The 69,822-nt window shown below is 54.8% G+C and overlaps 3 protein-coding genes across 7 annotated transcripts in view; 1 reads left to right on the top strand and 2 right to left on the bottom strand.

Moving 5' to 3' along the window:
* LOC127585937 (helicase SKI2W-like) overlaps positions 1-6,246 on the bottom strand; it is a 45,454-nt gene extending 39,208 nt beyond the window's left edge. Inside the window, 3 exon segments of the mRNA XM_052043691.1 lie at positions 1,808-1,917; positions 3,822-3,940; positions 6,052-6,246. Of these exon segments, the coding sequence (XP_051899651.1) occupies positions 1,808-1,917; positions 3,822-3,940; positions 6,052-6,070 (248 nt within the window). The 5' untranslated portion in view covers positions 6,071-6,246.
* Positions 6,247-6,558: 312 nt separating this feature from the next.
* Positions 6,559-20,922, top strand: nelfe (negative elongation factor complex member E). The gene is made up of 10 exons (XM_052043684.1): positions 6,559-6,873; positions 8,313-8,382; positions 8,836-8,981; positions 9,743-9,817; positions 10,433-10,470; positions 13,348-13,649; positions 15,243-15,378; positions 17,214-17,268; positions 18,007-18,109; positions 19,181-20,922. The coding sequence occupies exons 1-10, from the start codon at positions 6,799-6,801 to the stop codon at positions 19,255-19,257; spliced, it is 1,077 nt and encodes a 358-aa protein (XP_051899644.1). The 5' UTR covers positions 6,559-6,798; the 3' UTR covers positions 19,258-20,922.
* An 18,689-nt stretch (positions 20,923-39,611) lies between these two features.
* On the bottom strand, positions 39,612-66,434 carry si:ch73-95l15.5 (uncharacterized). 5 transcript variants are annotated; one of them, XM_052043661.1, is made up of 12 exons: positions 66,217-66,308; positions 64,471-64,602; positions 56,036-57,050; positions 55,400-55,498; positions 51,897-52,004; positions 50,998-51,114; positions 49,288-49,422; positions 46,949-47,119; positions 45,970-46,164; positions 43,046-43,237; positions 41,614-41,726; positions 39,612-40,695 (listed from the first exon to the last, which is right to left on the bottom strand). In XM_052043661.1, exons 2-11 carry the CDS (start codon positions 64,518-64,520, stop codon positions 41,622-41,624), a joined length of 2,187 nt encoding a protein of 728 aa, XP_051899621.1. In that variant the 5' UTR covers positions 64,521-64,602; positions 66,217-66,308; the 3' UTR covers positions 39,612-40,695; positions 41,614-41,621. The 5 variants fall into 5 exon arrangements, with proteins under 5 accessions (XP_051899621.1, XP_051899620.1, XP_051899622.1 ...); XM_052043660.1 differs by having other exon boundaries at positions 39,614-40,695; positions 49,288-49,425; XM_052043662.1 differs by lacking the exon at positions 64,471-64,602 and adding an exon at positions 61,043-61,119 and having other exon boundaries at positions 39,614-40,695; positions 49,288-49,425; positions 66,217-66,246.
* Between the last annotated feature and the right edge of the window lie 3,388 nt (positions 66,435-69,822).

Here is a 69,822-nt window from a genome sequence, read left to right as displayed (position 1 = left end):
ACTGATCAGCAGGCAAATGGGGCAGAGCAGTGGCAGATGGAACTTAATCCTGTTAAGTGGGAGGTGCTAAATTTTGGGATCAAAGGAGGATGGGACATGCAGCATGAACGCCCTCGGGAGCACTGAGGGACAGAGCGTACAAATCAAAGGATTCCCAAAGGTGGCAGCACAATAGATGGGGTGGTGAAGGTGCTTTCATGAGTCAGGACAAAGAATACAAAAGTACAATGAGGTCTCGGTACAAGTTTCTAAAACATTTAGAGTAAAGGTGACCCCCCCCCCCCCCCCACCCCACCACGTTACGGCCGTTCGGTTACGAAGATTCACCCTGACAGAGTTCACAAATTACTCCCACAACATTGAGATGTGGAATAAAATTCGCTCTCACAGAATCTGTGTCACAAAAAGGTAAATAAATAGCACAGATTTTATTTTCAGCTCGCACTTCTTGACACACACGACACAGCTTCATGTTGTGTAAGTGGTGGCAGTTTTCTCGGAACGCAACATCCCACCTTAACACGGGGTCACCCATACTGCGTGCAGTTCCAGCCGCCACGTGGGAAGGGTGTGATTGCACTGGAGAGGGTGCGGAGGAGGCTTCCCAGGATGGTGCACTACAGTTCCAAGGAGAGGTTGGACAGGCTGGGTTTGTTCTCCTTGGGACAGAGGGGACTGAGGAAGAACCTGACAGAGCTTTACAGAATTCTGAGGGGCAGAGAGTGTGGATGGTAGGAAACCTCTCCCCAGGGCAGAGCGCAGAAGTTTAGAGGGGACCAGAAGAAGCATATTTTTTTCCCGCCTGGAGGGTGGTTGCAACCTGGAACACAGCTCCTGAGGAGGTAGTGGAGGCAGAGACTCTCATAATCTTTAAAGTGCATCTGGACAAGCACTTGAATCTCCAAGGCACAGTAGGCGACAGACCAAGTACTGGTAGCTAATGGCTGGCATAGACATGATGGGCTGAAGGGCCTGTTTCTGTGCTGTACACAATGACTACATTACTCTACAACTTCCAGACTCAGAGAGACGCGAGTACTTGGGATTCCCTCCACTGAAGGACTGTGGGTGCTCGGTCACCACTGGTTTGGGGACATGCAGGAAGGTGGACAAAGGGGCACAGGGTGGATCGACACCTCACCACGTGGCAGAGCAGTGCCACCTGGGCCCCAGCCACTTCTGCCAGCGCACTGCCTATTGACTGAGCTCCATATCCCTTGTCTGGACAATCCAGGGAGCTCCATGCATGATTTTGGTTCCAATATCTCATGGGTGGCCCATGAAGAGATGGGTTGAAGGCTATAAACCACAGGGAGGAGCCTGGAGGAGGGGTGGGGAGTGCAGAGAGAGGACAGCCGGGCGAGGGCAGGTGGTGAGCAATACCTTGATATATCCCACTCACGAAAATCATGGCTGGTCTTCTACCTAGTGCCACTTCCCCACAGAGACCCTGAATTCACCCGGCATCCCCACAGTTATTGGCCTTTGCCTTGATACTCAGCAACTGAGCCTGCTCTGCCGTCTGGGGCAGAGAATTCCAAAGACTCGCCACTCCCAGGTGAAGAAATTTCTCCTCATCTCAGATCCGAACGGCCAACCGGATATCCCGAGATGGTCTGCCTGACTCTCGATGCCCCAGAACGTCCAGCCAAAGCACATGGCAGCTTTCGATGAGATCACCTCTCCGTCCAAGCCACAGAGGGTACTGGCCCAGTCTGCAATGGCACCTTTCTGCAACCGAGATCCTCACCGCTGTCCTGCCAAACTGCCAACACCCTGCCGCCTCCACCCCCACACACAGACTTACTTCTGGGAGTTTTCAAAGTGATGGAGGAGAAGCTTCTCAGGGTCGGACAGGAAGTGCATCTCTGCCTCAGTGACGAGGTCCACGGCAAACGGCGGCAGCCCACGAGGAAGCTGTTGGGAGGGGAGAGCGGAGAGTGGGATCAGTAACAGGAACGGCAGGCCCTGCAGCAGTGGGGCAGTGCTGAGGGAGGAGCCCTTAACCGGTCCCTGCATCCAAGTTTAAGGCTATTGTCACACCCACATACACAGGGTATAAATGCCACAATAATGAGCTTTTGGGAGCACAGCACATTAGACACATAAGTTAACATAACCTTAATTTAACGAAAATTATACATAACTTAGACATGCGCAAAAATGAACAACAAATAACCATTACCACACGAGTGCAAGCTCAGAGAGGAAGGTAGTGTTAGGGCTTGTCAGGTCAGTAGTGGTGGTCAATCGAACTGTGTGGGAAAGTACTGGTGTTCTAACCAACTGCAACGACATCTGCCCCAGTCCACGACTAGGAACAGGCCCCTGTCAATTCATCTTCAAGGTGGGGTGGGGTGGGCTGCCTGGTCAAGGAAGGGATGGATAGCCTCGAACATGGTCCCCCTAATCCACACGAGAAGAGCCCTGGGGTACCCATGGATGACTCTGTTACCTTCCTCTCAGACAAGCCCTCGAGGGTGACTCGCATCCACTCAGTTCCTGTGGGTTCTGAGGTGGCTGATGAGACCGATGTGGCAACTGCAGACTCTTCCACAAGTGGGCAGGAGGTGGCTGATGGGCTGGGTGGTTAAGGTGGCCCACCCCCAACGCCGAGTATTCCCGACACATGGACTTGGGTTCTCGATACCATCCCAAATGCTCCTTCTCCACTTGAGCGGTTGTTGGGCCAGAGGTCCCCAGGACCCAGTGGGGATGTTGCATTTCTTCAAGGAGGTACTGAACACATCCTTGGATCTGTTCCTCTGTCTGCCTCATAATCTCTTGCCAAGACAGAGACGGGAATAGTGTCAGTTTTCGGAGTCTGGTGTTGGGCATGCAGATGAAGTGACTGCCCAAAGTAGCTGACTGAGAGTCCTCAGTGGTGGGGAACACACTGACATCGGTCGCTTATCCTTCCGATGGATTTGAGGATTTCATGGAGACAGTGCCAGTGGTAACTCCCACTGCCAGCACTATAAATAATCAAACAGCACACTGATTTTCTATTACATGTCATTATACGGTGCTAAGGTCAAGAGGGTTGAGAGCTTCAAGTTCCTAGGAATGAACATCACCAATAGCCTGTCCTGGTCCAACCAAGTAGATGTCACAGCTAAGAAAGCCCACCACTGCCTCTACTTCCTCAGGAGGATACAGAAATCTGGCATGTCCACGTCGACCCTCACCAACTTTTATCCATGCACCGTAGAAAGCATCATAACCGGGTGCATCACGGGTTGGTATGGCAACTGCTCTGCCCAGGACCACAAGAAACTGCAAAGAGTTGTGGACACAGTTCGGCACATCACGGACCCAGCCTCCCCTCCATGGAGTCTGTCTACACTTCTTGCAGCCAGCATATTCAAAGATCCCACCCACCCTGGACATACTCTCTCCTCCCCCCTCCCATCAGGCAGAAGATACAAAAGCCTGAACGCACATACCACCAGGCTCAAGGACAGCTTCTATCCCAGTTATAAGACTATTGAACAGGTCCCTAGTACGATAAGATAGACTCTCGACCTCACAATCTACCTCATTATGACCTTGCGCCTTATTGTCTGTCTGCACTGCACTTTCTCTGTAACCATAACACTTTATTCTGCATTCTATTATTGTTTTTACCCTGTACCACCTCTATACGCTGTGTAATGAATTGACCTGTACGATCAGTACGCAAGACAAGTTTTTCACTGTACCTCGGTACAAGTGGCAATAATAAACCAATTCCAATTATACAAGACATGAAGCCGCAGAGGTCAGAGCAAGCGGTTCAGCACCAGGTCGCGTAAGCAAGCAAGCATTAGGTGCGCACTCACCGTGGCCAGTGGGAGAATGACACCCTTCTTCACCGGCTGTGTGATCAGTTCAAACTTCCCTGAGCAGCCCACCTCCAGGATGGACAAGGGCAGGTCATGGGCATCTGGCGGAGGGACTTCTTTAAAGCAAGCGAGGGAGATGAGAGGTTAGCCAAGGCAGGCGGAACAAATACAGAGGAAGGCTGCCCACTGACAGGGGGCTTGGTGCCCACACCCACAAGTGGGAGGTCTTTCCTTATGGAGTCAGTGGAAGCCCATTAGACCCAACCAGTCCTTGCTGGACTTGTGCTCCACTCCAGGCTCCTCCTGTCTTTCCCTATATGCACCTACCCTCTGCTCCTCTCCATACTTGTCCAGCCTCCCTGTTAAATCTATCGGGACTGTTCCCCTCGATCCCTCCCCAAGGGACTGAGATTCACATTTTTGCCCCTCTTTGGAGAGGGAGGGTTCTCCTGAATTTCTTGTCTGTTCCTGGGTCGCTCTCTTATATCGACAGCCTGGTTCTGCCCTTCCCCACAAGTGGAAGTCTTCTCTCGGCATCCACTCAGCATTTCAACACCCTCTGTTAGGTCCCCCTGCAACCTCATTCTCAAGAGAAAAGGGACACAGTCTGTTCTTCTTTTTCTGATATGTACTACTGGACATTGTTGGTAGCCTCCTTGTAAACCTCCTCAGCACCCTCTCCATTTCCCTGCTCTTTCTTGGTGGTGCAGCAGTGCCAGGTGACTTTGTCAGAGCAACGACCACACCAAAGCAACTAGATGAGGAGTCCTGTATCCAAAGAGCCAGTTATTTTGGCAGAAAGGATAGAGAGGCAACATGGACTGGAACAGCATTGTAACGAGAATGTGGGTAATGGGAGCAGAGATCATTTCAAAACAAAATTACTCTACAGGGGAGAGAATGGGGAATGAGAACAATGGGACAACACACAATCTGCTGGAGGAACTCAGCAGGTCAAACATGTGTGGGGGGGGGGGGGGGGATGTTGCAGGTCGAGACCCTGTGTCAGTCCTGACAGGCTCTGGTTCTGCTCTTCCCCACAAGTGGGGACATTCCCTCTGCATCAACTCATCAAAACCCTTTAGCAATTCCATCAACAATTCCTTTCCCTCCATAGGTGCTGCCTGACCCGCTGAGTTCCTCCAGCAGATTGTTCATTGCCCAGCATCTGCGGTCGCTTATGATGGGATTGCTCTAGGTGGGTTCGATGGTCCAAATGGCCTCCTTCTCTATGTAATGACTCTTCAGAAGTTGGCTGCACCATCAAAGCCTCAGTCTGCGCCGTCCTGTTTCACACAACTCCAAGACACACATCACCCCACCCACCAACATCCCATCCACCTCAAGCCCACCAGTCACCCACAGTGCCACCAACTACTCCTTAACCCACTGCCAGTGGCAATGTCCCCTCTAGCCTATTACCAATGCCTCAAGCTCTCCCCAGCCCCAAAGCCCACAGCCAGTAACCCCACTCTCCCCTCAAACAAACACACTGCTAGGGGCCCCAGTCCCTTCCACCTCCCCCCCCTCCACCCCACCAGCCCACTGCCAGGTCCTCACCGCGCACCCCCCCCCACCCCACCAGCCCACTGCCAGGTCCTCACCCCCCACCCCCCCAGCTCACTGCCAGGTCCTCACAGCGCACCCCCCACCCCCCCAGCTCACTGCCAGGTCCTCACCCCCCACCCCCCCAGCTCACTGCCAGGTCCTCGCCGCACACCCCCCCCTCCACCCCACCAGCTCACTGCCAGGTCCTCACCCCCCACCCCCCAGCTCACTGCCAGGTCCTCACCCCCCACCCCCCCAGCTCACTGCCAGGTCCTCACCCCCCACCCCCCCAGCTCACTGCCAGGTCCTCACCCCCCACCCCCCCAGCTCACTGCCAGGTCCTCACCCCCCACCCCCCCAGCTCACTGCCAGGTCCTCACCCCCCACCCCCCCAGCTCACTGCCAGGTCCTCACCCCCCACCAACCCACAGCCAGTCACCCCCCGACTCACTTCCCCCCCCCAACCACCCTCCCCTCCCCTCCCCCCAGCCCAACCCCCCTCCCCTCCCCCCCCAGCCCACCGCCCCCCCCCACCACCCGCCCCTCCCCTCCCCTCCCCCCCCAGCCCAACCCCCCCCACCACCCGCCCCTCCCCTCCCCCCCCAGCCCAACCCCCCCCACCACCCGCCCCTCCCCTCCCCCCCCAGCCCAACCCCTCCCCCCCCCCCCCCGCTCTCACCGAGTCTCTCGCGCTCCATCTCTGCCGGCAAATGGCTGACCTCTCACCCGGAAGATCAAGGATCCCTCGGCCTTTCCTCCCGGCGGCCACAATGTTCCGGCAGGACAATGACTGCGGCCGCCCCTCGGGCCGCAGGGCCGCCGCCGCGCTGGATCACACACCGGCTCCGGAGCATTTACTCCGCTTTATCTCCCCTGGCTGATCGCGCCCTCAACAAAGATGGCGCAGAGGTGGACAACCGGGGGAAAGAGGCGCCAGGCTGTGCCCTTAACAAAGATGGCCGCCACAGGTTCCCTGACGTCATACCATTAACAAAGAAGGCAGCCGCAGATTCAGTGACGTCATGCCCATTAGAAATATGGCCGGCGGAGGGGGGGGTTGAATGACGTGTTCTGCCTTTAACAAACATGGCCGGCGCCACCATGCTTCTTTATGATTGGTCTTTGCTGTGGATGACGTCTGCCAGTAACAAAGATGGCCGTCACAACTGCGGCCTTATTGATTGGCCGTCGTTGCGCCTGACGTAACGCACACAGCAGAGGCGTCGGAGCTCGGCCGCCGTCAGCAGCAGCTCCGGGCTCCCGGGAGAAGAACCATGGCTCAGCGGAGGCCGTTCACCGTGGGTGGGTCCCGGTCCAGCCACCGGCTGACTGACAGAGGTGCCGCCCAATCAAAGGTGAAAGCTTCCCTGACGTCACGAACGCGTCTGACGTCAGTGTTGTGCGCAGGCGGGGTCCGGGTGGCCCGATGGCGCTTTTCCCCGCGGCTCTGAGCGAGGAGGAGGAGGCGCTGCAGAGAAAGTACAGCAAGCTGAAGAAAAAGGTGCTGGGGGGGGAGGGGGTGCTGGGGGGGGAGGGGGTGCTGGGGGCGGGGGGGGAGAGGGGGTGCTGGGGGCGGGGGGGGAGAGGGTGCTGGGGGCGGGGGGAGAGGGTGCTGGGGGTGGGGGTGGAGGGTGGGGGGGGGAGGGTGCGGGGGGAAGGGTGCTGGGGGCGGGGGGGAGGGTGCGGGGGGTGGGGGGGGAGAGGGTGCTGGGGGCGGGGGGGGAGAGGGTGCTGGGGGCGGGGGGAGAGGGTGCTGGGGGTGGGGGTGGGGGTGGAGGGTGGGGGGGGGAGGGTGCGGGGGGAGGGTGGGGGGGAGAGGGTGCTGGGGGCGGGGGGGAGGGTGCGGGGGGTGGGGGGGGAGAGGGTGCTGGGGGCGGGGGGGGAGGGTGCGGGGGGTGGGGGGGGAGAGGGTGCTGGGGGTGGGAGGAGGAGGCGCTGCAGAGAAAGTACAGCAAGCTGAAGAAAAAGGTGCTGGGGGGGAGGGGGTGCTGGGGGCGGGGGGGAGAGGGTGCTGGGGGCGGGGGGAGAGGGTGCTGGGGGTGGGGGTGGAGGGTGGGGGGGGAGGGTGCGGGGGGAGGGTGGGGGGGGGAAGGGTGCTGGGGGCGGGGGGGGAGGGTGCGGGGGGTGGGGGGGGAGAGGGTGCGGGGGGTGGGGGGGAGAGGGTGCGGGGGGTGGGGGGGAGAGGGTGCTGGGGGTGGGGGGAGGAGGCGCTGCAGAGAAAGTACAGCAAGCTGAAGAAGAAGGTGCTGGGGGGGGAGAGGGTGCTGGGGGTGGGGGGGGGAGAGGGTGCTGGGGGCGGGGGGGGGGAGAGGGTGCTGGGGGCGGGGGGGGAGAGGGTGCTGGGGGCGGGGGTGGAGGGTGCTGGGGGTGGGGAGGAGGAGGGTGCTGGGGGCGGGGGGGAGAGGGTGCTGGGGGTGGGAGGAGGAGGGTGCTGGGGGCGGGGGGGGAGAGGGTGCTGGGGGCGGGGGGGGGAGAGGGTGCTGGGGGCGGGGGGGGGAGAGGGTGCTGGGGGCGGGGGGGGGAGAGGGTGCTGGGGGCGGGGGGTGGAGGGTGCTGGGGGCGGGGGGGGAGAGGGGGTGCTGGGGGCGGGGGGGGAGAGGGGGTGCTGGGGGCGGGGGGGGAGAGGGGGTGCTGGGGGCTGGGGGGGAGAGGGTGCTGGGGGTTGGGGGGGAGAGGGTGCTGGGGGTGGGGGGGAAGGTGGGTGCAGAGGAAACCAGCAAGCTGAAGAACAAGGTGCTGCGGGAGGGGGAGAAGGAGCGGAGGGTGCTAAAGCAGCAGGTTCTGGGGGGTGCTAAAGGATATTGGAGGGGAGGATGCTGGACAAGGGGAGGTGTGTGTTCTGTGGTGTGTGGGCAGATGGGAGAGGTGTGGTGGGGATGGGAAGGCTGTTGCTTAGTCAGTGGGGCTCTCTGGCCTTAACCTCGAGTGTTCTGTGTGCAGAAGAAGGCTCTGCTGGCCTTGAAGAAGCAGAGTTCAGGTGCCCAGACCAGCCAGGGTGGCATCAAGCGATGTGAGTGCTCCTTTATTCGCTAGATGTTTAAAACAGCTGTGTGATCGAGGACTGAGTGTTCTCTGGAGTGAAAACTTGTTTGAAATAACTTTACTACATGCAGAATCTGCAGGCAAACTCCTCCCCACACTGCCCTGTCCCTGTGCCAGTGCCATTCCCCCAGCCCAGAGGGCCCAGACCCTCCACCTCACACTCCCAGTGCCCACCCTCCTGCCTGTGTTTGTTTGCTCCCTGTGACTCTCTCTGGGACACTTCCTTTTCCAATGACATTGGGCCCACCTTGCTGCTTGTCGTATTGAGACACATCTCATCTGTAAATTCTCAAACACCAACGTGATGAGATCCTTGCCTTCTGCAGTCGCATCTCTCGGCGCTCTGGGGGTTTGTTGGTGGGAGCTGGCCGGTTGCTGTCTTGATAAATAAGCCAGTGAGTGTCTCCTCTCCCTCGCACAGCGCTGTCGGATCAGCCCCTGATTGACACGGCCACGGCCACCGAGCAGGCAAAGATGCTGGTGAAGTCGGGAGCAATCAGTGCCATCAAAGCGGAGAACAAGAACTCGGGCTTCAAGCGCTCGCGAACTTTGGAAGGAAAGCTGAAGGTGAGAGGGGCTCACGTTTCAGCACTGCCTTCCCGTCACCCTCCCCGGCCTGACCTGTGAACCATGACCGAGTGGCAGTCAGTGTCCTTCTGGCAGGACTGTCAACATCACACACACGTGCCTCTTATATGTGGTTTCTCCATCTGCTGACTTTGTCCCATCGGTGAGGCACAGCTCAGCTCTGCCCTGCTTTCCCCCACATCCTCCCCACCCTGCCGTGGTTCAGTCCTGTCCTCAGCTCCAGTCTCCCACCTGCTGCCCACAACCCTCGACTCCCCCACAGACCAGAAGTCTGTCAGTGTCGAAGATGATCAGTGATTCTGCTTCTGGAGCTCCCAGCTCCAAAGTTTCACAAGAAATTATCTTAACAATGCAGTCCCTTATTCTGAAACTCCAGCCTGGTTCCAGATACCCCCACCAGGAGATACATCCTGTGTCCACCTTGTCATTCCCCCTCAGAATCCTGTGCATGTTCCAATAGGATCACCTCTCGTGCTTCTGAACTATAAACCCAGTGTGCTCAACCTTTCCTTGTTGGACACCCCCTTCACCCAGGAATGAACTCGGTGATGTGTCTGCACTGTCTATGATTCAACTGTCTCCCTCCTGCAGTGAGGAGACCCAGACTGTACACAGTGGTCCAGTTGTACCGACACTGCCCAACTTTTCGTACGCTGTCTCCCTCGCAAGCCGGAGGGTTTGATGCTGTAGGTTCCAACACTATGTTGCCTTTGTGACATTCTCTCTGCTTCTCCCTGCAGGATCCGGAGAAGGGGCCGACCCCATCCTTCCAGCCCTTCCAGCGCAGCGTTTCCGCTGATGATGACAACCTGGAGGTCAGTCCGCGGGCTGGCCCATTCTGTGGGGGAGGCGGGCCAGAGAGAGTGTTGCTGTTTAAAATCGTTCTGCCCCTGTGGTGTTGGATACTAAACCTTCCCGCTCCCCCCGTCACTGGAACCAGATCCTGTAGATGCCGGGAATCCGATGGGGAAAGGCAGGAGCTGCTCAGCCTGACGGGAAAGAGACCGAGTAACGTCTTGGCTCTGGTCACCTTCACCGGCCCAGCACTGAGCTGCGTGCCAGTAGCCCTGGCTGGATCTCAGCGATTGAATGTGTGCTGGGCCAAGTTATTTGCCTTGGTCAGTCTGTACAGGGGGAGTCTGGGTGAACTGTACACCCAGGAGGTACAGCAATGCAAGGAGCGTCAGCCATGGGGGCTGGAAGTCCTGCTGATATTGCAGGGGCTTTGGGGAGACCTCCCCAAAGGATAATACACTCAGTTCGTTCCAGGATGAGGGATTTCTCCTGTGAGGCGCTCTCACTGCTGGGCAGCGTCTGTTCCGAAGCTCGTCAGTCCCATCCTTAGGTCACGTTGCGGCTCGCTCCTGTCTCAGCCGCGCTAATGTCCTGACTCCTGCCCTGCCGCTGATCAGTGTGTCTTGGTTTCTCAGGTCTCCAAGCGGCCACAGCGCAAGCCTCTCTACGAAAGGTACAGAACTCATTTCCTTGTCCAAAGTCTGACGGTTTGTGTTTTCTCCCTTAAAGGATGGGGGTCAGGTGTGCTCACACGCAGGCGGGTGAGCTGACGCGGGGGGTAAACGGTGTGGGGATGCCCAGTGAACGGTGGGACACGAGGATGGAGGGACGGGGAGCAGAATCAGGTTTATTATCACTGACATGTTATGAAATTTGTTGTTTTGCCACAGCAGTGCAGTGCAAGACATAAAAATTACCAAAAAACAACATAGGGCAAAAGAGGAATAACAAGGTAGTGTTCAGAAATCTGATGGCGGAGGGGAAGAAGCTGTTCCTGAATCGTTGAGTGTGGGTCTTCAGGCTCCTGTACCTCCTCCCCAATGGTAGTAATGTGAAGAGGGCGTGTCCCGGGTGGTGAGGGTCCTTAATGATGGATGCTGCCTTCTTGAGGCACCGCCTCTTGAAGATATCCTCGATGGTGGGGAGGGTTGTGCCCGTGATGGAGCTGGCTGAGTCTACAACCCTCTGCAGCAGCTTGTGATCCTGCACATTGGAGTCTCCATACCAGGCAGTGATGCAACCAGTCAGAATGCTCTCCACTGTACATCTGTAGAAATTTGCAAGAGTCTTTGGTGACGTACCAAATCTCCTCAAACTCCAAACAAACTCAGCAGCGAGGACTGTGTGAGACCGCAGCCGAGGCACTGTCTGCAGTTCCAGCCACCACACCGCAGGGTGAGTGCGATCACTCTGCAGCAGGAGCAGAGGATCTACCAGGATGTTGCCAAAAACGGAGAGACAGTCCAGAGAGAACAATAAGGGATTTATGGCAATGCCCCTGGCGTGTGTGTGGCTCCCACTCCCGAGAATCTTGGACAGGGGGTGTCTGTAAGAGGCAGCATGCAATCCGAAATAACAAACCTGCGCAGGACGTTGCAGAACATTTCGGAGAGCTTCCGGGCAAAGAGTGATAGGTGGTGCCCAGAGCTGGGGGCCAGGGATTGAGGAGACATCCGATGAGAAATCCGGGAGAAGCTGTTACCCGGAGCACATGACCCTTGTTCCCATGGGGAATGATTGAGGCAAATAGCAGAGAGACACAAGTGCTGGGGGAACTGAGCAGGTCAGGCAGCAGCTATGGAGGGAAACAGTCAACGTTTTGGGTCCAGACCTGCTGCATTTGTTGACCTTTCATCTGAGTTGAGAGGTGCTGGAGACTACGCATGCTTTAAGCTGCAGAGAAAGGGCCGGTGAGAGTGGGGAATGAACTGAGGGCATGTCTGTGATGGGGGGCAGTCGGGTGAATGGCAAGTGGTGGTGAGAATACTCGTGAATCACAACCGGAGGAGCTGCAACCAGGGGGTGAACATAAACCAGGGAGGGAGGGATGAGAATAAAAGTAATGCTGGAAGTGTAAGGTGTGAAACACCTCTGGAAACGTGAGCTAAACACAGATTGCTGAAATATTCTGCAGCTCAGCTGGGATGTCTGGAGAGAGAAGTCATGGTTCCAGTCTGACCTTTCATTACAACTGATGTAAAGGCTGGTTATCTGAAATTGAGTTCAGGGTTGTGACGTGTCTTGCTGGAAGATGAAGAGCTGTCCCTTGAGTTGGCAATGATTGGAACAGTGAGGGGAGGTAGGAGAAACAGATCACAGATAATCAGGTGTTCCAGTCTGGATCAGATCTGGCCAGTTCCGATGAAGGATCATCAGCCCAGAATATTAATTTCGCTTCTCACCACAGATGCTGCTCGACCTGCCGAGTGTTTCCAACATTTTGTTTTTTATTGCACATTTTCAGATTTGCTGGTGAGCTGCCTTCTTGAACTGCTGCAGTCCTGGTGAAGGTGCTCCCTCAGTGCTGTTGGGGAGGGAGTTCCAGGATTTTGATCCAGAGGTGATGAATGAACAGCGATATGTTTGAGTCAGGATGGTGTGTGACTTGGGGGGGGAACGTGCAGGTGGTGGAATTCCCCTGCACCTGTTGCATTTGTTATTCTTAGTGGGAGAGATTGATGGGAGGTAGCATTAGGAGTCTTAGCAAGTAACTGGGGTGTATTTTGGAGATGGTGCACACTGGAGCCAATGTGTACAAGGGGCAACGTTTGGATTTGTGGTATCGGTCCAGGGTTTCATGCAGATCTGACTTTTATGTTGTTCTAATTATTGGATGCACTTTCTGAAGTTAACGCTTCAGAACCAGATGTATTATTAGTGACGTATGTCGTGAAATGTGTTGTTTTGTGGCAGCAGTACAGTGCAAGACACTGTTAAGTTACAAAAATAAATAAATAGTGCAAAAAAAAGCAGGGAATAACGAGGTAGTGTTCATAGACCGTTCAGAAACCTGATGGCAGAGGGGAAGAAGCTGTTGCTGAATTATTGAATGTGGGTCTTCAGGCTCCTCTACCACCTCCCCAATGGTAGTAACGTCCCAGGTGCACGTCCCGGGTGGTGAGGGTCCTTAGTGATGGAAGCTGCCTTCATGAGGCACCACCTCTTGATGTCCTTGATGGTGGGGAGGGTTGTGCCTGTGATGGAGCTGGCTGAGTCTACAACCCTCTGCAGCCTCTTTCAATCCTGTGCATTGGAGCCTCTGTACCAGGCAGTGATGCAACCAGTCAGAGTGTTGTCCACCGCACATCTGTAGAAATTTGCAAGAGTCTTCGGTGACGTACCAAATCTCCTCAAACTCCTAATGAAGTAGAGCCACTGGCATGCCTTCTTCGTGATTGCATCAATGTGTCAATGTAACACAACAGTGCATCCTGGTTTGTGGTAAGTTTTGGATTGTGGGAACCTCCGTGACGATGAAGCACTTCCATGGACCTTGAGAGGTGTTGGCGGGCTAAGGGATTAACGTAACGTCTCGCTGTTCTCACCACAGCTTTGTCAGCTCCAGTGACCGGCTCAGAGACACTGACAAAGATCGGGACGATGAGCGAGATTCTGGCAAGGAGCTGGAGCGCGAGAGCTTCAGAGACGTGGAGCGAGACGTCGAGCGTGGAAGAGACCGTGACAGAGGCCGGGACCGGGACAGAGACCGCGACCGGGATCGCGATCGGGACAGAGACCGGGATCGAGATCGGGACAGAGACCGGGATCGCGACAGAGACCGGGACAGAGACCGAGGAAGGGACAGGGACCGAGACCGGGATCGAGACAGGGATCGCGACGGCCCCTACAGAAGTGAGTACACTTCCTTCGTTCCTCTGTTTGGGAGCACAAAAACCCAACGAGGAGTGGGAGTCAGCCATTCGGCCCCTCGAGCCTCCTCTGCTGTTCACTGAGATAAGAGGCTAATGTCATTCCGGCCTCACCCCTCTGTTTCTGCCGGATGTCAGGATTCCCCTGTGGTCCAAGTGTCTGTGTGCCCATGGCCTTGAGTGTATTCAGTACCTCAAACCCTCTGTTGGGCCAGGGAATTCCAAACACTACCAACTGTGAAATTCCTCCCCGCCTCCGTCCCACTGAGTGGTTCAAGGGAGGAGCTGCAGAGCTTCACACGCACCGAGTGTGGGAAAGGCCATGACATGTTGGGACGGACGGAGGCAGGGAACGCAATCAGGACGGAGCGTGGATGGCCTCTCCTCCAGGCCAAGCGAGCTGCCTGGCTCCCACGGTGGCAGAGGGTCTTTGAACCCCCAGGAGACCCAGCCTTGGGGTTCACTTTAACTGATCCCACTCTGCGCTTCTGGTGTGGTGCTCCCCCTCCAGCACCTCACAGGCTATCCCGCCGGGATCCTTACAGCCCAGAACCACGGCTTGGATCGTCGTGTTCCCATCCCAGAGTGGGGCTCGAACCCACGGCCTCCCGAGGGGAGGGAGTGTAACCCACTGAGCCACAGCTGGGGCTGGTGAGTGGTGGGGGGAGTGGTACTTTGTCCCCGAGTCAGGCTGTCGCTGGCAGGTTGTTGCCCGATCCCTGCCTGCTGCCCAGGCCCATCAGGAGCAGGGGCAGTGAGGTGGCTCAGGAGGAAGGACCGCTCCCCTTCCCGTCAGCGTGTCTCCTGGTTTCATTTGGGGAATGCTGGTGGCTCCCTTGTTCAGTGGAGCAGCCTGAGGATGGGGAATGGGAAACTTATGTTCCTCCTGACTGAGGAAGAGAGTGGGACGGGGGTTGGTGTCCCTGGAAAAGGGGGGGGACAGTGGGGTAGAGGGTCAGTGTCCCAAGGGAAGGGAAGGGAGGGGGAGAGTGGGACGGGGGGTCGGTGTCCCAAGGGAGGGGGAGAGTGGGACGGGGGGGTCGGTGTCCCAAGGGAGGGGGAGAGTGGGACGGGGGGGTCGGTGTCCCAAGGGAGGGGGAGAGTGGGACGGGGGGGTCGGTGTCCCAAGGGAGGGGGAGAGTGGGACGGGGGGGGTCGGTGTCCCAAGGGAAGGGAGGGGGAGAGTGGGACGGGGGGTCGGTGTCCCAAGGGAGGGGGAGAGTGGGACAGGGGGTCGGTGTCCCAAGGGAGGGGGAGAGTCGGATGGGGGGTGTCGGTCCCAAGGGAAGGGAGGGGGAGAGTGGGATGGGGGGTGTCGGTGTCCCAAGGGAAGGGAGGGGGAGAGTGGGATGGGGTCTGGCATCCTGGGGGATTGGGGCAGGGAGTTGGTGTCCTAAGGGGCTGTGGAAATTTCCAGAGGTGTGGAATTTGACAATCGGTATCCAAAGGGGTAAAGGTGGGCTGGGAGCAGGGTCCAGAGTGGGAGAAGTTCAGTGTGTGGGGTCCCGGGAGGGAGGGGTTCAGGGATGGGGTCCTTAGCTGTCTCACCCTCTGTTTGACGCCCCCCCTTCTGCAGGGTCTGACTCGTTCCGGGCTCCCCGCAAGGGCAACACCATCTACGTGCACGGAGTGGGGATGACTGAGCAGATGCTGAGGGATTCCTTCTCCCACTTCGGCACCATCGTCAACCTGACCATGGACAGCCCCAGGAAGTGAGTGTTCCTTCCATCCGGAGATGTGTCCGCCTCCCTCCACCAGTGACCGGCACAGGGCGGGCCCGTGGTCCACAGGGCCTCCCTTGCACGGGTCCATCCCTGCCCTGGGTGACCAGCACAGGGTGGGCCCGTGGTCCACAGGGCCTCCCGTCCATGGGTCCAACCCTGCCCTGGGGGAGCTCCCACTCTCCGATCTGGAGACCCCACCTCACCCTCCCACCCCTGGGGGAGGTACCCACTTTCTGACCTCCATCCATGGACCCCAGCCCTCGGGAGGTCCCCACTGCTCTCTGTCCACGGACCCCACCTCACCCTCCAACCTCCCCGCCCATTGCTCTCCACTGTAAAAGACATTGACCACCTATTTTGTTTATGCCATGATTTTATAAACTTCTGTAAGTTCACCCCTCAGCCTCCTTCACTCCAGGGAAAGCCCCAGCCCATCCAGCCTCTCCTTGTAGCTTGAGCCCTCCAGTCCCGGCAACATCCTTGTGAATCTTTCCTGCCCCCTCTCCAGCTGAATGACATCCTTCCTACAGCTGGGTGACCAGAACTGAGCGCAGTACTCCAAGTGTGGTCGCGCCAACGTCTTCTACAACTGTAACACTGAGTGCCCCAATCGATGAAGGCCAGTGTGCCAAACGCCTTCCCCACCCTGTCTACCTGTGTCTCCACTTCCAGGGAACCATGTACCTGTACCCCTGGGTCTCTCTGTTCTACAGCACTCTCCAGGGCCCTGTCATTTACTGTGCAAGCCCTGCCCTGGTTTAACTGACCAAATTGCACCACTTTGCACTTGTCTGAACTAGGGGAGTTGGAGGCGCTATGTAAATGCCCCCTGTGCGGCTCAGCTGAGAGACTGGAGAAGCAGGGAATGTTCTAACAGGCAATGGTAAAGGGCGGTTGAGGGGCAGGAGATTAAAATCTCCGGGGTCTCTGACAGGAGTTTGCAGTCACAGGCAGAGTACTAATTAACAGAAGAGGCAGGGTTTGTCATGCAGCGAGCTCGCTGGGGAGGTTCCCTGAAGGATATCAGAGAGTCGGGTGGCTTTGTCTATTAATACCATCACCGATTCCAGTTTCCTAAATCCAGATTTATATCGTGACTGTAGGTAAATCACCCAGGTGCCGTGGAGGGATCTGTATCTGGGAATTGTTAGCTGAGCCCTGTGACCTGCTCATACATTAACGATATCCACGGGAAGCAGGTGTCACTGGCCAGCCTGCTAGTTACTGCCCATCCCAACTGACCGCAAGGAGGTGGGGATAAGCCGCCATCTCCAACCACTGCTGTGTGGGGAAGGTGTTCCTGTGGTGGTGGTGGGGAGGGAGTTCCAGCATTTGGACCTGTGACCAAGGAACGGTAAGATGTTTCTGAATCAGGCTGGATGCAGGAGTAGGAGGGGAACGTGTTCCCCTGCACCCACTGCCCTGTTCCTGGTGGGAGAGGTGGTGGGTATGGGAGGTGCTGTTGAAGTAGCCCGGCCTGTGGTATATTTTGTAGATGGTGCACGCTGCAGCCACTGTTCCCAGTGGCGGAGGAAGTGGGGTACGTCATGTGGCGTGCTTTGTCTTGGGTGGTATCGAGCTGCTGTTGGCAAGTGTGGAGGGTCTACCATGATCACTGCCTTGCACTCCCCCCCTGAGCTCCCAGAGGGGTTAATTCACCTATTCTACCCTGAATTTCTCGTGGCCACAGCTCTCTCTCTCTGCTGCTCCTCTGCCACTTCTTCCCCTGAGGCACGCTGGCCCCTGCTCCTTTCGGCTGCTCCGCACTGTTCGGGACTCCCTGCTGAGCTCTCCGTGCTGATCTGTGTTGTTTTATCTTACAGCTGCGCATTTGTAACCTTCGAGACGATGGAGTCTGCCGACCAGGCTATTGCTGAGGTGAGGAGACCAGGGAATGGCCAGGACCCCTGGTTCAGGCTGGGCTACCACACCCAGGAAACGGCCATAGGTTCACACAGCACAGGCCCTTTGGACCGTATCCCTCCAAACCTTTCCTTATCCATGGACCTGTCGGAATGTCTTTTAAATGCTGTTAATGTGCCTGCCTCACCCACTTCCTCTGGCAACTCATGGTCCTGGTTCAGGTAGGGCTACCACACTGGGGGATAGCCGAGAGACTTGCTCCACACTAGGGAGCGGCTGGGAGACCTGGGCCTGTGTTGGGGGCAGCGGGGGGGGGGGGTGGGCAGTGGGGAGGGAGGGGCCGGGAGATCAGGGGCCCGTGCCGGTTGGGGGGGGGGGGGTCGGCCGGGAGGTCTGGGCCCGTGCCAGGAGACCACACTTCACTCCCACTGCTGAGTGAACACAGCCTTGAGCTTTGAGGGGCCCTCCGTCCAGCAGCGGTACCTTGTTGTCCATGATGTCACCCGTGGAGCACCCGGTTCGCGTGGAGCAACCTCCCACCAAACCCTGCGGGCGAGCAGATAGCCACGTCAACAGGTGGGTGTTGGCCCCAGGACCCCAGCCGCACGTTGACCCCGGGGGACCCTCACACCCTCGTCAGGGGTCAGGGGCAGGTGAAACAGCTCCTCAGCCTGGCTGCCACTGCAATGAGGAGCTCCCCCATGCGCCGCGCCCTCCCTCGGACAGTCTGCCTGAAACTCTTCCCTCCCACAGTTGAACAGCAGCATGGTGGGTGCCGTCTACCTGAAGGTGATGATCGCTCGCAAGCAGCTGATGCTGGAAACAGCCACGGGCAAGTCGGTCTGGGGGAGCCTGGGTGAGTGGGGTGCCCGACGGGGCTGGGCTGAGGGGGTGGGGGAGGAATAGGGGTTCATCCGAGGACACTTGGGGAGGGGTGTGGTGGGAGTGTTTGGTGATGGGCACACAGTGGGGAGGAGCGGTCGCTCAATAGTTGTGGTGGGGGTCTTAGTGGGGTGAGGTGGTCATGGGGGTGGGTGGGGCAGGGGATAGGTGGGTGGGGGAACTCTCTGGGACCATCCCAGAGGAACCACTGTGGCCCAAGCCCCATCCGGTGGGTCATCACCTTGCCCTGACCACCAACCTTCTCAGAATCTCAGGAGGCATACACGCAGGAGACCATTCGGGCCATCGAGTCTGTACCACCTAATGCTAGAGTATCACACCCTTCTGCCACGTTGGGTTCTTCTGGCTGCCGTCTGTCAACCCTGGTTCCTGACCTGGGAGCAACTTCTCCCTCTGTCTCACCACAGCAGCTCCACCGGTGTACGGCTGGTAAATTGGTTTATTATTGTCGCACGTACCGAGGTCCAGTGAAAAACTTGTCTTACATACCGATCGTACAGATCAATTCATTTCACTGTGCATTGAGCTAATAACAGAGTGCAGAATAAAGTGTCACAGCTACAGAGAAAGTGCAGTGAGGCGGACAATAAGGTGCAAGGTCATAACGAGGTAGACTGTGAGGTCAAGAGTCCATCTTACCGTACTAGGGGACTGTTCAATAGTCTTCTAACAGTGAGATAGAAGCTGTCCTTGAGCCTGATGGTACGTGCTTTCAGGCTCCTGTATCTTCTGCGGATGGGAGGGGGGAGAAGAGAGAATGTCCAGGGTGGGTGGGGGTCTCTGATCATGTTGCATCCCTCTGACTGCCCTCCTGTTATCTGCCCGGTTTCTGGGCTCGAGCCCCGGGACCCACCTCAAGCGCTGGCTGTGTGGAGACTGTTGGATGAGCTGGGGTGGGAGGTGAGGGGGCTGGGTGGGGAAGCGGGGTGAGGGGGCGGGCTGGGGGGTGAGGGGCAGGGGGCAGGCCAGGCACTGCAGGGTGAGAGGTGCCTGCCTGGTCTAAGCGCCTTTGCTCTCCCTGCAGCGGTCCAGAACAGTGCCAAGGGCTCACACCGGGACAAGCGGAGCCAGGTGGTCTACAACGAGGACTACCTGGGCTAAGGCAGGCTCGGAGCAGAGACGCAACAGGCCATCGGCTGGCAAGAGAAGTGACCCGGTGCGCGGGTGCCCCATCAGAAGCATCCGCGAACCGGACAGGCCTTGCCCTCCTAACGCTGCTGCAGTGCTAGCTGTTCCATCTCCCCGTTACCCCCACCCCTGCTGCTGCCCACCCTCTTGTGTTTCCCATTTGCCCCTCTCCCCTGCTCCACCCGTTCTCCCTGATGTACCCCGTTCAGTCCGCCATCCCGACGCTCCCTCCCTGAGCCCCAGATCCCAGCCTCGGATCCCTGTGCCGACCCCATACACCCGTCGCTTCGGCCTGCCCACCTCTTTCTCCCGCCCCATCCTGAACACCTGCCGTGGTCCAGAGTGATTCCGGAGCCCCTGTCCTGTGGGGAAGGTTTCCCTGCCCTGGGAATTTCCCTCAAACCGAGCATGACAGCTCACAGGTTGAACGTGTGCCGGTGTGCAGCCCTTGGCAGACCCACTGCTCCTGGTGGGCCAGCCCTTGTGCCCCTGTTTCCCGGAGCCAAGGTTCTCTCTACATCTGCCTTTAGGTCGCCTTAAGCACCCCAGGGCTGACACTCTGTCCGCAGAGTGTGTGGAGGGTGCATCCTGCCCCTCCACATCCCCACCACCCGCCACTGCTTCCCCCTCTCCTCCACGTGCCTTCCCAGCTTCTCTATAAAGTCCGTGCTGCCCGCCCCTCCTGTGCCCAGTGTTAGCTCCTCGGTCCACTCTGGGCGGAGCCCACCTCCCATTCCCACTGGACTCCCCTCACATCGTCCCTCGCAGACACACCCGGTGTTACCGAGCTCCAGTGAAGTGGGGGGGTGGGGGTGACCTCCCCTGTCTCTGCTGTCCCCAGCCTCTCCGTTGCTTCCCCACCCTCTCCTCCCAAAGGCTGTCCTCATAATCGACCCCACTGTCCACCCTACCCATCGTCCCGGAGCCCCAGCACTGAGCACCGAGGGCAGGGCTGGGAGGGTCGGTGTTACCCCCTCCTCAGTGGGACCCCACACCCTACTCCGTCCCTGTGCCCACCGGGGGTTGGGGGTGTAGGAGGTGTGGTTGTGGGTCGGTGAAGGGGGTGCTGGGGACCACTGTGCAGGAGCAGGTATGGGGAAGGTCTCTGCACCTACAGAGTTGGGGTTGTGGGGTTCGGGGAGGGGGGGGTGGGACTTGGTTCTGAAGCTGCAGCGAGCTTCACCGCTGTTCTGCTGGTTCCTCTGTCATGCGGGTGGGGGGGGGGGGGGGTGGCCGAAGGGGCAGAGGTGGGGTCCCAAGCTCTAGTTCAGCATGTGCAGGCATGGCACTAGCCTGCTCCCCCTCCTCCTGGCCTGTCTCCTCTGCACTGGTGATAGTGATAGTGTCCCCTGTCCTGCACCCCTCTGCACTGGTGGCAGTGACCCCTTGCCCATCTGCACCCCTCTGCACTGCTGACAGGGTCCCCTCCCCTCCCTGCCCCCCATCGTCCGCACCCCTCTCTGCACTGGTGATGGAGCCTGGTCTGGTCCCCAGCAACACGTCACAGGCAATGGTTGCAAACCGTCAACATGTCACAGACAACTGTCAGAACTGGGACCTGCTGGTTTCCCCTCCCACCCCAGGACACCTGACTGTAAATAATGTGTTTTGTTTTAAATAAATTAACTGTTGAGACAACATGCCCTACCTTGTCGTGCTTCCAGCCGATGTGACTGAGGACGAGTGTGACGGGACAGTTACATATTCACTGACACTGCGTTATGCGTTCGTAGAGGGGAACCTGCAGGTGGTGGTGTTCCCCTGCACTTGTCTGTCGTGGTGGAAATGGCCGTGGGTTTGGGAGGAGCTGCCGGAGCAGCCTGGGGGAGTAACAGCAGTGTATTTTGTAGCTGGTGCACTGTCAGAGGTGGAGGGAGAGAGCGTTCATGGTGGAGGATGGCGCTGATGCGGCCGAGTGCTTCGTCCTGGTTGATACTCTGCTTCTTGAGGGTTGTTAGAGCTGCACTGATCCATCACACTCCACGGTATGCCTCAGGGTATCACTCACCGCTTCCAACCTCCCCTGGCAGGCACAGTGTTCCTGTGACTGAGCTGGACTGTGTTCAGTTCTGGTCGCCTCATTATAGGAAGGATGTGGAAGCTTTAGAGAGGGTGCAGAGGAGATTTACCAGGATGCTGCCTGGATTGGAGAGCATGTCTTATGAGGATAGGTTGAGCGAGCTGGGGCTTTTCTCTTTGGAGAGAAGGCGGATGAGAGGTGACTTGATAGAGGTGCACAAGATGATAAGAGGCATAGATCGAGCGGACAGTCAGACTTTTTCCCAGTGCGACAATGGCTAACACGAGGGGACATAGTTTTAAGGTGATTGGAGGAATGTATAAGGGGGATGTCAGGGTTAAGTTTTTTTACACAGCGAGTGGTGGGTGTGTGGAACGCACTGCCTGCAGAGGTTGTGGGGGCAGATACATTAGGGACATTTAAGAGACTCTTAGACACATGAATGATAGAAAAATAGGGGGCTATGTGGGAGGGAAAGATTAGATCTTAGAGCAGGCTAAAATGTTGGCACAACATTGTGGGCCGAAGGGCCTGTACTGTGTTGTAGTGTTCTATGTTCAGGGAGAGATGCAGCACATCGGCCCACTGAGTGTGTGTCAACCATCCATTCAGGAGAACCTCATTCTGTTCTCCTGCCTTCCCATCAACTCCACACAAGATGCTGGAGGAACTCTGGGTCAGGCAGCATCAATGGAGGGAAATGGTCAACATTTCAGGTTCAGACCCTTCATTTGGACTGGAAAGAAAGGGGGGAGAAGCATTTTGTGTTGCTCCAGTTTTCCTGCATCTGTGGTCTTCCTTGTGTTTCCAATCAACTGCACCCACCCACCCCCCCCCCCCCCCCCCCCCCCCCCCCCCCCCCCCCCCCCCCCCCCCCCCCCCCCCAAGATTTTACCCTTCACCCTCACTGGGAGCAATTCACAGCAGCCAGTTAACCTACTCACAGCAACATACAAAATGCTGGAGGAACTCAGCAGGTCAGGCAGCATCTATGGAGGATACTGGACTGATGACATTCGTCAGACCCCCTCCCCGCTGTAGGGGGGTGTCTGAGACTGCTCCACCCGTGGTCCCTCACCCTGCAGCCACTACTTGTGCAGTGTCGAGCTCACGGAACATGAATTCCTTGCTGTTCTTGGCATTATGTCTGCTCCACAGTGAGTCCATCCATGGCTCCTGCTGTGGTGTGTGGTCAGTCAGGAGCTGCAATGGGACACTGGGACTCTTCCTGATTTCCCACGGAGTGCAGGATGAGAATTCCAGGCAGCTGAGCTGCCCTGCCCCACACACACACACACACACACACACCCTTTGTTACTCCCCATGGAATATGATTACATCCAGGACTTCCCCACAGAAAACAAGCCCTCACCCAAACCATCCCCTCCCCTCAACAACATACACTCCCCTCATTATTAAACCACCTCAGGAATACACCCCACCTCTCCAATGTAACACTGTCTCTCTCCCCCAGAAGAAGGAACCTTCACCATTTTCCCAGATGCTTTGTTGATGAATCGCGGGGAAGAAATCATTGATGATGTTGGACAATGTTCACTGTCCGTGGGGCAGAGACTCTAGCATTCTCTGCTGGTGCCTGGACCCATCACACCTGACAACGTCTCTGGCCCTGCTGCCACCAGCTCAATCTTCCGGCAGACGAGAAAAGGTGAAGGCAGTGACCCTGGAAATAGTGGACATGGTGGTGGTCACATTCCAACATTCTTTTGCCTCTGAATCAGTTGCCTCGGATTGGGGGGGTGGGGGGTTACACATAAACCCAATATTTACATAAAGGTGGGAGAGAAAGAACAGGATTTATGGACCAGCTTGTTGGATACGGGTAGCGAAGAAAATTCTAGATTCCATTATAAAAGCTGCAATTATTAAACACCCTGTTATAAAACCCTCCCCACCATCGAGGACATCTTCAAGAGGCAGTGCCTCAAGATGGCAGCATCCATCACTAAGGACCCTCACCACCCAGGACATGCCCTCTTCTCATTACTACCATCGGGGAGGAGGTACGGGAGCCTGAAGACACACTCAACGATTCAGGAACAGCTTCTTCCCCTCTGCCATCAGATGTCTGAACAGTTTGTGAACATGATCTTGTTGTTCCTTTTTATCCCCACTATTTATTTATTTTTGTAACTTAAAGTAATTTTTTATCCTTGCACTGTACCGCTCTGCAAAACAACACATTTCACTTCATACGTCAGTGATAATAAACCTGATCCTGAGTGGCAGAAGATTTGGAAACCAGGGAATGATTGGTAAAGTCAGCATGGATTCACAAAGGGTATAGCATGCCTGACTAATATTGGAATTTTGTCCTCAGAACCCGGAGTGGGAATGTCAGCCTCAATCCTGAGGGACCACTGAGAAGAAGGCAGCTTCCTTGTCAACCTGCTTTGTGTCCTCTCTAGTGTCCCCTTGTAGCACTGTGTGTGGTCTGACCCAGGTCCAACACTGCTTCAGGGGAGTTTCACAACCTTTTGGTTCTATTGCTCCAGAGATAAATCCTTGTGCTCACATTGCTTCCTTCCTACAACCACAAAGGCGGTGCCCCAGAACCTCAACTTTCTTAGAAGCCTGCGATTTGGCATGTCACCAGATACTCTACCTGACGTACAGATGCACGGTAGAAAGTATTCTGACTGATTGCACCATGGCCTAGTACAGCACTTCTAACACACAGGAACACAAGGAGCCGCAGAGAGCAATGGACACAGCCCGGTCCACTGGGGGCACAGTCCTCCCCACCACTGACAGCATCTACAGGAGGTGCTGCCTCAGGATGCTGCATCTATCATCAAGGTTCCCTCTCACCGGGGTCATGCCCTCTTGTTGCTACCCTCAGGCAGAAGCCTGAAGTCCCACACCACCAGGTTCAGCTACTTTCCTACAACCATCAGGTTCTTGAACCAACCTGCACAACCCTAACCCTACCCAGCAACGGAACACTGCAGACCAGCTCTTGCACTGCTGTGGACTTGTTTCTCTTGTGCTTTTGTTCTGCACGGTCTTTCTTCACTGTCTGGTATAATCTGGATTTAATTTATATTCTGTGTGTTGTCTGTACCTACTTGTGGTGCTGCTGTAAGCAAGTTTTTCATCGTACCTGTACCTCACCGTACTTATGCACATGACAATAGACTCGACTTGACTTGACCTTGCTAACTTGTTACTGACGAATACCCTGAGATCCCTTTGTTCCTGCATTCCCCCCCCCCACCCCAGACTCGCCCCTTCTCAGTAATCAGTACCCTCCACCCACCATCTCCCATCGTTTTCCCATTCTACATTTATTGATGCCATCCTGTGACTCGTCTCCTCCTCAGTATCAATTCCCTGATCACAACTGTGAACTTGGAACTTGTGATCCGTGGATTCGTGTGCTTTGCTGTTCTGGATCTGGATTTGTCTGAACTAATTTATTTTGCTTTTGCCTGTTACATGACCAGGAAGCCACTGCAAACTATTTAATAAGGTGCCAAATCAAGGGTTATTGTGGACAATAAAAGCTGCTGGTTCTGAGGGCAACGTATTGACATTGAGAGAAGACTGCTGGACAACGGGAAACAGAGTAGGCAGATTTGGGTCTTTCTGGTTGGTAAGATATAACAAAAGCTGTGCCACAGAGGTCGGCGATGGGCCTCAGCATTTACCACTTATACAAATGACTTGGGTGAAGGCACCAAAGGTTCTGTTGCTAAATGTAATGCCGATACAACAGTAGGTGGGGAATTGTGAAGAGGGCACAGGAGGCTACAAAGGGATATAGGGGTCCAGTGAATGGGCAAAGATCTGGAGTGTAATCTGGGAAAAGGTGAAAGTGTCCATTTTGGAAGGAAATATATTTAAAAAATTATGTCAGTGGTGAGAGATTGTAGAGGGATCTGAGTGACCTAGTGATGATTCACAAAAGACCGGCCTGCAGCTACAACAGGTAATGAGGAAAGCTAGCAGAATGTTATCACTTATTATGAAGGAATGGAATATAAAAGTATGGTGGTTATGCCTCAGTTATTTGGGGCATGTTGAGATCACATCTGGAGTACCATGGTCCTTATTTAAGGACATTGATGCATTGGAAGCAGTTCAGAGAAGGTTTACAGGACTAATACCTGGGAAGGGCAGGTTGTCTCACGAGGGAAGGGTGGACAGGTTGGACTTCTGTCTGCTTGAGTTTAGAGAAGTGATTGATCTCGACAGAGTGGATGTGGAGAGAATATTTTCCTCTAGTGGGACAATGAGAACTGGGGGTCACTGTTTAAAAATAAGAGGTTGCTGATTGAAAACAGATACAAGACAATTTTAGTTTCTCTCAGAGGGCTGTGAGTCTTTGGAACTCTCTCGAAGCATTAGTCAAATCAGGATACAGCAGGGTATACTGTAGATCAGTTACAGATATGGGCAGAGAAATGACAGATGGAGTTTGATCCAGACAAGGGATTTTATAGGAAAGACATGGTTAAACTGGAAGGGGCACAGAAAAGATTTACGAGGATGTTGCCAGGACTCGAGGGCCCGTGTTATAGCAAGAGGTTGGCCAGGCTGGGTTTTTATTCCTTGGAATGAAGGAGAATGAGGGGCAACCTTAGAAATATTTAAAATTATGAGGAGGCACAGATAAGGTGGACAGTAACAGTCTTCTCCAGGATAGGGGAGTCCAAAACTAGGGGGCACACGTTCAGGGTGAGCGGGTATTGGTAAATTGGTTTATTATTGTCACATATACCAAGGTACAGTGAAAAACTTGCCTTGCATACAGATCAGTTCATTCCACAGTGCATCGAGATAGTATAAGGTAAAATAATAACAGAATGCAGAGTAAAGTGTCACAGCTACAGAGAAGGTGAGGTGCAGGTAGACAATAAGGTGCAAGGTCATAATGAGGTAGATCAGGGGAATAGGGGAAAGATTTAAAAGGGACCTGAGGGGCCACTTTTTCACACAGAGGGTGGTGAGTATATGGAACGAGCTGCCAGAGGAAGTGGGTGAGGCAGGTACAACAGCATCATTTAAGAAGCACTTGGACAGGTACATGGAGGGGCGGGGCTTGGAGGGATATGGGTCGAATGCAGGAAATTGGGACTAGCTGGGTGGGCACTGTGGTCGGCATGGACTGGTTGGGCCGAAGGGCCTGTATCCATGCTGTATTGCTCTGTGACCCTCTGAGACTCTAAGGGTGAGGTGCTGTATTTTGGGAGATCAAATGCAAGAGGAAAGTTTACAGTAAATGGAGAACGTTGAGGGGTCCAAGTCCACAGCTCCCTGGAAGTGAGCACACAAGTAGATAGGGTGGTAAATGAGGCGTACAGCGCGCTTGCCTTCATCGGTCAGGCTGTTCAGTGTAAAAGTCAGGAAGCCATGTTGCAGCTGTATAAAACTTTGGTCGGGCCCCACGTGGATGGTGCACTTCTCATCACACTGCAGGAAGGGTGTAGAGTGAATGCAGACCAGGTTCACCGGGATGTTGCGCGGGTTAGGGGGTATGAGCTACAAGGAAAGGTTGGACAAACTTGGGTTGTTTTGATAGATAGGTTTGATAGGTTGCTTTGAATGATAGAGAAATGGGGGGCTATGTGGGAGGGAAGGGTTAGATAGATCTTAGAGCAGGATAAAATGTCAGCACAACATTGTGGGCCGAAGGGCCTGCACTGTGCCATCGTGTTCTATGTTTTCTCCGGAGCGGCTGAGGGGAGACCTGGTAGGAGTTTATGAAGTTAGGAGAGGCACACAGGGTGGAAACACCACGTAGCTTTCAGGTGAGGGGGGCAAAGTTAAAAGGAGATAGAAAAGGGGCACACAGAGAGCGGTGGCTGCCCGGAACCGGCTGCCAGGGGTGGGGGTGGGGGTGGAGGCGGAGGCAGATACCACAACAATGTTTATGAGGCATTCAGACAGGCACCTGAACAGACGCAATGCACCGTGTGCAGGCGGAGAGGATTAGTTTGGATTGGTATCTTGGTCGGTGTAGGCACGATGGGCCGAAGAGCCTGTTCTGTGTTACACTCAGGATCTCGCTGAGCGGGCATGTTCGAGTGACCTCCTGCTCCCGGTTCCTCCGCTGACCGGGGCAGGGGGTCCGGTGGGAGTCACGCCCAGCGAACGGTCCCGCCGCTGATCCGCAGAGGCTGCGCGTTCCTGCCGCCGTCGTTGAGACCGGGGCTGAAGTAGGGGTACAGCCTCTCGGTGAAGGTGTCGGTGAAGGTGTAAAGGTGCACCATCCCGTCCGCGTCGTAGAAGGACACCTGCCCCCCTTCGTAGTCCAGGTAGACGCCCACCGTCCGGGGCTGGCTCCGGGGGCTGAGCCGGGTCCGGGGCTGGCTCAGAGCCCAGTACTCGCGGCCGTTCCTCAGCCACACCATCCAGTACCCCGTCCCGGGGGCCGGCGAGTCCCGGCCCTTGCGGTCGACCGACTCCCGGACCACCCCCACGTCCCACTTGGTTTTGTAGCTCACCTCCACCTCCCAGTAGTGTCTGCCCGAGGTGAAGCCCTGGGCCGCCAGCACGCAGACGTAGGGGTGGAAGCGGCGGGGACCCGGCTCAGCCCCGGGCCGGCGGACGTCGCCGTGGCTGACGGCCGTCAGCTCCTCGGTCAGCAGGAGGCGCTGGTGAGCGGTGTCCGGATCCAGGGTCAGCGGGGCGGGAGCTGGTGGGAGGGAGGGGACACAGCTCAGTGCACGGACTCCGCCGTCCCCTCACCCCCTGGGGAGGTCCGGGGGGGGGGGGGGGTTGCCCGGGGTGATTCAGGACGGGTGGGATCACTTCCACACCCTGGACACCCCGTCCCCCGCTTCCTCCCACAGGGACAGTCCCAGGACCTCTACCCGCTGCCATAACCATAACCTGGAGATCTGGCTTCCCACCCCCCACACCGTGCTCACCCAGCCTCGCCCCCCACATCCCCCCCCCCCAGACGGTCCCGGGTGCAGGGGGTGGGGGAACAGTCCCAGGTGTGGGGGTTGGTCCCCGGTGTGTGTAGGGGATGGGGCTGTCCCGGGGCAGAGGCAGCTCCTACCTGGACTCAGGTGATCCCGCATCCCCCTCCAGGCCACGTACTGCAGGGGCCCCTTGAAGACCCCCAGCGGCAGTTGCAGCCCCAGCACCGGCCGTGCCCCCAGTCGCTCTGCCCTGAGGGGGAACGAGAGGATTCGGGAGTGAGAGGGTCCGCACTGAGCAACGTCCAATGTTCCCGAGAGCCGCTTCCTCACCTGTTCCACTGCAATGTGCTGTCCTGCAACACAAAGACGCGGTTCAGTCCTGGGAGCACACGGACCCCCTCTCCCCTCTGAACTTGCATTCACTCCCATCCCCCCTTCCTCCCTCCCTCCCTCCCAAACTGGGACCCCTGATCCCAATGACCCACTGTCGCAGGGAATTCCCCGGGACCTCTCTGGAGAGTCTTCAGCTTTCTCACACATCATGTCTCCCCCACACCCCTCCCCTCATCCTCCTCTCTCCTCATTCTCCCTCTCCCCCACACCCCCAACCCTCATTCTCCCTCTGTCCCCCTTACTCTCTCTGTCCTCCCACACCCCACTCCCACCCTTCCCTCCCCCTCTTTCCCCCTCTCTCTCCCTGTGAGGTGTGTCCAGGAGATCCAGTTTGTCAATAGACCTAGGGTTGTTTTTGTGATTGGATGCCTGTGACCAGTGGTGTTCCACAGGGATGGGTGCTGGGACCCTTGTTGTTTGCAATCTATGTGGATGATGAATGTGTGATCAGTAAGTTTGCAGAGGACACATAGTTTGACAGGGTCATGGACAGTGTGGAGGGTGGTCTGAGGCTACAGAGAGATGTCGATGTGTTGGTGAAGTGGGCTGAGAAATGGCAGATGGAGGTTAGCCCTGATCAATGTGAGGTCATGCATTTGGGGGCACTCGTGGGTCTGGGACATGCACCATGAGTGGTAGGGTCTGGGGGAGTAGTGAGGAACAGAGGGAACTTGGTGTCCATGTCCAAAGACACTTGAAGGTAGCAGAGCAGGTAGATAGTGTGGTTAAGAAGGTATATAGGATGCTGGCCTCATTTGGAGCAGGGAGCACAAGAGCAGGGAGGTGATGCTCCAACTTTGAGACATTGGCCAGATGGCAGCTGGAGTAGTGTGTGCCATTCTGGGCACCACACTGTGGGAAGGATGTGATGGCTCTGGAGAGGGTGCAAAGGAGGTTCCCCAGAATGGAGTGGTTCAGTTATGAGGAGAGACCGGAGAGTCTGGGTCTGTTCTCCCTGGAGCAGAGGTTAAGAGGGGACATGAATGAGGTGTGTAAAATTACGAGGGGTACAGATAGGGTAGACTGCGGGAAACTGTTCCCCCCTATTATGGATGAATAAAACCAGAGGACAGAGATAGGAAAACTAGAGGGAAGGGGTAAGAGATCTGAGGGGGACCTTGTTCACCCAGAGAGTGGCGAGTACCTGGAACACACTGCCCAACAGTGCAGTGGAAGTGTTTAAGAAGTGCTTCACTGAACACTTGAATTGCCCAGGCATAGGGCCAGGTGTTGGAAGGTGGCAGTAACATGATGGGTTCCCACGTGATGGGCTGAATGGCCTGTTTCCATGTTCTGACTCTTTAAGACTATTCTCTCTCTCTCTCTCACACACACACACACACACACACACACACACACACACAGCAACACACACACACACACACACACACACACACACATGCTCCATATCTCACACACGTGGACACTTACACAGCATTGAGCCTCTGCTTTGACACAAGGCACTCAACACTTGCATGGTCTTTCACATGCAGAAATATAAATACACTTGTGCTTGCATACACACACACACACATACAGACAGGCTCACACGGGTCATACATGTGCAGGAACGCACTCACACGTGAGATAAAGGGATCTTTCTGCTTGCTCAGGCTGCACTGAGTGATCTCCCCACTGGGACACTGCCACAGTGCAACGATTTAACTCAAAGCCACAGTCAACCATTTAACAACTTAACTCCAAGGGCCCAGGAGATGAATGCTGATCCTGGGATGCACATTTTCCCAGGATGTACCTTGACAGGCAGGGGTGGCTCCTTGCCCTGCTCCTCCAACTCCACCAGCTCCCGCTCAATCCACTCCAAGTCCTCGGAGAGAGCTCGAAGGTTCCTCTCCATTGCCTCAAGAATACTCTGCTCCTGCTGCCTGAGATCCCGGATCAGATGCTGCTCTCTCTCGGTCAGAAGCTGGTGCAGTTCAGCGAACTCGAAGTTGATGTGGGTGTGAAGACTGCGAGATTGCTCCTTACACAAACAGAAGGAATTGCATTCTAATAGCACCTCACAGCTAATGAACCAGGCCAGAAAGTGTAGCTCCCAGGGCACTGTGTGAAGGAACAAGGGACCATGCACAGGGAGACCCACCAACAGCAAACTGATAGTGTCCACTGCAGTGACACTGGGTGAAGGGTGAAGTCTGGCAAACTGATAGTGTCCACTGCAGTGACACTGGGTGAAGGGTGAAGTCTGGCTGCAGTAATGAGCCCAGGACACAGGGACACATGGTGCTGCTCTCTCATACACAACAGACAGGGATCTGTGCTCCCTCAGTCCTGCCCCTCCCACAGTGTGACTCTCCCTCAGTCCTGCCCCTCCCACAGTGTGACCCTCCCTCAGTCCTGGCCCCTCCACAGTGTGATACAGTCATACAGCACAGGCCCTTCAGCCCAACCAGTCCATGCCAACCATGGCGCCCACCTAGTTAGTCCCAATTTCCTGTGTTCAGCTCATATCCCTCCAAGCCCCGCCCCTCCATGTACCTATCCAAGTGCTTCTTAAATGATCCTGTTGTACCTGTCTCACCCACTTCCTCTGGCAGCTCGTTCCATATACTCACCACCCTCTGTGTGGAAAAAGTTGTCCCTCAGGTCCCTTTTAAATCTTTCCCCTCTCACCCTGAACCTATGACCCCTAGTTTTGGAGGGTTTGAGGAGCTCAGTGGAACTGGTATCAGTGCATGTTGACTGGTTGCATCACAGTCTGGGATGGCAATTCCAATGCACAGGAACACAAGAATCCACAGGGAGTAATGGACTCTGCCCAATACATCACGGGCACATCCCTCCCCACCATCAGGAGCATCTACAGGAGATGCTGCCTCAAGAAGGCAACATCCTTATTGTTAGTAATAATTGATTGGCTAATTAGCTAATTGGCAGCAGTTAGGGAAAGAGGTTAGGGTTAATCCGAGTGACCCTTGTGTGAGTGGACTGTTAGAGTCGGGGACTGAGGCTTTGGCTCAAGTGGCTTCAGTTTGAAGAGGCAGAGTGAGAGCAGCTGTCTAGAGAAAAAGGCTTCAGAGAGAAGGCATAGGTAAGAACAGGTAAGGTTTTTATTTTATTTTGTTGTTATCATTGACTCAGCTTTGCTGCAGGAAGCTAACATTCAGGTAAGGTCTTTGGTTTTCTCTTGTTCCACAGTAGGGCAGTGATATGGCCGTCAGTGCAGTGTATGCTCCTCTTGTAGGATGTGGGAAGTCAGAGGAACATAAGAGACAGCAGCAGGAGGAGGCCACCCGGCCCGTCGAGCCTGCTCTGCCATTCAGTAAGATCACGGCTGATCTGGTCGTGGACTCAGCTCCACCTATCTGCCTTTTCCCCAAAACCCTTAATTCCCCGACTATGCAAAAACCTATCTGACTGGGTCTTAAATACATTTAATGAGGTAGCCTCTACTGCTTCCCTCAACAGAGAATTCCACAGATTCTCTACTCTCTGGGAAAAGCAGTTCCTCCTCATCTCCGTCCTAAATCCACTCCCGAATCTTGAGTCTATGTCCCCTAATTCTCGTCTCACCTACCAGTGGAAACAACCTCCCTGCCTCTATCTTATGTATCCCTTTCATAACTTTATATGTTTCTATAAGATCCCCTCTCATTCTTCTGAATTCCAGCGAGTATAGTCCCAAGCGACTCAAACTCTCCTCACAGGCTAACCCCCTCATCTCCGGAGTCGGCTTGGTGAGCCTCCTCTGCACCAACTCCAAAGCCAGTATATCCTTCCTCAAGTAAAGAGACCAGAACTGCACGCAGTACTCCAGGTGTGGCCTCACCAGTACCCTGTACAGTTGCAGCATAACCTCCCTGCTCTTAAATTCAATCCCTCCAGCAATGAAGGGCAACCTTCCATTTGCCTTCTTGATAACCTGTTGTATCTGCAAACCAACTGTTTGCGATTGATGCACCAGCGCTCCCCCAAGTCCCTCCTGCTTGTGACCTGGGCAATGTTCCCCTCATACCAGCAGAGGGGGTGGGGATCCAGTAATCCTCCCCGCCCAGCCAACGTCGGTAACTTACTTTTATTTTTGAAATGTTTTGCTCCTGGCGCAGTTTGGACTCCAGGTTGGCGGCTCGTGCCTTCTTCAGGGAGCAGATGGCCGTCGCAAGAGGATCCTGCGGACCAACGAGAAGTAAAGGAAACGCTGGGACATTCTCCTCTGGTTACTGAGAGTTGGAACACTGCAGATACTCAGCGGGCCAGGCAGCGTGTGAGGAGAGAGGAAAGCTCAGGTAACTTTACAGCAGAATTGTCTGATAGAAAGAGCGAGAAGGAGTTTCCTGAAACTGTTGAATTTGACCCGGGTCCAGAGGCTGCCACAGGCCCAGGCAGAAGATGGGCCTCTGTTCCTCGAACTTTGGTTGGATCCCTTGGGAAGAGCTCAGGAGGTCAGAGTGGGATGGAGATTTAAAGTGACAGGCCACTGAGTCACTCTGTGGACTGAGAGCAGGTACTCTGCAAAATGACCACCCAATCTGACTTTGGTTTTCCCCTTCAGCCGTTCGGTTCTTGAACCGACCGGCACAACCCTCATCACTACAGGTTAGCAACACTGTGACCACTGTGCACTACAATGGACTTTGGTTTTTTTTGTTCTGACTGTGTTCTTTCTTGTAAAAATTGTATACGATTTACGTTTAATTCATGTTTTTCTTGTGAATGCTGCTGATCTGCTGCTCTGTGCCAGTGATGCTGCTGCAGTAAGTGTTTCGTTGCACCCGTGCACACATCAAAGTGGAGTTCATTGTCATCTGCACAAGTCCGTGTGTGCACCAGTGCAATGAAACACTTACTGCAGCAGCATCACAGGCACAGAGCAGCAGATCAGCAGCATTCACAAGAAAAACATCAATTAAATGTAAACTGTATACAATTTTTACAAGACACTATTAGAACAGAGTACATAACATAAATACAGATATATTCGGGACATTTAAGAGACTCTTGGATAGACACATGAATGATAGAGAAATGGAGGGCTATGTGGGAGGGAAGGGTTAGATAGATCTTAGAGCAGGATAAAATGTTGGCACAACATTCTGGACCGAAAGGCCTGTACTGTGCTGTAATGTTCTATGTTGTATCTATGTTCTAAAGAAAACAAAGTCCATATTGTGCGAATTGATCGCAGTAGCCACAGTGTTGCTAAACTGTAGTGATTAGGGTTGTGCTGGTTGGTTCCGGAACCGAATGGTTGAAGGGAAGTCGCTGTTCCTGAACCTGGTGGTGTGGCGACTTCAGGCTTCTGTACCTCCTGCCCGGTGGGAGCTGCGAGAAGATGGCATGTACTTGTGCATATGGCAATGAACTCGACTTTGACATGGAGGAGTTCACACTGTTGGAAGAAGTACAATGGATCAGTACTTCACCTGGAGAGAATGCCTGGATCCCTGGATGGTGAGGATGGAAGAGTGGACCAGGGAACAATCCCCTGAGGATTCATGTGTCTGCTGGTGGAATCTAGCTGGAGCTGTCTGACACCGTGAAGGGGGATCAGCTGGGTGGGTGCAAGGTGAGAACTTTGATCTCCGGGAGAGAAAGGGTCAGAGCAGCAGTGAAAGAAATGTGAGATGTGGGTTCTGTGGTCGAGGGGAAGCGAGGGTTCGGGAAGAAGGGACACTTCACAGGTACCGACCGAGCCGGGAGCCGGGACCGAGCCGAGAACCGGGACCGACCAGGGAGGTGGGATCGAGCCGGGACCGGACCGGGAGGTGGGATCGAACGGGGAACAGGGAGCCGACCCGGGAGCCGGGCACCAACCCTCACCTCCTGGCCCCGGCTCAGCGGCCGCTCCCCGGGCTCCCGCTGGACCGGAGCCGCTGCACACACGGCGCACGTCCGCCTGCGCCCCGGGCTGCCGAAGTCCTCCGGCTGCCCCGTCCCCTCGCACCCCCCGGCCCGCCGGGCCGAACCGCGGGCTCTGTCCGCCAGGTTCCGCAGCGCCCGGCTTCCCCGCAGGTCTCCGGCCGGGGCGGCCCGCCGGCACACGGGGCAGGAGCCGGTGCGCTGCCGGCCCCAGCACTGCGTGACGCAGAGCCGGCAGAAAGTGTGGCCGCAGAGCAGCGTGACCGGGTCGACGAACAAGTCCAGGCAGACGGCACAGACCAGCTCCTGGGCGAACACGTCCGACTCCATGGCGGGCCGAGCCGCCGCTGCACCGTCCCACCGGCAGCCCGACTGGTGACACAGCGGCAGACCGCAGCCCCCGACCGGTTCTCCCTTCCCGGAGGCTCGGCCGGCGCCGCTGGAACGTGCCCCGACAGGACCGGCCACATTCCGGGACAGGTTTGCCCGCCCCGGGACAGCAGGTGGAGGACGGGGCAGGCACAGGGCTCGGGGCCCGGGGCTCGGGGCCCGGGGCCCGGGCAGCCGAGGAGGGGAGCGAGAGATTGAACTCTGGGTTTGGCGGCGAGCAGAGAGCTGGGGATGGGGCCGGAGGGAGTCACAGAGACAGAAAGGGGTGTAGGGGTGGGAGGGGGGTCACAGATGGGGAGGGGTTTAGGGGCCAAAGGGGGTCACAGATGGGGAGGGGTTTAGGGGCCAAAGGGGGTCACAGATGGGGAGGGGTTTAGGGGCCAAAGGGGGTCACAGAGATGGGGAGGGGTGTAGGGGAGGGAGGTGGTTACATTGATGAGGAGAGAGTTGCAGAGATGGGGAGGGAGTTCGCAGAAACTGGGAAGGGTGTCAGGACTGGAAGGGGTTAGATAGGGAGGGGTGTAGGGACCGGAGGGGGTCATGGAGACGAGAGGGGTGTGGGGACTGGAGGGGGTCACGGAGACAGGAAGGGGTGTAGGTGCCTGAGGGGGTTACAGTGATGGGGATGGGTGTCGGGGCCAGAAGGGGTCACAGACGGGGAGGGGTGTGGGGGCCGGAGGGAGTTACAGAGACGGGGACTCCATCAAGATTAAACGGCTTGTGTTGTGGAGTCTGTGCCCGGTGTTCCTGTCCAGTTTCCCCTTCAGATGCTGCCTGTTGAGTTGTCGTGTTTTACCGATGAAGGTTAAATGTTGCTGAGGTTAATCACCGTGCCGCACCCTACAGGCTGAAGGTTTCACGTTACCTTGGGGATCCACCCGCTGGTGTAACCAGTTCCTCCAGGGAGTTACCCACAAGCCGATGTGGTTTGTTTACTCGATCCCTCCGCCCTGGAACCGGTCCGGTAACTCCTTCCCCACACCCTCTCCGGGACCTTCCCCTCCTCCCGAAGGTGTGGGCACCAGGACTGGGTGCAACCCTCCGGCTGTGGCCTGTCCGGGGTCCGGACCCCCTGCCTGTGCACTCTGTGGAGTCCAGTACTCCACCCCGAGCCTCTCCGGGATTTCGGGAGATGGGACAGGCCGTCCCTTTGATGCTGCGCTCTCCCAGGACCCGTGAGTGGGAGGCAGCGCATTTACAGAAAACGGCAGGAACATCAGGGGCGTTGATGTCCAGACGGACCTTGAGGTACAAGTCCACAGCTCCCTGAGGTGCCGGCACAGGTGGGTAGGGGAGTGAAGACAGCATTTGGCATGCTTGCCTTCATAGGCCAAGGCACTGAGCCCAAGAATTGGACGTAAGGTTGCAGCTGGTATGAAACATTGGTCAGGCGGCACTTGGAGTAAGGTGCACGGTCCTGGTCACCACACTAGGGATGTGTTCACATAAGTGAGGGTGCAGGATGTTGCCTGGAATGGAGGGCTGGAGTTACAGAGATTGGACAGGTTGGGACATCAGAGACTGAGGGGTGACGTTTATAGAACATGAGGCACAGAAAGGACAAGGTAGTCAACACTTTCTTCCCCAGGCTAGTGGAGTCTAGAACTAGAGGGCACAGGTTTAAGGTGAGAGTGGAGAAACTTACTTAACACAATCCGAGGGGCAAGTTTTTCCATGCACAGGTTGGTGAGTGTATGGAAGTGGTTGAGGCAGGTACAGTAACAACATTTAAACTACAGTTGCACATGGATTGGAAAGGTTTGGAGGGATATGGGCCGGATGGGCCTGGCTTGGATGGGCAGCTTGGGTGACATGGACCAGTTGGGCCAAAGGCTCTGTTCTAATGCCAGTTTTCAGCACATGGCCCACAGCCGCGATGCCTTGGAATTCAGATGTTTGTCCAGATACTTCTTCGATGTTGTGAGAGTCTCTGTCTCCTCCACTCCCTCAGGCAGCGCGTCCCAGAGTTCAAACACTGGGTGAAAACTTTCTCCTCAGGTCCCCTCGAGAACCTCATACTCCTCACCTTGAAGCTGTGGTTTTAGACACCTCGCCATGGTAGGTGGAAGCACAGAAGGCCGAGGATCAAGTGCTGGTCAATGGGATCAGTGTAGATATTGTACTTGATAGGCAGCACGGACACTGTGCTGTATGAATCTGAGCACCTGGGTCCTGGGTTCAATCCCGACCTCCGGCGCTGTCTGTGTGGAGTTTGCACATTCTCCTTGTGACCGCGTGCATTTCCCCCGGGTGCTCCGGTTTCCTCCCACATCCCAAAGACATGCATGTTGATGGGTTAACTGGCCGCTGTAAATTGCCCCAAGGTAAGTGAGACAGGTGATGGATAAGCCGTAGAGTTGTTTGGCACAGATACAGACCCTTCGACCCAACACGTCCATATAGACCCATTTGCTCAAGTTTACCTACATTAGGTCATATCTTTCACTGCCTTGCCTGTTTAAGTGATGTCTAAATTGTCTGTTAAATGTATTGAATGTACCTTCTCTGGCAGTGGGTTCTCAATATCAACAACTCTGTTAAAAAAACTTACCCCTCAGATCCCCTTTCAAGCTGCTTTCTCTCACATTAAACCTGTTCCTGATATCCCCACGGTGGGGGAAGAGATTCTGACCATCCACACTATCTACGCCTCTCATAATCTCCCACAATTCTATCGGGTCACCCCCTCAGCCTCCTTCACTCCAGGGACAACAAGCCCAGCCTGTCCGAACTCGCCCCATAACTAAACCCCTCCAATCTGGGCAACACCCTGGGGAATCCCCTCTGCACCCTTTCCAGATCCATCACCTCCTTCCTGTGGTGTGGTGACCAGAACTGCACACACTGCTCCAAGTGGGGCCCAACCAGTGTTTTGTAAAGTTGTAACGTAACATCCCAACCTTTATATTCCACGGTCTGCCCTGAAGTATGTCATGTGCCTTCTTCACTGCTCTGTGTAGCTGTGTTACTACGTTCAGGGAACAATGGACTGAAACCCAAGGACCCTCGATCCATCAACATTCATTACTGTCCTACCCCTATCTGATTCCCAAAATGCGCTTGTCAGGATTGAACTCCAACTGCCACGCTCCGATAAACTTTCCACCTGATCCACATCCCGCTGTATCCCTAAACAAGCCTCCTCACTCTCCACAACAATCATCATACCACGTGCAAGCTTGCAAATGTACCTCCTACGTTCACACCCAAATCGGTAATGTACCTCACAGAGAGCAAAGGTCCCCGTGCCGATCCCTGCACTACACCACCGGACACAGAATTCCAGTCAGAAAACCATCTTCCACACTATCCTCGCCAATTAGGTGGCTCGACTTGGATCACACTTGCCTTCACTCATGTACTCACAGCATTGAGTATCGCTTCGGAGTTGGGCCATCATGTTGTAATTGTACAGAACATTGGTTGGACTGCATTTAGGTTGTTGTGTGCAGTTCTGGTCGCCACACCTAGGAAGGATGTGGTAGCTACAGAGAGGGTGCAGGAGAGATTCTCCGGAACGTTGCCTAGAATGGAGGGCTGGAGTTACAGGGAGAGATTGGACACGCTGGGGTTGCTCTCACTGGACGTAGGAAGCTGAGGGGCGACCTTATAGAGGTCTGTAAAATGATAAGGAGCATAGATAGTGTTGACAGAATCTTTTACCCAGGGCAGGGGCGTCTAGGACTAGAGGGCACAGGTTAAGTTGAGAGGGCAGAGATGTAAATGAGATCTAAGGGGTAAAGCTTATCACACAGAGGGTGGGGAATACCAGGAACAAGCTGCCACAGGAGGCGTGGAGGCAGTTATGATCACAACGTTTAAAAGGCGACTGGACAGGTACTTGGATGGGAAATAAGTAGAGGGAAATGGGCCTAGTGTGGTGCCTGCCTGGAGGTCAGTGACCAGTGGTGTTCCACAGGGATCTGTTCTGGGACCACTGCTCTTGGTGATTTTTATAAATGACTTGGATGAGGGTGTGGAAGGGTGGGTTAGTAAATTTGTTGATGACACAAAGGTTGGTGCTGTTGTGGATAGTGTAGAAGGTTGCTGTAGGTTACAACAGGATATTGATAGGATGCGGAGCTGGGCTGAGAAGTGGCAGATGGAGTTCAACCTGGATAAGTGTGAAGTGACACACTTCGGAAGATTGAATTTGAAGGCAGAGTACAAGGTTAATGCCAGGACTCTGAGCAGTGTGGAGGAACACAGGGATCTTGGGGTCCACGTCCATAGAGCCCTCCAGGTTGCCGTGCAGGTCGATAGGGTTGTTAAGAAGGCGTATGGTGTGTTGCCCTTCATTAGTCGGGGTACTGAGTTCAAGAGCCCTGAGGTGATGTTTCAGCTCGATAGAACTCTGGTCAGACCACACTTGGAGTATTGTGTTCAATTCTGGACACCTCATTATAGAAAGGATGTGGAAACCTTAGAGAGGGTGCAGAGGAGATTTACCAGGATCTTGCCTGGATTGGAGAGCATGTTTTATGAGGATAGGTTGAGCAAGTTAGGGCTTTTCTCTTAGGAGGATGAGAGGTGACTTGATAGAGGTGTACAAGATGACAAGAGGCATAGATCGAGTGGACAGTCAGAGACCTTTTCCCCAGGGCGACAATGGCTAACACGAGGGGACATAATTTTAAGGTGATTGGAGGAAGGTATAAGGGGGAGGTCAGGGGTAAGTTTTTTTTTGCACAGAGAGTGGTGGGTGTGTGGAACACACTGCCAGCAGAGATTGTAGGGGCAGATACATTAGGGACATTGCAGAGACTCTTAGATAGACACATGAATGTTAGAAAAATAGGGGGCTATGTGGGAACGAAGGGTTAGATAGATCTTAGAGCGGGATGGAATGTTGGCACAACATTGTGGGCCGAAGGGCCTGTACTGTGCTGTACAACTCTATGACTTCTCCATATTAAACACCAGCTGCCGCTGACTTGCCCACGAGGAAAGGGTCTGTTCCCCACCTGAAACGTGCAGAAACCAGACCCGAGAAAGATTCATTGTCACTTCACCTTTATTTCATGTTCCACGTGGAATAAAACATCAACAGAACGCGCGCAGAGATACCCATCTAAAACCTCAGCGGGCAGCCGCTGGCTCCCTGAGGGCATCGGGAAGGGGTTTCTGATAATCTGGATTCCTGGAATCGCTCCCTGAGGTTTGATTAACCCGTCGGTGCCCTGAACAAGGGAGACCAACAGAGAGGTGGCAGTAATCACCACAAGGGCCGGAACCCCGAGATCCCTCTCCCTGTGGTCTCAGGGTCTGTGATTTCCACCCCCACCCCAGTCAGTGCACAGTTTCTTATTGCACAGGTCCCACGGTGACTTGGGGCAGGCACACAGACCCTTACAGCGACAGGCTATTAGTAACACATTGGGGCAGTGATTTAAAGGCAGTCTGGTTACTTTTCAGTGTCAGATCCATGAAGGTCAGACATCCACAAGGACAGTGGTGACTCCCCTTGTGCTGCCCCACCCAGTCAAATAGTTAGTCAATGAAAGCTATCTCGGCAGGAGGTCAGGGAGCACAGATTAGCAGCAAGTCATTAACCTCTCGCTGGTGTGACAGGCAGGGCTATCCAACTGCTGATGGGGGAGGGGAGAGGCATGGGGAGGGGGAGGAGGGAGGGGGAGGGAGAGGTGTCAGGGGGTGGGGAGGGAGAGAGGTGTGGGGGAGGGGAGAGGCGTGGGGAGGGAGAGGTGTGGGAGGGGAGGGTGGAGGAGGATGGAGAGAGGTGTGGGAGGGGAGGGAGAGTAGCATGGCCCCGCACTCTGCTGCTCAGTCACTGCGATGCCTCTCCTGTAGATGAACCCCACTGTCCATCCCTCCACACCACACACAGCCCAGGCTCCATCTCCATCGGTCACTCGGTAGCTCCAACCTCCGCACCACCTCAAAACACAAACAAGGAGAAGGGTTAGACCCCATCCTCCCTGGATATTCAGGAGAAGCCTGCTTCCCCATGCAGGGGTGGGAATGTGGCCCTCCCTCCCACGGTAAGGGATCAGGTTTAAGGGGAGGCTGCGGGAGTTTACGAGAGAGGAGAGAGCACAGGGTCACGCTGATGGATTTAGATCTGCCACAGTGGGAGAAAGCTCAAGTGGTTGGGCCGGTTGGCCTGTTTGTGTGCTGTATACCATGGGTGGTCAGACACGGCCCACCCTTCACCCACCCACTGTCAATGCAAGTAGATTCCCAGGGGAGGACCACCTGGGCAGCAAGGTCAACCCCACACCCACTGCCCCAAAGCTAAACAAGCTGTCAAAAATGTTGAAAACTTTGAATGTTGCTGACATTCACACAAGGTGTTAAAAATGAAATAAATTGAAAATAATTTTTCTAAAATTAAAATAAAACATTAAAAAAATTGAAATCGTTGGCATTACCTGAACCTTGCATCGAGTCCTGCCCCAGTAACCAATGGACTGGAGCAGGGTAACAGGTCCTGGGTCACCAATGCCCTCAGGGGTGCTGATGTCCACCGACCTGGCCTGGTCTGTCCTGGAGGTGACTCCAGACCCACCAGTTGGCTCTGACCCACCTGGGCATTGGGCTAGTGAGACCTTTGGGTCAGGGGTGATCAGGGAAGGACAATAAACACCAGCCCAGTCAGCCGCACTCACCGCCTGTTGTAGTGTTCATTGGGCCCTGGGATTCTCCACGTCCACCAGAGACCATCTCCCACAGCGTGGTGCTCCCACCCGTCCCCGGTGGGCACCCCTGCCCCCACCTACTGCCCCGTGACCCCCACCCACAGGTGACCCACTGGCTCACCACCCCGGGTGCACCTGGTGGGAGGAGAGGCCTCACCTGTCACCTCAGAGGGTTTGCTTGACGTTGACCTTTGGCGCCGTGCCAGCGTGCAGCTGCTCCTGCAGCTCAGAGAGAATCCTGTCCCGGCTTCGTCCATCCTCCAACAGCCCCTGCTCCACAGAGACGGACACTGTTACCCAGGCCCAGGGTCTCCCAGCTTCCCCCCCCCACCAGGAGCCGGGATCAGCTCAAGGGGCCAACTGGTCTCCACTTCCCAACCCTGGGCCCGGCATTCAGCTCACCGAGGGCTGGAAGCACCCAGCGGATGGATGGGAAGCAGGGGGACACGTGCACGCACGCACACACACACACGTGTGCAGTCATACAGATGGGAGTGTGCACATGCACACACACGTATACACACACAGATGCACAGGCATGTGCAAACACATGCACAGATATGTGAAGCACAAATGCATGCATCTTCTCGCAGTTCCCACCGGGCAGGAGGTACAGAAGCCTGAAGTCCCCACACCACCAGGTTCAGGAACAGCTACTTCCCTTCAACTATTCAGTTCCGGAACCAACCAGCACAACCCTAATCACTGCCTCAGCACAGCAACACTGTGGCCACTGTGATCACTTTGTACAATATGGACAGAACATTACAGCACAGTACAGGCCCTTCGGCCCACAATGCTGTGCTGACGTTTTATCCTGCCCTAAGATCTATTTAACCCTTCCCTCCCACATAGCCCTCCATTTCTCTATCATTCATGTGTCTATCTAAGAGTCTCTTAAATGTCCCTGATGTATCTGTATTTATGTTATGTACTTTGTTCTAATTCTGTCTTTTTTCTTGTAAAAATTGTTTACAATTTATGTTTAGTTTGTGTTTTTCCTGTGAATGCTGCCGAGCTGATGTGCCTGAGATGCCGCTGAAGGGAAGTGTTCCATTGCACCCGTGCACACGTGGGCTTGTGGCAATAAGCTCGACTTTGACACACATTCTGATGCACACACAGATGCACATATCCACGGACAGATACACACACACACGTATGGATTCAGAACCATGGACGGACAGCACATCAGTGTGCACTGCACAGCTATGCGGGCTGAATGGCCTTGCCCATTGGGGACGTGTACAGACACGCTGCCTGTGGGACTGTTGAGCCCTGACCAGAGGGTTTGTCCCAGCCTTGGTGACATGGGGGGACCAGGAAGTGGGAGGGGAAAAAACCCAGGGGTGGGGGTGTGCGGAGAGATGTGGGGGGGGGTGCGATGTGAGAGGGGTGTGGAGAGATGTGGGGGGTGTGGAGAGATGTTGGGGGGGTGTGGAGAGATGCAGACAGGGTGGAGGGAGGTGTGGGGAGATGGACGGGGGTGGGGGGTGTGCAGACACCAGGAGCTGGGGTGGGTTGGGCTGGGGGTGGTGGGGGGAGGTTGGGGGGCCCCAGAGGAGTTGGGTGGGCTGACGGTTACCCACCAGAATGAGCTGATCCTTGCTATACAGCAGCACCTGCAGGTGGACGAGCTCGGCGTGGTGGTCGCGGACGGTGGAGGACTGGAGCTCGGAGAGTCGGCGGACCTCTCCGTCCCTGGCGGAGAGCTGCTGGGAGGCGCAGCGCAGCTCCTGGGCGTGGGAAGCCCGAGTCTGCCCCTTCTGGACCATCAACTCCTGCGGGGAGATGGGAAAAATTACAGTCGGCAGCTGTACGTCGAGAGAGAGCCTGTCCCTGCCGCACAGCAGGATCCCACAGGTTGGTTTCCGGGCCACCGCTGTGGTCTTCTTACTTCAATAGAGTCGCATTGGAGCAGTGCCAACAGCTGGAATTTATCCCAGTGAGAAAGAACCATAGAAACGTACAGCGCCATTCGGCCCAACTCGTCCATGCTACCACCGGGCACCCATCCTGTGATCCCATCTCCCACAGCCCTCCATACCCGGGCCATTCGAGGGCGGGTCCAGACACTGCTTAACTGGTTCACCCCTCCCTCCGGCCGTGTGTTCCAGGTACTCACGTACAACAGTACAGCACAGGCCCTTCGGCCCACTACGTCTGTGCCGAACATTTCTGCCCGTACATGGTCTGCATCCCTCCATTCCCCGCGTATTCACGTGTCAGCATAAAGGCCTCCAGCACCATCCCCGGCAGCCCGTCCCAGGCACCCACCACTCTGAGTAAAACACTTGCCCCACACATTGTAGTGGTCAGCGTAACGCTCTACAGCGCCAGTGACCCGGGTTCAATTCCGGCCGCTGTCTGTAAGGAGTTTGTACATTCTCCCTGTGCCTGTGTGGGTTTCCTCCGGGTGCTCCGGTTTCCTCCCATATTCCAAAGACGTACGGGTTAGGAAGTTGTGGGCATGCTATGGTGGCACCAGAAGCGTGGTGACACTTGTGGGCTGCCCCCAGAACACTCTATGCAAAAGATGCATTTCACTGTGTGTTTCGATGTACATGTGACCAATAAAGAAATCTTGTCTTCTCTTTGAACTTACCCCCCTCACCTTAAATGCATGCCCTTTGGGACCTTATCCTCCTGTGCCTTGCCTTTTTATGTGTCTCCCAAACATGACTGCATCTGACTCCACCACTTCCTCCGGCAGAGAATTCCAGATATCAACCACACTCTGTGTGAAAAAACACTTACCCCTCAGATCCCCATTAAAACTCCTCCCTCTCTCCTTAAACCCAAGCCCTCCTGTTTTTGATACTCCTACCATGGGAACAAGATTGTGACTGCCTACCCCATCAGTGCCCCTTACCCCTCTCTCAGGTCACCCCTCGGCCTCCGTGGCTGCAGGGAACACAAGACCAGCCTGTCCCATCTCCCCGTCTCTCCCCTCCAATCCAGGCAACACCCACTGCCCTCCTGCCACTGAAATCCCATCCTTCCTCTAGCGTGGTCTGTGGCTATTTTTAAGGGAGAGGGAGATGTATCCATAGTGCTGGGGTGGGGGGAGGGTGTGAAATGTTACTGGGGGTTGACGGGAACGCAGCATCGGGGTTACAGTGAGATCAAACCTGTTATTAAATGAGGCCCACACTTGCTCGTAATCTGTACGTTGGCGTGGCGCTGGGAAGACAATTGGTTTAAGACATCCAGACACCTCGAAATGATTAATCCCTGCATCTGATTTACTCCTTTGGATGGTCAGGTGCACAGCAAGATCCCACATTTTAACCCCAGCAACTGATTGGCCAGCAGGAAGCACGGCGTTTCCTGCAGGAATGTTGAAGTAGGACCTTCTGCCCCACGTTTGTTCTTCCCCTCCCTCTTCCCCCACCCTGTTGATCCAATTATCTTCCAGCTCTGGGGATGCCTGGTTTGCCCAATCAGCCCAGGGCTTGGCCCTCGCAGTGCCACTCGCTGACAGCAGGTGGTGACACTGAGCAGATGAGAAAGGAGGACAGGGATGGAACTGCAGGGGAGGCCATTCACCCCTCAACCTATCATAAGACATAGGAGCAGACTTAGGCCATTCGGCCCATCGAGTCTGCTCCGCCATTCGATCATGGCTGATTTACCTTCAACCCCATTGTCCCATCTTCTCCCCGTAACCTTTCACCCCCTTACAGACCAGGAACCTGTCAATCTCTGCCTCCACCGCCCTGTGTGGCAACAAATTCCGCAGATTCACTCCCCACGTCCACTCTCTCCGGGCCTTTCAGTATCCAGTAGGTTTCAGTAAGATCTCCCCTCATCCTTCTGAGCTCCAGCAAGTACAGGCCCAGAGACATCAAACACTCCTCATATAAGAAAAGAAATAGGAGCAGGAGGCGGCCATCTGGCCCGTCGAGCCTGCTCCGCCATTAAATAAGATCACGGCTGATCTGGCCGTGGACTCAGATCCACCTAACTGCCTTTTGCCCACAACTCTTAATTCCCCTACTGTGCAAAGATCAATCTAACTGTGTTTTAAATATATGTAATGAGGCAGCCTCTACTGCTTCCCTGGGCAGAGAATTCCACAGATTCACTACTCTCTGGGAAAAGCAGTTGCTCCTCATCTCCGTCCTAAATCTACTCCCCCGAATCTTGAGGCAATGCTCCCTGGTTCTAGTCTCACCTACCAGTGGAAACAACCTTCCTGCCTCGATCTTATCTATCCCTTTCATAAAGTTTTATGTTTCTATAAGTTCCCTCTCATTTTTCTGACTACGTTGAGCCATTCATCCCTGGGACAATTCTTGTGAACCTCCTCTGGACCATCCCCAGGGCCGGCACATCCTTCCTTAGGTACAGGGCCCCAATTGCCCACAATATTCCCAATGAGGCCTCAGCCGTACAGCCTTGCTTTCATACTCACAACATTCAGTGGGATCTTGCCTGATCCCACTGCCAATTCCATACATCACCTTCCTCCCCACAGGGGAGAGGAGGGGGGTGGTGTCCGAGTTCCTACCTGGATCAGCTGCTCTCTCTCGGCCAGGGATTGGGAGAGTTCCTGGATGACCCTCTGCTGGTCAGCGTGCTGCCGGCTCAGCTCCGCACGGGCCTCAGACAGAAGGCGCTCCTTGTCCCTCAGGCGGAGGCAGAGGCCAGCCGAGGAGTCAGGACCCCCGTCCAGACCCCGGGCCAACAGCGAGTCCGAGAGAGCCTAAAAACACACGGGGTGGGGTTGTGGGGTGGGGGAAGAGAGAAAGGGAGGGGGAGAGGTGGGGAGGGGAGGAAGGGGGCAGGGGGGGTGGAAGAGACCACAAGACTATAAGACATAGGAGCAGAATCAGGCCATTCGGCCCATTGAGTCTGCTCCGCCATTCGATCATGGCTGATTTATTTTTCCCTCTCAACCCCATTCTCCTGCCTTCTCCCCGTAACTTTGATGCCCTCACTAATCAAGAACCTATCAACCTCCACTTTAAACACACCCAATGACTTGGCCTCCACCTCCCTCTAAGGCAATGAATTCCACAGATCCACCACCCTCTGGCTGAAGAAATTCCTCCTCATCTCTGTTCTAAAGGGACATCTTTTTATTCTGAGGCTGTGCCCTCTGGTCCTCGGAGGGTCCCCGCTGCTGGACCCACGCCCGGTGCGGGGGGTGTGGGGAGATCTCATCCGGGGTTGCGCAGGAGGAAGTGGTTCCCGGGACTTGGGGACAGATCGACCCGAAGTCTCCGGACTTTACCACAGAGACCGGATGGGCAGTAGGGGCTGCTCCCTCAGAGCGTCACTGACCGAGCTGGTGCTCCCATCTTTGGGAGCGCTACGTACGCCTGGGACCCCAGCTTCACCCACCTCCCCTCCACCCCACCCCCGGGATCTCAGGCTCCCCCCCTCCCCCCCAGGACCCCAGGCTCCCCCCACACATGCCCCCCTCCCCGGGACCAGGCTCCCACCACCCCCTCCCCCCAGGGACCGGGGTCCCCCCCTCTCCCTACCTCCACGTCGCCGGCCAGGCTCTGCAGAGCGGCCGCCTGCTGCTGGAGGAGCCCCTCCTGCCCCCGTACGGCCGAATCTCGCTCCTCCTGCCACAGCTGCCGTGCCCGCTCCGCGCTCTGGCACAGCTGTTGCAGCTGTTCCTCCTTCTGCCCCAGACACAGGTTCAACATCTGGAAGGCGAGAGAGAGGGGACTGAGGCACCGAGGGAGGGCCGCCGGGGGGGGTGGCACCAAGAAAGTGCTGCGGGGGGCACTGAGGGAGCAGTCACTGGGAGAGCGCAGTGGGAGGGGCAGGCACTGAGGGAGGGGAAGCACCGAGGGAGCTCCACTAGAGGGGCAACATTGAGGGAGGGGAAGCACCGAGGGAGCGCCGTGGGACGGGCAGCACCGAGGGAGCGCCACGGGAGGTGCCAGATGACTGGAGGACAGTTAATGTCGATCCTTTGTTATTGAGAGGCAGCGGGGACGAGTGAGGTAACTCCAGGCCGGGGAGCCATGCGCCAGTGGTGGGGATGTCAGTGGGAGAAGTCCTGAGGGGCAGGTTTTATCTTCACTTGGAATGGCAGAGATCAACTCAGGACGGCTTCGTTTGTGGAAAATCCTGTCTCACTAGTTCGACCGAACTTGTTGAGGACATAACATGTTGTTGAGCGTTGATATTGATGAACATTGATGAGGGGCACTGACCAGGTGAACGCACTCAGTCTTTTCCCCAGGGTTGGGGAATCAAGAACCAGAGGGCATAGGTTTAAGGTGAGAGGGGAGAGATTTAATAGGTAGCCGAGGGGAAACTTCTTGCACACACAGTAAGTATGTGGAACGAGCTGCCAGAGGAAGTGGTTGAGGCAGGTACATTAACGACATTTAGAAGACACTCGGGCAGGTCCATGGATAGGAAAGGTTTAGAAGGATATGGGCCAAACACAGACAAAGGGGATTAGATGGGCAGCTTGGTTGGCACAGATGAGTTGGGCTGAAGGGCCTGTTTCCGTGCTGTCTGACTGAGTACGGTAGTTCTTGTCTACGTAAGGGCTCTGACGAGGTCCCTCACGGTGGTCTGATTAAGAAGGTGAAGACACATTGGATTTGGGGTAAGCAGGCAAATTGGATCCAACATTGGTGACCGGAGGCAGAGGGGGCCAGGGTGGGTTGTTCTTCTCATTGGAAGTCCTTGAATGTTGGTGTACCACGAGGATCGGTGCTGGGACCCTTGAGCTTTGTGACATATACATCAGCAAGAGGTGTGGTACACAAGTCGGCAGATGATATGAAAATTGGTGCTGTGGACCTATAGGACGGTTGCCCGAGGTGACAGGACATGGATCAGATGGACAGTGTGTGGACCCACGGCACATGGAAACTAACCCCGACAAGTATGGAGTCATGCATTTAGGGAGTGCAAACAGGGACAGGACACACACGGTAAATGGTGGGTCCGAGGCAGTGTCGATGGACAGGGCGAGCTTGGGGAGCAGGTCCACAGGTCCCTGAACGAGGCGGCGCACATGGAGGTGGCGGCACTGGGGATACCGGCCGTGGCACGGGGTACAAGGGCAAGAACGTCGTGTAACACCCGTACAACACACGGGTTACACCACACCCAGGGTGTTAACAACTGTACAACACATGGATTACACCACACCCGGGGTATTAACACCCATACAACACACGGATTACACCACACCCAGTGTGTTAACACCCGTGCAACACACTGGTTACACTGCACCCAGGGTATTAACACCTGTACAACACACAGATTACACCACACCCAGGGTATTAACAACCGTACAACACACAGGTTACACCACACCCGGGGTATTTTGTGCAGTTCTGTTGCCATGTTGTAGAAAGTACGATATTGCGCTGGTGCATAGGAGATTGGGCTGGACAGTGTCTGGACTGGACCATTTCACTTAGAACGAGAGATTGGACAGGCTGGGGTTGCTTTCCCTGGGGCACAGGAGGCTCAGGGTGGACCTGACAGAGGCATATAAAGTTAAAAGGGGGATATACAGGCAGAGTAAAGGATCTTCCTCCTATGTCGGGGGATACCTAAAACCAGAGAGCGTAGGTTTAAGGTGAGTAGGAGGGGGTTTAGAGGGGATCTGAGGGGGGGATATTTCCCCAGAGGGTGGTCAGAATCTGGAACACAGCCCGAGTGCCTGGACGAGGACTTGAATCCCCAAGGCATTGAAGGTCATGGCCTTAATGCGGGTAAATGGGATCAGCATAGGTGGGTGCGATGGGGTGTGAAGGGTCTGTTCCTGTGCTGCATGACAGCATTGGGGGGGGCCGCACGGCTGGGGAGGGGCGTGCTGCACAGCTGGGGGGATCCTCACATTGATCATTTCCTCGTTGCAAGCCAGGACCTGGCCCAGGCGCCGGATGCCACCGTCCTTCTCGTGTAGAGCCTGCCGCAGGCGCTGAACCTCACCTTCCATCTCTTCCAGGACCCCGAGCATCTCATCGCTGGCCTGCTGACGGGGGCAGCAAAGGGTAATGTATAGTGTTAGCCGTGGGCGACAGTCGGCAGAGCAGAGGTGTGTGGTGGCACCATCCAACACCCCCGCATAACACCGGGCAACCCAAGTGGCTGCAGCATCACTGCCCTCCTGCAGCTGCGGGTTTGGGGAGTCCGTCTGTGCTACACTTGGGTTGCAACTTGGCTGGTTATTTGACTACAGGGGCATCACAGGTGAGCCTAATTCTGCTTGGAAGTCCGTTAGAAGCAAGGATTCCAGCCCCTTCCATTGCGGAATTGTCCCAGCTGGTTTTGGAAGGGAACTGTTCGATTTTCTGCAGGTTTTATTGAGAGAAACAAAGCAGCAGTTATCGAACTGAAATTGTGCAGACATTGCACTGGGTGTCAGAATAAGGAACACCAACAGCACAGCAGGAGTAGGCCATTCGGCCCCTCGATCTGCCAGCTCATCTCAGGCGATATTCCCAGTGGGAGCGGGGTTGGGGGTGCGGGGAGGATTTCTCAGAGCAGGGACCTGCAGGTCAGTGTCAGGAGAAACCCTGTCCACACACCAGAGAGAGGTTTAATCGAGACAAGTCTAAACCTTGGGGGAAAAAACAGCTAAATATATCCCAGAGCCAAGAAAAATGCTTTCTGAATAAACCGGGGCTGGAATCTGACTGATCGTCTCCCAAGGTCCAAATGACAGTAGAATTAGGATCATCAGTGATGCCCCTGTAGTCAAATAGTCAAATTCAAACCTGGATGCAGCACAGCACAGACTCCCCCTCAGATCCCCACTAACCCTAAATAAACCTTTAAACATTTAAAAAATATCAACAAGATGATGAGAGATTTTAAAGTATCATGAAGCGATTTGAATTATGTTTTTTTAAATGACCTGCCAGAGGTTGTTTCTCACTGACTGAACTCCATCAGCCACTCTTTCCATTTGAGCCAATGGGCAAAGCCCCCCTTTCCTTGGAGCCACAGATCACACAGCACAGGAACAGGCCCTTCGGCCCAGCGACTCCATTCTGACCATTGACCACCCATTTACACTCATCGCATGTTATTGTCCACACGGACCATCTCCTCCCAGATTCCACCACTCACTTGGGGCAATTTACAGCAGGCAAGTAACCTGCCAGCTCATAGGTCTTTGGGATGTGGGAGAAACTGGGGGGGACCCACACAGTTACAGGGAGAATGTGCAGACACCACGTAGACAACACCGGAGACCACCGTCAAACCTGGATCAATGTGAGGCAGCAGCCCCACCAACAACACTGTGATGTCCCAGATTCAATGCCTTTTGATGTCAGAACCACCTTACTTTATTTTTCAACAGTAACCAATTGTCTGAGCACAGGTCCAGAGGGGTTTCTGAGCCAACCAAGGGGGCGCCTACTGACCTACTCCACCCTCCATCCCTGTTGAAAGGTTGGCTCCTATCATTGTCAGAGCTAACACCATTTTGTTTTTACGGGAACTGACCGCAGCAATTGCTCAAGTAAGATCCATAAAGATGCCCGTGCAAGGTCTTTCATGCTGAAGGGGATGATGGACGGGGGTCTCTCTGACTTACCTCCAGTCCTTCCTCTCGCTTGTCCAGCCAGAGGCAGAGGGTCCTGATCCCATCGGCCTCCGGGCCAGTGGTGGACCTGTCGCCAGTCGTCAGATCTTTGATCAGCCTCACGCACTCCTGACGGATCGGGGCAGAACCAGGTGGGAAAGCCAGAGGGAGACAAAACAGACGGGGGGCGGGTTATTGACTCAGAACCTGGCTCCAAATGGGACGGAATTCAGCAGGAGGACGTTACCCACCACCTCACCAGGAGAATTCACCCGAGAATATTGGAAGGAAGTGATTTATAGAAATAGGTCCATCAGAGGAGTGTGGTGCAGTGTCACAGGGGGCCACGCCCGAGGGAGGATGGGGGTGTGGGGGGGTGGTACACACCCAGAGTCCGGGGGTGGTACTGATGGAGACCACACGGTCACCCGGACAGTGCTGCACCGTTCGGAGGGGTGGTGGAGGGGGAGCGACATACCGTGGCGAGGATGTCCCACACCGCAGAGGGAGGAAGGGCCAAAAGGAGAGCCACACCAGTGGGCTGCACGGTAGGAGACACTGTCTTTCGGACGAGGCGTTAAACCTCAGAATCATCCACTCTCTCCCACTGTCACGGAGAGAAGGTGAACGGGGTCTGGGTGGGGCCAACATCTCTTGCAACCAACAGCATTCAATGGAATCCTCTGCAGTAGTTATTGCAATGCAGAATGTTGGATCTTGCTGTGCAAAACTTGGCTGCCGGGTTTGCTGTATTACAACAGTGACCTCGCTCAGTGTCTGTCGACAGGAACACTTCTGAAGCTGGCCACAAACCACTCCATTAAACTTCTCCGTAACCCCCCTCCCACCCTTAGAGGAGGCGGGCAGAGTCTCTGGGACCATTAGCAGGCACTTCCCTCGGGACCCCTCACCTGTAACAGCTGCTCCTTGCTGCGCAGGTCCCGAGCCAGGCCACGCACCAGACGATGCCCCGTGTACTCACTGAGCCCCTGGTTTGTCTTGGGCCACGACCCGGGCTTCTGTGGGGAAGGCAGGATAGATCTGTTAGCAGAAGCTGCAGAGGGTGCAAAAAACATATTCACCAGGACATTACCAGGACTGGAGCGCTTGGGTTATAAGGAGAGGCTGGACAGGCTGGGACGTTTCTCGCTGGAGCGAAGGAGGCTGAGGGGAGACCTTAAAGAGTTTTACAAACATCACAAGGGGCACAGATAAGGCGGATGGTCACAGTGTTTTCCCCAGGGTAGGGGAGTCCAAATCTAGAAGGACCTCACATTCTACCTCATTATGTCCTTGCACCTTGTTGTCTGCCTGCACTGCACTTTCTCTGTAACTGTAACACTTTATTCTGCATTGTTATTGTTTTCCCCTGTACTACCTCGATGCACTGATGTGATGAAATGATCTGTACGGATGGCACGCAAAACAAAGGTTCCCACTGTACCTCAGTACAGGTGACAATAATAAGCTGATTTACCTAAGGTTTAAGGTGAGAGTGGAGAGATTTAAAGGAAACCTGAGGGGTAGGTATTTCCACATGAGCTGCCAGAGGAAGTGGTAGAACCAGGTACAATTGTGGCATTTAAAAGGGCAGGTTTGGAGGGATAAGGGCCAAATGCAGGCAAATGGGACGAGCTCAGTTCGGCAACTCGCCCACATTTGGGACCATCCTTCAGCTTAACATCCCAGTGGATGAACTCAAACCAGAGCCCAGAGATAAGGTGGCTGGGAATTTAAATTACTTTGGATAAATAAAGCTGGAATTGAATCCAGTGTCGGTGCCAGGGACCATTGAAACCACAGGATTGTAACAAGACTCAGCTGGATCATTGCGTGGCCAATCTGACCCCTGCGTCCCAGTCCTCTGAGGTGGACCAGTGAGGCCCCAGGGAAAAAGCAAGGTTTTTCAGATAAATGCTGGCGTTGCCGGCATCCAGTGGGATGTGATGACATGCGGAGCATAGCATATCTCTGGGAGGGGGAGAAAAAACAAAAATAAAAACCTGCAGATGCTGGAAATCTGAAATAAAAACAGAAGGTGCCGGAAATACTCAGCACCTGAGGCAAGATTTCAGACCAGAGACCCTTCTTCAGAACTGGGGAAGAGAAAAAGACAAGGTTAAGTTGCAGACGAGGCAGGGAATGGAAGGTTTTGTTTGTGTCTATCCTCCACTCACTGCATCTTCCTGCAGCCTTAGCCTGCTCCTGATGGGAGAAGTTGCTGTATTTCTGCTTCCTTTGATGATAAATAGACTGTTTGGAGTCAACCTTGGACAACAGACTCTTGGCTGTGGGCACCTATTCTACCCCACCTCCATTACCCCCCACACTGTTAGTAAACATCCTGTGGCTTCCTGACAAATGTATCCTTTGTTTCAGCAGCTGAAGATTCAAATACTAAACAAATCAGCCAGTCCCATTGTGTAAACTGCCAACTCATCGACACCCAGAGCTCTGAAAAAGCGCTGACGTTTATCTCAAGTGTTGGGCTCTTCTCACCTTAAGCCCCTTCAGAGAGTCGGCCAACCGCCAATCAGCAGTGAACACCCCTAGTCTGCTGGGCAGAGGGAACTGGATCCAAGCAGACTGGAGACCAGTGTGGTCCCAGCACTGGAGGGGTCCCCCTTGCAATGTTGGAAAGACAGGAGCCAATCAACCAGCGCACAGCAAGATCCCACGAACAATAAAATGACATTATGACCAGGACACACAAAGTGCTGGAGGAACTCAGCAGGTCAGGCAGCATCCATGGAGGGAAATGAACAGTCGACGTTTCGGGTCCGTTTTACGATGGCGGATGAGCATTGGCCTCAGGACCCGAAGGAGAACTCCTAAAGGTCTTCTCTCGAATAGTGGCCATGGGATCTGGTACAGCGTAGGGGGCCTTCGATCTGATGTCCTGCCTGAAACAGCGAGGCACTCCCTCGGTGCTGTCCCCACCCTACCCCGACCGCCTTCCCCTCCTACCCCGACCGCCTTCCCCCCATGGCTGGGAGATGTTCTCCCTTGTGTTAAATGTGATGATTGCACCTCCTGCTGTTCCTCGCCCTGACGTTGCCACTCACTGATGGACATTAACCCCTCACCAGGGCTCTGGATACGTGAATTTTGTCAGGGGGTAGGGGGGTCTTTAGGAAGGGGGTAGGGGTATTTCCCTCAGCAGGGGCTGTGCAATGCTCAGGAGCTCCGGGCAGTGGTGTCCCGAAACCTCTCTGGCTCTGGGTCCTGGGTCCAAGCCCAGAAGGCTGTGATCTATCCATGAGTGGACCTGTTCTGGCACCGACGCCCCAGGGATCGTGTGTTCCGGCGTCAGGACAGTCTGCACACCGGCGGCTGCTGCCGCTCTTGGGACCGCTGCACCAACCTGGCGTGTCAGCACGTCAGAGCGGGGTGGGGGGGGGGTGGGAGTAGGCCACTCGGCCCCTCCAGCCTGCCCCACTCAATAAGGTCATGGCTCAGTGTGATCACAGCCCAGTCTTGACTTGTAACATCGACTGTCCATTTCCTCCCACAGATGCTGCCCGACTCGTTCCTCCAGGAGGTAGATTCCAGCACCTGCGGTCTCTTGATCTGGCCCCAACTCCCCTCCTGTGTCAGTTGCTCTCAATTTCCCAATCCTTCACACAACCATCTGCCCCGGTGATCCCATCCCCCACTCCCTCCGGGTAGACAATTCAAAGATGGGGTCTGGGCCAAGGGGAATATCTGCAGCCCCCTGTCCTCCCCTCCTGTTGAACCAGCCGGGGCTCTGCAGGCATCACTGCTCCCCGTCCCAGGAGAGACCTTGGTGTGGGAGCCTAACGTGGACCTATCAAATGGAAAGGTCACGGGGTCAAAGAGTAACACGGTACTGAAGCAGGCCCTTCGGCCCAACTCGTCTGTGCCAACCAAGATGACCATCTAAGTCCCATACCCCACCAAACCTTTCCTTTCCATGTATCTGAGGGCACGTCCCACCAGACTCAAGGACAGCTCCTACCCCACTGTGATAAGACTATTGAACAGTTCCCTTATATGACGAGATGGACTCTGACCTCACGATCTACCTTGTTGTGACCTCGCACCTTATTGCACTGCACTTTCTCTGTAGCTGTGACACTTTACTCTGTACTGTTATTGTTTTTACCTGTACTACATCAATGCACTCTGTACTAACTCAATGTAACTGCACTGTGTAATGGATTGACCTGTACGATCGGTTTGCAAGACAAGTTTTTCACTGTACCTCGGTACAAGTGACAATAATAAACCAATCCCAATAATATCCCTGCCTCAACCACTTCCTCTGGCAGCTCATCCCACATCCCCACCACCCAGTCTCAGAGTGGAACCCGAATCCTGGGAGATTTTCTCTCCCTGACCATCACTGCCCCTTAACATCAACAAACCGGGGCTGGCTGGGTATGTGGCTCACCTTCTCCAGGGCAGGGGTCTCCTCCATCCTCCCCTCCTCACTCAGCTGCCCGGCCGCCTGGTGCAGGACTCCTGGCTTCTGCTGGAGATCAAGTAACTTCTGTAATGAAGGGGGGGGGGGTGAGAATCGGAAACGGAGAGCCACTGGGCAGCATCACACACCCACTCCCACTGATCCGCCCTCTCCCCCCACCCTCCCTCCCTCTCCCCCCACCCATCCTCCCTCACACCCTCCCTCCCTCCCCCCTCTCCCCCACCCACCCTCCCTCCCCCCCACACATACCATCCTGCTGCACATACACAGTGCGCAGGTGGTAACTACCGGCAGAGCTCGGGGCCCAGCCTCATGGTGGAGTGACCAAAGTCCTGGGGAATCTGGGGGTCACAGAGACAGGGAGGGGGTGTAGGGGAGGGAGCGGGGGTCACAGAGAAGGGGAGGGGTGCAGGGGCAGAGGGGGTCACAGAGACAGGGAGGGGTGTAGGTTGAGGCCCCCTTTCACCAGCCAATACCTGCCCTGCTCCTGCAGGATACTCGCTCCCCAAAACTGGAAAATGAACAGCCACCCCTCCCTCCCTCCCTCGTTCACTCCGTCCCCCACCCCCACCCCCTCCCAGGGAGTGTGGGTCCAAGGCTTGCCTGCAAGTTTAAGGGGCGGTACTCGTCCGAGATGCCCGGAACGCTCTCCTCGTCGCCACTGTAGCTGAGCCTTTGCCTGGGGGTGTCCGAACCGCTCGCCGTCCGTGCTGCGCCGCCCCTGACCAGTACTGGGATCCTGCTGTGCGGCAGGGCGCGGACGGGCCGGTAGGCGACGCCCTCGAGCTGCTGGGCCAGGGCAGCCAGGGTCTGGTCCGGGCTGGCGCTGGACCAGGCCAGGTCGTCAGAGGCCAGCCCCTCGCTCCCCACGTCCGAGCCGGTCGCTGCGCCCAGCGAGGAGGCGGAGAGCGAGCGGGACACGGGCGGCGGGCTGGCGAGCCACGGGGAGGCGCCGGGGCTAACGGGGGAGCCCGGCCACTCCGGCGAGCGGCTCCCGCCCGGCAGCTCGCTGCTGGACCTGCTGCGGGACAGCCGACCGGACGCCAGGGCGCGGGCCAAGCGCCGCGGGACCCTGCACACCGCGTCGTACCGGTCGTCGGAGACCCGCAGGGCGCTGCAACCGAGGCAGCGGCGGTTCGGGCAGGGGCCGGGGCCGGGGCAGGGGCCGGGGCAGGGGGCAGCCTCGCTGCCCTCAGACCAGCTCTCGTAGCCAGCCAGGCGCATGTCGTCCCGCAGCAGCGCCGCGTAATCGCGCTCCGCCTGCTCGCGGCCGCCCGGACCGGCCGCCGGGGCTCGGCCGTGCAGGCGGCGGAGGAGGCTGGCCAGCCGGCCCTTCTCGGTCAGCAGCCGGCGCACCCTCTCGATGGACAAGGCCTGGACGCGGGCGATCACGCCGTCGAAGCGCTGCACCCGCTCCAGCGTCGAGGCGCACTTGCCGCAGAGGAACTCGCCGCCCTCGCCCCGGGACACCCGCCGGCCCAGCACGTGTGACAGCACCACCCGCAGATCGACCGCAGACCGGCCGCTGAAGATCCATCGCCTCTGGTTCCCCTTCAGCTCCGCGCCGCACACCCGGCACAGCTCGTTCATCGCCACGTCCCGCCGGCCAGGCCCTGACCTGGGGAGGGAGGTAGGAAGGGAGTTAACTCCTGGACCAAGCCACATGGGCGGAACGGTGGTACAGCGGGTAGTGCTGCTGTCTTATACCCTCCCAGTCCGCGCCGACCACCGACCACGCCTCCATCCACACCAATCTCCCTTCCCACTGTCCAGCTTGGGACGGCAACCGCTCTGCCCCAGAGCGCAAGAAACTGCAGAGAGCTGTGGACACAGCCCAGCGCGTTCACGGACACCAGCCTCCCCTCCATGGACTCCGTCTACACTTCTCGCTGCCTCGGTAGAGCAGCCAACATAAAGACCCCCACCGACCCCGGACATTCTCTCTTCTCCCCTCTCCCATCTGGCGGAAGATACAAAAGCCTGAAAGCACCAAGCCCCAGGCTCAAGGACAGCTTCTATCCCGCTGTTATCAGACTCTTGAACCAACCTCTTGTACGATAAAGATGAAGGATAAAACAGCCGACAAGTGGGATTCTTTTCAGCGAGTTAGCAGGAGTTCAGGGAGGCCACGTTCCACCAAGGTTGGAAGGCAAAGAGGGCAAGATCAGGGAACCTTGGATGACAAAGGTTCCACCAAGGTTGGAAGGCAAAGGTTGTTGAAGGTTTGATCAGGGAAGAAGGGCAGGTCGAGGCAGACGGTCTTTGGAAAAGGCAGAGACTGATCAGGGATATCAGCGTGGGTTTGTGTGGGGGGAGGCCTGTCTCACTGAGTTGAGTTTTTTGAGGAGGTAAGAAAGGAAATTGATGAAGGCAGGGCTGTAGATGTTGTCTGGATGGACTTTAGGAGGATATTTGACAAGGTCCCGCATGGTACACTGGTCCAGGAGGTTCTATAGAATTATTAAAATGTACAGAACAGAAATGTCCTTACAGCCCACCCCATCCATACCTATCTACACTAGGCCATGTTGGAGACACCAGAGACGGCAGGCGCCAGAATCTAGAGCAATAAGCAAACTGCTGGAGGAACTCAGCAGGTTGAGCAGCGTCTCGGGGGGGGGGGGGGCGAGAAATTGATGTTTCGGGTCAAAACCCTGCCTCGGGGCTGAAAGTGGAGAAGGGGAGGGGTGACAGAGGATTGGTGGACTGAGGTGTGTGAGATGACAGGCAGGTGGTGCCAGGTAGGGGAGGGGGGGCGGTGAGCCGGGAGACAGTGGCAGGTGAATGAGAGATGATGGAGGCAGAGGGCTACAGGTGCTGGACTCATGAGTAAAGGAGATGACAATGGGAACCATTGGGGGAGAGGTGTGTGGCAGGTGGAACCAATGGGGGGGTGGGGGGTAGGGGATGGGGGGGTGGGGGGTAGGGTAGGGGATGGAGGGAGGGGGGTAGAAGATGGGGGGAGGGAACCTGTGGTATGAAGTGGGTGGATGGAGCCAGGAAGGGCAAGGCGATGAAGCAGGGCGGCTCGGAAGAGGGTGGGAAAGGGGACAAATATGGAGGACTTTCCTTGTCTACCCTCTCCCCCCACCTGACCCCCTTCTGATCCTCCAGTCCTCCCATTTTTGTCCCCTTAAGTGTGGCAACCAGAACTGTACACATCAATCTATCTGTGGTCTAACCCACGTTCGGTACAACTACAACATGATGTCCCAACTCTTAAACTTATAACGCCCTGAGTACCAGAGCGAATCAGAATCAGGGTTATCATCAATGACTCGTATGTCATGAACACAGGAAATAAGGAGCAGCAGTCGGCCATCCGGCCCGTCGAGCCTGCTCCACCAGTCAATGTGGACTCAGACCCACCGACCTGCCTTTTCCCCATAACCATTAATTCCCTTAGTATGCAAAATCTATCTAACTGTGTCTTAAATATATTTAATGAGGCAACCTCCACTCCTTCCCTGGGCAGAGAATCCCACAGATTCACTACTCTCTGGGAAAAGCAGTTTCTCCTCATCACCCTCCTAAATCTACTCCCCCGAATCTTGAGGCAATGCCCCCTAGTTCTAGTCTCACCTGCCAGTGAAATCTATCCCTTTCATAATTTTATGTGTTTCTATAAGATCCCTTCTCATTCTTCTGAATTCCAGTGAGTATAGTCCCAGGCGACTCAGTCTCTCCTCATAGACTAACCCCCTCATCTCCAGAATCAACCTGGTGAACCTCCTCTGCACCACCTCCAAAGCCAGTATATCTTTCCTCAAGTACGGAGGCCAGAACTGCACGCAGTACTTCAGGTGTGGCCTCACCAGTACCTTGTACAGTTGCAGCATAACCTCCCTGCTCTTAAATTCAATCCCTCCAGCAATGAAGGCCAACCTTCCATTTGCCTTCTTGATAACCTGGTGCACCTGCAAACCAACCTTTTGCGATTCATGCACAAGGACTCCCAAGTCCCTCTGCACAACAGCATGCTGTAATCATTTAACATTTAAATAATAATTTGTTCTTCTATTTTTCCTTCCAAAGTGGATGACCTTGCATTTACCAACATTGTGCTCCATCTGCCAAGACCCTTGCCCACTCACTCAACCTATCTATATCTCCCTGCAGACTCTCTGCATCCTCTGCATAATTTGCTTTTCCACTCAGTGTCATCAGCAAACTTAGACACGCTGCACTCGGTCCCCTCTTCCAAATTATTAATGTATATCGTGAACAGTTGTGGGCCCAGCACCGACCCCTGCGGCACCCCGCTCACCACTGATTGCCAACCAGAAAAACACCCATTTATCCCAACTCTCTACCTTCTATTGGTTAACCAATCCTCTATCCGTGCTAATACCTTACCCCCAACTCCATGCATCCTTACCTTATGGATGAGTCTTTTAGGTGGCACCCTATTGAACTCTTACTGTAAATCCAAGTATACAACATCCACCTGTTCCCCTCTGTCCACTGCACTCATTGTATCCTCAAAGAACTCCAATAAGTTTGTCAAACAGGACCTGCCCTTCCTGAATCCATGCTGTGTCTGCCTGATGGAACCACTTCTATCCAGATGTCTCGCTATTTCTTCCTTAATGACAGCTTCAAGCATTTTCCCGACTACAGACGTTGAGCTAACTGGCCTGTAGTTACCTGTCCTTTGCCTACATCCTTTTTAAACAGCGGTGTGACATTCGCTGTCTTCCAATCCGCTGGGACCTGCCCAGAGTCCAGAGAATTTTGGTAAATTATCACAAATGCCTCTACTATAACTTCCACCATTTCTTTCTGTACCCTGGGATGCATCTCATCAGGATCAGGGGACTTGTCTACCTTTAGACCCAATAGTTTGCTCATCACAACCTCTTTAGTGACAGCGATTATATCGAGGTCCTCTCCTCCAATTACATCCATAACGTCTCTCTTTGGCATGTTAGACGTGTCCTCCACCGCGAAGACCAACACAAAATAGTTGTTCAAGGCCTCAGTCATTTCCACATTACCCAATATTAATTCCCTATCTCGTCTTCCAAGGCACCGACATTCACTTTATCCATCCTTTTCCACTTTATATAATTATAATGTTTTTATATTTTGTGCTAGTTTACTTTCATAATCTATCTTCCCTTTCCTTATTGCTTGCTTAGTGATTCTTTGTTGTTTTATAAAGTTTTCCCAATCTTCCAGTTTCCCACTACTCTTGGCGACTTTGTATGCAGGAGCTTTTAGCTTGATGCCTTCTCTTATTTCCTTAGTTATCCAAGGCCAGCTCTCCCCACCCTTACTCTCCTTGCTTTTGACTGGAATATACTTTTGTTGAGCACCGTGAAAAATCTCTTTGAAAGTCTTCCACTGTTCCTCAGCTGTCCCACCACACAGCCTGTGTTCCCAGTCTGCGCGAGCCAACTCCTCCCTCATCCCGTTGTAGTCTCCCTTGTTTAGGCATAATGCACTGGTTTTAAATCGAACTGTTGCACCCTGCATTTGTATCAGAAATTCATTCATATTATGGTCACTCTTTCCAAGAGGATCCCCAACTACAAGATTGTTAATTTTACCTGTCTCATTGCACAGGACCAGATCTAAGACAGCATTTTCCCTTGTAGGTTCACTCACATACTGGTCAAGAAAGCTGTCACGGATGCATTCTGTGAAGTCCTCCTCAAGTGCCTCCATTACTTGATTCACCCAATCTATGTGGAAGTTAAAGTCCCCCATGACAATGCTGCTCCATTCTCACATCAAATATTTCTTGGTTTATTGCCTGTGCCACTGTAATGTTATTATTCGGTGGCCTATGGACAACTCCCACCAGTGACTTTTTCCCTTTACTGTTCCCAATCTCTACCCAGATGGACTCAACATTGAAATTTGTTGTCTTGCAGCAACATGTGAGATCCAACCTGAGCTGCCTAATTGAATCCATAATTGGTTTGAGGGTAGTACTGGAAGTCTGCAGGGATCGGCGCTGATACCTTTGCTCACTGTGAGATACATTACCGATTTGGGTGTGGATGTAGGAGGTAGGATTGCAAGCTTGCACATGGTATGATGATTGTTGTGGAGAGTGAGGAGGGTTGTTTAAGGATACAGTGGGATGTGGATCAGATCGAAAGTTTATCAGAACGTGGCAAATGGAGTTCAATCCCGATAAGTGCATTTTGGGAATCCAATACGTGTAGGACATGTACAGTACATGGTAGGATGCTAACAAATGTTAATAAATAGAGGATCCTTGGGTTTCAGTCCATGGTTTCCCTGAACGTGACAGTACAGGTATACCAGGCATACGGAACACTTGCCTTCATACGGCAGGGAAAAGAATATAAAGGTGGGGATGTTATGTTGTAACTTTACAAAACACTGGTTGGGCCTCAATTGGAGCAGTGTGTGTGGTTCTGGTCACCACACCACAGGAAGGATGTGCTGGTGCTGCAGAGGGGATTCACTGGGACGTTGCCTGGATTGGAGGACTTAGTTATGGGGAGAGATTGGACAGGCTGGGCTTGTTTTCCCTGGAGCAAAGGAGGCTGAGGGGTGACCTGATGGAATTATATATGATTACGAGAGGCATAAATAGAATCACACAGCACGGAAACAGGCCCTTCAGCCCAACATCCATGCTGATCGTGCTGCCCAGTGAGCTAGTCCCATCTGCCTGTGTTTGGCCCTGAGCCCTCTAAACCTCTCCTATCCATGGACTTATCTAGATGGCTTTTAAACGTTGCTGATGTGCCCGCCTCAACCACTATTTCTGGCAGCTCATTCCAAATACGCACCACCCTTTGCGTGAAGCCTGATGTTCCTTTTAAATTTCTCACCTCTGATCTTAAAACTATGCCCTCTTGTTTTTAGCATCCCCTCCCTGGGAAAAAGACTGTGTGCTCTCACCCTGTCTATACCCCTCATGATCTTATACACCTCTATCAGGTTACTCCTCACTCTCCTAAATTCCAGGGGATAAAGTCCTAGTCTATGCACTCTCTCCTTGTAACTCAGGCCCCCAAGTCCAGGCAACATCCTGGGAAATCTTTCTGTACTTTTTCTAGTTTAGTAACATCTTTCCTGTAACAGGGTGACCAGAACTGTACACAGTGCTCCAGTGTGGCCTCACCAACGTCTTATAGAACTGCAACATAACTTCCCAACTCCTATACTTAATGCCCTGACTGAAGGCCAGGGTGCCAGATGCTTTCTTCACCACCCTGTCTATCTGTGACGCTGCTTTCAGCAAACTATGCACTTGTACTCCCAGGTCCCTGTGTTCCATAGCACTCCCCAGGGCCCTACCATTCACTGTACAAGTCCTACCCTGGTTTGATCTCCCAAAATGCAATACCTCACATTAATCTGGATTGAAAGCCATTTGCCAATCCTCAGCCCGCACACCTAGCCGATCAAGATCCTCCTGTAATCTTTCATAACCTTTTACACTGTCTACAACACCACCTATTTTAGTATCATCTGTGTGGATAGAATCTTTTGCCCTACAGTAGGTTTTTGATAAGGTTTAAGGTGAGAGGAAGCAGCTTTAAAGGGGATCTGAGGGGCAAGTTTTTTTACTTACAGAGAGTTGTTGCTATCTAGAACTGACTGCCAGAAGGGGTGAACTGAACACCACTGCTACATTTGACACTTAAATAGGCAAGGCACAGGATGATACAGACCTAATCAGGCAGATTGACAAATTGTCAGTATGGACAGGTGTGCCAAAGAACCTGTTTCTGTGCAGTACAGCTCTGTCCATGACCCTAGCTGACTTATCCTTGGCAATTTACAGCAGCCAATTAACCTACCAATTAACAATATGGAGTGTCGTGCACAGTTTTGGGAATTGGTTTATTATTGTCACATGTACTGAGTTACAGTGAAAAACTTGTCTTACGTACCATTCGTACAGATCAATTCATTACACAGTGCATCGAAGTAGTACAAAGTAAAACAATAACAGTGCAGAATTAAGTGTAACAGTTACAGAGAGAGTTTGGTGGCCCTGTTATAGGAAAGATGTCATTAAACTAGAAAGAGTGCAGAAAAGGTTTACCAGGATGTCGCCTGGACTTGTGGGCCTGAGTTACAAGAAAGGTGTGTAGGCTAGGACTTTATTCCCTGGATTGAGGGGTGAGCTGATAGAGGTGTATAAGATCATGAGGGGCATAGACAGGGTGAGAGCACACAGACTTTTTCCCAGGGAGGGGGAGCTGAAAACAAGAGGGCAGAGGTTTAAGATCAGAGGTGAGAGATTTAAAAGGGACATCAGGAGCAGCTTCTTCACACAGAGGGTGGTGCATATTTGGAATGAGCTGCCAGAAATAGTGGTTTAGGCGGGCACACTGGCAACATTTAAAAGCCATCTAGATAAGTCCAAGGATAGGAGAGGTTTAGAGGCCCGGGGCCAAACGCAGGCAGATGGGACTAGCTCGCTGGGCAACATGGACCGGTTGGGCTGAAGGGCCTGTTTCTGTGCTGTATGACTCTATGATTTTACCAATTCACATCTTTGTGGTGTGGGAGGAAACGGGAGCACCCAGGGGAAACCCACGCGGTCACAGGGAGAATGTGCAAACTCCACACAGACAGTGCCTGAGGTCGGGATTGAACCCGGGTCTCTGGTGCTGAGTCAGACAATGCAGAAACAGGCCCTTTGGCCCAGTGTGTCCATGCTGACCATCTGTACTAAACCCATTCAGTAGCACTTGATCCAAAGCCCTGCCTGCCTCTGCCTACCATGCCCTACCACATAATATTGTATCATTTGGTTCCCTCCCCCGGGTCATTAACGTAAAAAGTGGACAACTGAGGTCCCTGGACTACTCCACTAGCTACACCCCTCCCACCTGAAGAGAACCCATCCATTCCAACTCTTTGTTTCCTGCAGTTTTCAGTTCCTGCTAACGCACACTCCAATGTTCTGGGCTCTTAAGAGGCTGACACATAAATTATATGACATCTTCTCAAATGTCTCTTTGAAATCTAAATACATCTATCAACCCTCCCTGTCACACCCTCAAAGAATTTGAGCAAATTTTTTGAACAAGATTTACCTTACATAGCAACATGTTGACCAGGTTTGATCATCTCCAGCTTCCCTCATTGGTTATGTATTTGCTGATTGACTCGAGCACCTTGCCCACATGTAACCAGACCGCACTTCCCCACCTCCAGTCTTCCTCCCCCTTTGAACAAGGGAATCACATTGTTGGTTTTCCAATCTTCTGGTCCCCTCCCAGAATCTTGGCAAGTTATGAACATTGGAACCAATGGGTCCATTATCTCTGCAGCCACTTCCTTTGAAACCCTTGGATGCATGTAATTGGATCCTGGTGATTTGTCCGCCCCACGAGTTTGTCTAATATTTTACCCTTTGAGATTGGAATATTTTTCAAGTACGTCCCTGTTATTTTAAATTAGCCCGTTTGTTATGTTGGGGACATTTGCAGCGTTCTCCACAGTGAGGATTGTTGCAACATGTTAAAATCTCTGCTGTTTGTTTCCTGTTAATAGTTCACCAGCCTCGTTCTCCAGAGGCCCCACACCCACCCCAGCTACATTCTTCTGATCTATTATCCATAGAAACCCTCACTCTTTGTTTTGACATTACACACACGTTCTCTCCCAAAATCATTTTTCTCTCTTATGAGCTTTTTAGTCTTTTGCTGTTGGATCTTAAGAACTTGCCAATCCTCTGACCTACCACCAGCCTTTTGTCACTTTAAGTCTGACTTTTTAATTTAACATTCTCCTTGACGGTCTCATGAAATCGCCCCGGAGCACTGCATGCCGTTCTGATCACCACACCGTAGAAAGGAGGTGACTGCACGGAGGGGGTGCAGAGGAGGATCCCAGGGGTGATGCCTGGGGTGGAGCGTTTCAGTGATGAGGAGAGACTGGGTCTGTTCCCTCCGGAGTGGGGGGGGGGGGGGAGGGAGGGGGATGAGAGGGGACATGACTGAGGTACGTAAAATGATGAGGGGTACAGACTGCAGGAAACTTTTCCTGACATTATGATAGTGTGTTTCAGGGGCTTTAGACAGGCGCCTGAATACGCAGCGAATGAGGGATACGGACAGTGTGCAGGCAGACGCCATTGAGTTAATTTGGCTTGGTATTTGGCACAGACATGGTGGGCCGAAGGGCCTGCTCCTGTGCTACGTTGAGCACCTGGAACACACGGCCGGAGAGAGGGGTGAAGTTGGGTCGCTGGCAACATTTAAGAAGTGTCTCGATTTGAATGGCTCGGGTGCTGTGGACCAAGTGCCGGGAGATGGGATCATATGATGGATGCCCGCTGGTAGCATGAAGAGTTGGGCCGAGTGGCCTGTTTCCATGCTGTACGTTTCTACGATTCTTTCTCATTGGGATAAATTCCAGCTGGTTGGCATCACTTCCAGTGGGACTCTGTTGAAGTCCGGAGACCACAGCGGTCCGCCGTGTCCCCCCCCCCCCGGGAGCGCCGCATTGTCGGGGGCGCAGTGACGTTCAACTCAGTCCGGGACAAACGCCACAAAGTTCCGGACGGGACGGGGATGTCTCGGGAAACAGCCTCCCACCGGAGAGACGCGCTGACAATCCCCCAGACCGCGGGGAAGGGAGTTCCGGGAGAGGCGCACCTGCCGGATCCTTGATCCCTCCTCGTCCCGTCCCGCCGGCGGACGGTCGCCGGCCGAGGAGACACCCCGGGCTCGGTGCAACCACAGCAGGCGGCCGGCGACGCTCCTCCCCACCCTCGGCGCTCCGCACCGCACCGCACCGACCCTCCCGTCCCGGGACACCCGAGTCTCCGCTCTCACCTGCGCAGGTGATCCTCGGCCGGCCCGGCGCTGGTTCGCCGCCTCTCCCTCTCCCTCGGTCGGCAGCCGGGCGCGCCCTGCACTGATCAAACACTGCCCGGGGCGGAGGGCGAGCTGCAGCCGTGACTCATGGCTGTGGAGCGCAGGAGGCGGAGCGCACCTGCAGATCACTCACCGCGCCGCGATCCCTCGGGGGCGCTCCCTCACCCGCTGAGGAGGTCACCCCTGGGCTCGGACCCGACTACCCCACCATCCCGGGGGGCAGAGGAGGAGGGGGCGCCGGCTGTCGCTTCAGGTGAGGCCGGTCGGAGACTGCAGGGAGATGGCGGAGCGGAGTGTACAGATCCAACGTGGAAGACCAGAGCAGTGGGGGGGGTGGGGGGGTAGGGGGAGTTCGGGGGGGGTAAGGGGAGTTGGGGGGGTTGGGGGGTGGGGGAGGTGGGGGGGTAAGGGGAGTTGGGGGGGTAGGGGGAGTTGGGGGGGTGGGGGGTGTAGGGGGAGTTGGGGGGTGGGGGTGGGGGGTGTAGGGGGAGTTGTGGGGGTGGGGGGTGTAGGGGGAGTTGGGGGGGTGGGGGGTAGGGGGAGTTGGGGGTGGGGGGAGGGTGGGGGGGGAGGGGGAGTTGGGGGAGTTGGGGGGGTGGTTTGACCTCCCACCGTACTCACTGGGATCCCTCACTCTGGAATTCTTAAAGTGCACCCGGGAGAGCTTCTCGAGCAAGCACGTAAATAGTCCAAAGCACACAAACAGGCCCTTCGGCCCAACTAGTCCATGCCGACCAAGGTGCCCATCAGTGGAGTCCCATCCGCCCGCGTTTGGCCCACGTCCCTCTGAACCTTTCCCAACCGTAGACTCGTCCAAGTGTCTTTTACGTACCTGCCCCACCCACTCCCTCTGGCAGCCCGTCCCACAAACACACCTCCCTCTGTGTGGACAACCTCAGGTCTCCTGTGAATCTTCCACTTCTCACCTCAAACCTGTGCCCTCTAGTTAAAGCCTCTGCTGACCTGGACCCCATCTCCCCCAGATATCCCCGTCCCTCACCGACCCCCCCCCCAGATATCCCCGTCCCTCACCGACCCCTCCAGATATCCCCGTCCCTCACCGACCCCCCCCAGATATCCCCGTCCCTCACCGACCCCCCCCAGATATCCCCGTCCCTCACCGACCCCTCCAGATATCCCCGTCCCTCACCGACCCCTCCAGATATCCCCGTCCCTCACCGACCCCTCCAGATATCCCCGTCCCTCACCGACCCCCTCCATTTATCCCCGTCCCTCACTGACCCCTCCATTTATCCCTGTTCCCCCACCATCTCCCTCCACTTATCAGGAGCCCCGCTGAGCTCTGGTGCCCTTAACTGGGGAGGACAGTGGTTCCTCCTGGGTTGAGAGGCTGTCGGGTGGCGGGATGCTGAGGAAGATTCGGCCAGACTCACTGCAGTGTCAAGGAACAAGATGATGCCACTGAGAGAGACTGACAGGGTGGGCACAGACAAAATCTTCCCTCAGGCTGGGCTATCTGGAACCAGGGGCACAGCGTCAGGGTGAGGCAGCACCAATTAGTGCTGAGGGAGCAGGAATTCCTTCACTGGAGGCGGCGCACCCTTTGAAGTTTCTCCCTGCTGTGGAGACAGAGTCACTGACTGTGTTCAATGCAGAGACAGGCCACTATGAGGTAGAATTCAGAGACTTTGGCCCCAAATTCCTCCCTCCACTGGACCTTTGGAAGGATGCAGCAGGGAAACTGTACTCGGGAGGATTGTATCTAGAAGTAGACGAGATTGGAGCGGGGTGAGATTGTGGACTGCATACAATGGGCAGGGACTGCTAGGAGATTACAGCCACAGGCAGGTACTCTCTGAAGATCTGAAGGTTCATGAGACATTGTTCACAGCTGTCAGCGTGTGAGGTGGCCCAGCCAGTGCCTGAAGAGCCTACCAGACCTGGAAAGGCACACATGACACTGCAGCTGCTGGGATCTGGAGCAAAGCATAAACTGAAGGACCGAGTGGGTCAGGCAGCATCTGTAGCCACGATGTTTCAGATCCAGACCCTGCATCAGGGTTGGTGTCAGCAACTGTTTAGGGCAAGCACAGCAAAGGGGCCCTGGTGGGAGAGGTTCAAGCCCCAGGTCCCTCCACACTGGTCTACACCTGACTTCAGATGTCAGCGGGTTAGTGATTACAAACTTAATAAAGTGTAGCATTGAATTCAAAGTGGTCTGTATTAGTTTTATTTCATTCATGCAGTCAAATCACTGTAACAAAGTAAATATTTAGTTTTGATCACACGAAAGTAGTGGTTAGCATAACACTATTACAGCACCGGTGACCCAGGTTCAAATCCGGCCGCTGCCTGTAAGGAGTTTGTACGTTCTCCCCGTGTCTGTGTGGGTTTCCTCCGGGTGCTCCGGTTTCCTCCCACATTCCAAAGATGTACGGGTAGGTTAATTTGGGGGTTTAAAAAATGGGCAGCACGGACTCATTGGGCTGAAAGGGCCTGTTACTATGCTGTAAAATAAAAATTTAAAATTAAAAATTTTACATTTTAAATTTAAAATGTAAAATTTTTAATTTAAATTGACATATACATTGCTGGGTCACGGACACTATTATAGGCAAACAAGCTCATATGATATTAAATTCCAAACTCCGACATACATGGCAGGCACAGTAGCATAGTGGTTAGCATAATGCTTTACAGCACCAGCAACCCAGGTTCAAATCCGGCCACTGTCTGTAAGGAGTTTGTACGTTCTCCCCGTGTCTGCGTGGGTTTCCTCCGGGTGCTCCGGTTTCCTCCCACAACCAAAGACATACGGGTTAGGAAGTTGTGCTATGTTGGTGCTGGAAGCGTGGCGACACTTGTGGGCTGCCCCCAGAACACTCTATGCAAAAGATGTACATCGAAACACAGTGGAATACATGTGACTATTAAAGATCATATCTTACACAAATGCACTCTTCCCTGGGAATGGCAGAACCAGTTTCCTTTCTCTGAAATGTCAGTAACTGGCTTTTCTCATCAGTGCTTTTGATGCCATTCATTATAGTGCTGTTGTTACTGTACAGAGTGATATGTGCATTTACACAAAATTGACCCGGACACCTGTAAAAAATAGAACAAGGCAGGGCGGACGATGTAAAATGTGACACAGATAAGTTAAGGTAGTTGTACGGGGTGACGTTTATACACGACTTCCTCACTGACCTGCCGGACAGGATCTGAGCAGGTCAGGTGCCTGTCCTGCTGGAACGTCAGCAGAGACTGGGGAGAAAAGCCAAGTGAAATCCCAACTGGGGGGAGAAAGCTCGGACTGGAACGCTCGGGCTGGAACGCCAGGGCTGGAACGCCAGGGCTGGCAAGAGCAATGAGTCACCGCTTTAGTTCTGCAGACAGGAGCTGGGGAGGTCACAGTCAATGAGTGGTTATTATTGGTGATTGATCATTCAAGCACGCTCATTATCACTGACCAGAGAACCAATTCCTTTCACAGAATGGACATCAACCCATCAAACCCTGGCAGCTCTCCAGTTATTCCCATCCCCTGACTGTTTCCAATAGGAGGAGATGGTTGAACGCACCCAACACGGACTGATGGTGACT

The sequence above is a fragment of the Pristis pectinata genome, chromosome 34 (assembly GCF_009764475.1).
Source record: "Pristis pectinata isolate sPriPec2 chromosome 34, sPriPec2.1.pri, whole genome shotgun sequence".
Lineage (NCBI taxonomy): Eukaryota > Metazoa > Chordata > Chondrichthyes > Rhinopristiformes > Pristidae > Pristis > Pristis pectinata.
Note: the sequence above shows the minus strand (reverse complement) of the source record. Positions and strands in the feature narration are given on the sequence as shown.

Coding starts and splice junctions, on each gene's coding strand:
- nelfe (XM_052043684.1), top strand. CDS start 6,799: ATGGCGCTTTTCCCCGCGGCTCTGAGCGAGGAGGAGGAGGCGCTGCAG. Junction 17,269..18,006: donor CCGACCAGGCTATTGCTGAG/GTGAGGAGACCA, acceptor TCCCTCCCACAG/TTGAACAGCAGCATGGTGGG. Junction 18,110..19,180: donor GTCGGTCTGGGGGAGCCTGG/GTGAGTGGGGTG, acceptor CTCTCCCTGCAG/CGGTCCAGAACAGTGCCAAG.
- si:ch73-95l15.5 (XM_052043660.1), bottom strand. CDS start 64,520: ATGAGGGAAGCTGGAGATGATCAAACCTGGTCAACATGTTGCTATGTA. Junction 57,051..64,470: donor TCAACATGTTGCTATGTAAG/GTAAATCTTGTT, acceptor CTCCCTCCCCAG/GTCAGGGCCTGGCCGGCGGG. Junction 55,499..56,035: donor ACCGCCCCTTAAACTTGCAG/GCAAGCCTTGGA, acceptor CCTTCATTACAG/AAGTTACTTGATCTCCAGCA.